At 42.4% G+C, this 72,089-nt stretch overlaps 1 protein-coding gene across 1 annotated transcript; it reads right to left on the minus strand.

Annotated features, from left to right (window-relative positions):
• Positions 1-2,837: 2,837 nt before the first annotated feature.
• On the minus strand, positions 2,838-35,473 carry nsmfb (NMDA receptor synaptonuclear signaling and neuronal migration factor b; the record flags this gene model as incomplete). The annotated part of the gene is made up of 15 exons (XM_084176308.1): positions 35,397-35,473; positions 24,520-24,581; positions 23,325-24,047; positions 22,564-22,636; positions 18,445-18,522; positions 9,628-9,680; positions 8,461-8,550; positions 7,671-7,798; positions 7,290-7,373; positions 6,763-6,796; positions 6,557-6,627; positions 6,314-6,393; positions 6,077-6,179; positions 3,513-3,588; positions 2,838-2,935 (listed from the first exon to the last, which is right to left on the minus strand). The coding sequence occupies exons 1-15, from the start codon at positions 35,465-35,467 to the stop codon at positions 2,838-2,840; spliced, it is 1,824 nt and encodes a 607-aa protein (XP_084032434.1). The 5' UTR covers positions 35,468-35,473.
• Positions 35,474-72,089: the final 36,616 nt, after the last annotated feature.

The following is a 72,089-nucleotide window of genomic DNA, read 5'->3' on the forward strand; positions in this document are numbered from 1 at the left end:
CTCTCTTTTGCAATGTCAAAGTTTTAATGTCTATTCATGCTTGTCATCTTAACTACCATCACAAATCAGTTCTACTGTGCCAACTGTCAACTATCCAAGAAAGATTGCTATAGCCCTCGTACAGTACTCTTCTTACGTAAATGGCTTCCTATTCCCTATATAGTGCACTACTTTCGCTCCGCCACTTCCTCCTCCGCTGGCACATTGGTTTGAAATCACCCTCAAATACCAGATAATAAATATTCCTCTATCCATGGTATTTAAAGGATGGTTATCTCCAGCGTCATAATCCTGTTTTAAAGCAGAACCATACATCAATGATTCATTTAAAAAAAAATGTAATTCTCTCTCTCTCTCTCTCTCAAAGTCAGTAATGTTGGAGATTGCGGTGCATTGGGGACAAGTAAAGTAAACAGTCTCCAGTTGGAACCAAAACAAGGCAAAACATATTTTCTAATAACAGTGTAGGAAATGTTACAAAGTCTATTGCTACATGATAGAGGGTTTGTATCCTTGGTTAACACTTTTGTAAAGGTACACATTAAACAGAGGAGTGGGGAGAGATACACTACCCATGTGGCACATAAACTGAATGTTGATTGCACATCAATACAATGCATGTACAGTAATACTCGTATGTTATTGAGAAAGAGTTAAATGTGAAAAACTATGAGTGAGTAAAATACATGGTGTGCCTCCCTCATTCTAGGAAGGTCAACAAAGAATTGTTAGAAGTGTACACTCTGTACCACCATTACTGAATAATAGCAAATCTTAAGGAATAGAAAGAAAATGGCCTCTCTCTTTTGTCTCTCTGTATTGAGTCTGTCCACATGGATGCATAAAGATGTGTATTATCATCCCCCCCCCTCCTCCACCAGCTAAGAGAAAACACTGATAATGACCACTCCTCACAGTTCAGTACCCCTGCAGAGCCACATCACAAACCACACACACACACTGAGGCGCTACACACACATTAACTTATTTGCTCAGGTGGAACAGTTTAAGGAGGACATTTGGAAATAAATCCTTAAATTATGTTATTTTGCCACTTGAGCACAAGCAAAAGTTAGAAAGCAATCTCAATATCATTACATGCTCCTTCACAGAACTGCTCTGCGTGTGTATGAGATGTACTGTACCACGACTGAGTGTTGTACAATATCACATAGGCTAGACAGAAAGCCCATTTGTTAAGAGTCAATAGCACAATACACAGAAAGTAAATGCCATAAGAATTGACATGACAAGAATACTGAGATCTTGGTTTGATATCTGAATCTGATATCCCTATGGGCCCTGGTCAAAAGTAGTGCACTAAATAGGGAATATGGTGCCATTTGGGACGCATCTAAAATGTTCAAGCAGGAAGGAGAAGGAGCACATGGAGAGGATGGGGAAAACGCCATCCTCTCCATCCATCACTATCCAATTTTGTGCCAATCAGAAGTTAGATATGATTCCTGTCATTTTGGTTCGTGATCTTGTGCCTCGGAAAATACATCATACAAGAATGAAGAAAAACACAGGCAGTGCAGAGAGTAACTTAAGCAGCAATATTAGTTAAATATAAGTAAATATACTGTAGATATATAGAGAGGAATCATTACCATAATCAGTGTGAAAAAAGTCATCTAGGCTAGGCCTTGTCCACTTTCTATAAACCTCATGGCAGTATGAGGTGATGCACAGTTAGCAATGCAATGCAGACACACAGGGTAAGACAGAGAGCTCACAGCATAAGGGTTTCATTCCCTGGGAGTGAACTGAACACTACAAGAAAGAAAAGTTTGTGTCCGTAGTTCAGCAGGGTAAAACATAAACATGGAAGGGTTCTGGTACAGTGTCACTATTACATTCGTAATGAGTAATAAGCTACAATTGACCTAGTCTATGAAGAATCTAAAAAAACGACCTCCCTTGTTCAAACACGCACATGTGCGGGTGGAGAGGATCGGAACTAGTCGACAGACATCTCCGTCCTATTCCGTTATGACGGTACGTGAGGTGACGACTGACGCCAAGTATCATACGAGGGATAGCAGTAACCCTGAGTTATTCAAGTCAAACAGTCCATAAGAAATACTAATACAATAAGTAAAAAATAAAAGCTGTGTTATACGATATATAGATACTTTGAATTATTAGTAAGACTACTTGAGTATCATCCTTTCTATTTGTGGTACATGTATAGGTAATGGAAATCTATTCTCTAATGCTCTGAAAACAACCTAAGCACTTTATAAATACATTTAGGTCCTTAGGGAGATCTACGTACTTCCTGAAAAAAATTGCTTTCATCTCTGAGTTCACACAGCTGACAGGTAGACAAAGGTGAGAATCTGTCGCCATCTCTTCTCCCTTTTCACAAAGAGTCTTTATTTTCCCTGCAGGTGCTGCATCTCTCTCTCTCTCTCTCTCTCTCTCTCTCTCTTTCCAAGAAGACTTTCTTGGCTCCCGGGCTAAAAATCTAACTCTATGTTTCTCTTGAGACTAAAGGATGATCTATCCACTTCTCTCTTTAACCTTCTCTCTCCCGCTCTGGTTCTCTCTCAGTAGAGGCATTAGTTGTGACAGTGAAAATGGATGAGGGGAAATATACAGTTCACCTCTTGACAGTAGCTGCTACTGGATTTCACTTAATGCCTTCAATTTGTCTGAGAGCTGAGGATTGAAGCCTCCTCCGTGAGTAAAACCACCTGAACCCAGTCTTCCTGTTGCACCTCTTCTACAGAGCGTTCCCTTCCAGGACCTCTCAAGGAAAGCCGTCACTATAGGCTATCGGTGATGAGATACACAGCCAGTAGGCTGACAAAGGTGAAAGGTGAGCAATGTCACAAAAGGTTGTCATAGTCGAGCAGCTTGGAGTGCTGGCGGGTTTTCCACAGGCGGAAGAGACGGAAGTCAAAGTACATCTCGATCATCTCCTTGCCTAGAGAGAGAGAGAGCGAGAGAGGGTGGGTTGGGTCGAGGGGCACCAGTTAAGTACAGTTGATTTCTCTTCACCCCTCTCCACTAGCTAATCTGTTCTCAGAAAGGAAAATAATTAACGTGTTGTTGTTTTTTATCCCAACAACTACTCTCAAACGTTGATTGTAATATACAGTTGATTGAAGTGTTTATGTACTGTAAAGCTTGATCAAGCTATAAACTGGTAGAAATAATGGAGGAGAGAGAGAGAGAGAGAGAGAGAGAGAGAGAGAGAGAGAGAGAGAGAGAGAGAGAGAGAGAGAGAGAGAGAGAGAGAGAGGAGAGGAAAACACTCAGTGGAGGTAATGAGATATTAATTGAGAAATAATTAGCATGACATCAATAAGTGTCAGGGGGAAATGATTGATGAGGGGTGAGTTCAGATCTCAGGAAGTTCAGACGTCTGTCAGCGTGTTCCCTAATGTCCTGATTAACTTGGTCTGCCTTGCTAGGATTCAGGGAACGTGTACTGCACAGCATGTAGCAGATATTGGAAAATCTATACATATGTGAAATTGTGTGTGTGGTCGTACACTCACCCTGCGCAGATAGCTCTAGTGGGGACTTGAATTCGATGACATGAGGTCTCATTAGCTGCTTCAGATTCTGGATTAGCTGTGAAGGAGAACATTTTACATTTCAAAACACCCATCTGGCAAAACAGACAAACCTCTTGAGAGGAGTGAAAATTGTTTTCTGTTCACAACAAAAACAATTGCAAACATATTGTCACTCATTATTTTTCCAAAGGAAATTAACACTCAGTTGTACCTCCAAAAGCAATACAACTAACTGCAAAGGTAAATATGTCATAACATCAACTGAAAAGAGCACTTCATAGTGGGAATGATGGGGTCAGAGTGAACGATGGGTGTGTCTTGTGCATACAGCAGAATGGGAAGTGACACTGAAGTGTTAACCTGTGTTTGTCTCACTGAGTATCTGTTGTTCGGGGGCTGTTGTGTACGAGGAGAGTGCTCATTGCTGGAGAGAGCCTGTCAGAGCACATTACCTTACATCACCCTTCTCCTGCCCACTTCTCCACTCACTCCCTGCACCTCCCCTCTCCTCTCTCTCTCTGCACCTCCCCTTTCCCTGCACCTCTTCTCCTCTCCTGCTCTCCTCCTCCACTCCCTGCGGTCTGGACCAGCCAGTGCCACTGCCCCATGGAGCCTCGCAACCAATTAACATGTTTTTCCAGAAGCCAGTTTCCTCTCTGCTGACGCCATTCACACAGCAGTAGCAGTAGCAGCATGCTCAGGAACTAAATCAATGCACGGAACCTCTGGAGAGTTTGTGTGTGTCTATGGGAGAGGTCAGGGTTCACGACCCCTAGCGGGACTCTGAACCTGCTAATATAGCGTGCTACAGTGTTACAGCGCTTAACCTCAACTCCCCTGACTGTGTTGACAGAGATTAACAACAATAGTCTGAACCCTTAAAGCCGGGTCACTGTTTTAATTCAAGAGGGGAATACTGTACAACAGAAGGATTTGGTGGTAGATTATATCGCCATAAATCAGCAGACCCAAGGATTAACAGAATTCAGAGGAGGAACTATTGATGTTTATGTCTTGTCCTTTTTAGGCTAGAGGTGACTGCTCCCCAAAAGAAGACTGTACAGGGAGTGAATAAAACTAAAGGAGTGGAAAGGAGCTGTATAACAAAGTTAAGGTTTGCGTCCCAAACGGCACTCCATTCCCTATAGGCTCTGGTGAAAGTAGTGCACTATATATGTTAAAGGCTGCCATTTGGGAGACACCCAAAATCAATCAAGGAGATGTTAGAGTTGAGTTGCAGTTAGGTAGGCTGAGTGTGTACCGGTACGTAGGTCTCTCTGAAACTAGCAGACTTTTATTAGACGGATGACTAAAGCTTTCTATCTGCATTCCAGCTGAGGTAGCAGGGGATTACAGATAGCAGAGGAGAACATTGATAAATGCACTGAAAAATACTTCCCTGTTTCATTTCTGCGACTTGTCCAGCCTCCAGACTGCCACACACACACACACAGACACTCCAGGGTAGGAAAATATCAGATAGACTGGAACAACACTGCTGTCTGTGTCAGAGTGTGGGCACACTGTACAGCGTGCTAAAGTACAAAATGCATGCATGTGTTGAACTATACGTTCAATTATTTAAATGAGTCAACACATATACTGTAGCATGTGTACGGAATTTCTGTGTGAGAGTGCATGCATATTCAAGACCATCTGAACTAAGTGCCTGTGTGTGTGCGTGCCTGAGTGAGTGTGTGTGTGTGTACATGAAACTGTTTGTGTGCATAGCTGCTTGTTCCCTGCAGTGTCTGCCAGTACGTCTCTGTGGGTGAGGAGGGCCAGGGCAGGGGTGTGTGTGTGTGCGTGCGTGAGCGCACGTGGGGGGGGGGATTTTTACAATTTGCAATTTGTTCCAGTCATTGGCAGCAGAGAACTGGAAGGAATGGCGGCCAAAGGAGGTGTTGGCTTTGGGGATGACCAGTGAGATATACCTGCTGGAGCGCATACTACGGGTGGGTGTTGCTATGGTGACCAATGAGCTAAGATAAGACGGGGATTTGCCTAGCAGTGAACCTGCCTCCTGCACTCTGTCTGTCTATATGACAGCATGACAGTTTAGCAGTGTCAGTTTAGGAGCTTAAGAGCCAGCTAGGTAGCCCAGGGCTAGCTACATCATACTGACACATTCAGTAGATTCACAGTGTGTAAATTATGTACCAGTGGTGTGTGGGTGGGTGGTGGGCGGCTCTATACTGACTACATGAATAAAAAGAGAGGGATAGACCTATATACTGTGCAGTAATCTATAAAGAAGCAGTACGGTTGTGGTAATAAATGTTTACAGTGACAGAATAGGAAACAGGTCTTTACATAAGTTAATGACAAGGAGTGTCAAGGAGTGGAATGATATCTAAACAGACTGGTACCCAGACTAGGGTTGTAACATTTCAGTCACTTTCACAAAATCCTAAAAGTTTTGGCAGAAATTCATGGAATCAGGAAATCCAGGAACCTCCAAATGGGATTTCTAGAAAACCAGGGAACTTTGGGAAAATTACCAGAATTATGCAACTATAATAGGGGAAACTATAAATCCATACCTTTTCTCCATTGACGCTCCCCAGAACATAGCAGCCCATTATGTGAATGACGTTGGGCTCAGGGTTTAGCTTGCTCATAAACCGACACAACTTCTTCCAAAACCTGTCCATATAAATAAGAGGGGCAGAGATTAAATGAATCTGCATTTTTATAATAGTGTATGACTTTAGTCTATGTTTCTGCAATCCAGTGACAGTTATCATGGTGATATTGTTGTCAGAAGTGAGTGATCTTACTGGATCATGTCCTCTTCCTTCTCCACCTTGGCAAACGTGGCCACTTTGTTCTTGAGCAGGTACAGATGCCCCGGACCTCCCTGGAGAACAGGTTCATTTCAGTTATGTGCATGCAATAATAACTGCAGCAACAATAAGCTGACTTAAACACTGAGTTTTAGACAATAAGAACCCATTCTCCCACTCACACACGCACGCAAACACACGATATTGTCTCAACCATCTCCCCTTCCTCTCTCTCACCTGACAGAAGATGAGCATGTTCCAGATCTTACAGCCTTTCCTATAGGCCGTCAGCTTCTTCTCTATCTCCTCTGTGATTGGAGGGAAAGATGAGGGAGGAAAGTATAAATGCTACTTTTCTGCTGGCAGGGGAGAGAGGCCACATACTGTACTATGATCATTATTCAGGGCATACTATGAATGAAAAACAAACATAATCTACTCACCAATGATGTCATCGAATGTGGCATGTTCATGATCCTACAGAAAAATTTAAAATAGGACACAATAAGATAAGACAATAAGACAATTCCAACTACTGTGTGAACGGGGTGGTATGCACGTTATAACGTAGCATTTAAAAAGTATATATTTTCCATATGTACTTTAATCATTAGGAAAAAGAGACTCTCCTAAATCAATATGACAGTCATCAGAATATCCAGGTATTATCATATTATCATTGGGCTCCCGAGTGGCGCAGTGGTCTAAGGCACTGCATCTCAGTGCTTGAGGCGTCACTACAGACCCTGGTTTGATTCCAGGCTGTATCACAATCCGGCCGTGATTGGGAGTCCCATAGGGCGCTGCACAATTGGCCCAGCGTCGTCCGGGTTTGGCCGGGGTAGGCCGGGGTAGGCCGTCATTGTAAATAAGAATTTGTTCTTAACTGACTTGCCTAGTTAAATAAAGGTTAAATAAATAAATAACAGGTAGGAGTAGTACAATGGACCAGTGGATGAGAGGGACTCACATAAAGGATGGGGATGATCGAGGGGTCGTCCCTACGGATGATGTTAGGGACATATTCAGCCTTCGGGACCTTAGAGGATATTAGCTGGAAGAAGACAGACTCAACATCTATACAAATATCAACGAAAAACTGTCTACAATGGGTACATTATATACTGTAAGTAATATCATAATAACAATGAAAACAGACAAATAAATTAGTCAGAAATGACTCTACATTATCTCCACTGAGTGGTATGATATCTGTTTAAGGTCATATAGAATAGAGCTACAGAGGTTTTCAACTACAGTTTACACTTAGCTATTAACAACACACTCCCATATTCTCTTTGCACTGCTATGAGATGGCTAACTGGTCTCTTAGGTGAGCTGAGAATCTCACTATGATTTTGGGTGGGATTAAGTCCTCTCCCTCGCAGGCTGCTCTCTCCAGCTCTCTCTCCTCCTCCCAGTCGGCATCCTCCTGTGACCCTTCATCTAGAGCCCTTGACGAGGACGGCAGGTCCCCACCTGACACAAGCAAACACACACACGGTTGGGGAGAGATGAAAGGATCACAAACAGAGCTGATTAGAGGAGAGTATGCAAACAGAAGAAGCACACCTGGCTGTTTGCAAAGAGAAAGAAGACAGGAATCATAGAGACACACGTCGAGGAAATGGAAGACATTATCCCTTCCCTAAACATAGAACAAGAAATCATAGGCACGTAAAGCCATCAGATACATAGACAATAGGTTGCAGAGAGACACGGACACAAACATTTAGATGAAAGACAAAGCTTGCAACATACAAGCACAGGCTCAGACAGACCCTGGACACATAGGGAGGACGGCAGAGACGCACAGTACAGGCGTAAAGGACAGACGTACAGACGCAAGGTACAGTAGACCGTCACCGTCAAGAGTCAGACGTGAATAGGACGAGGACAAATAGAATCAGGGTCAAACAGTCTGTACAGAGGAGCTTCTTTCAAATGAGTGTGTGTGTGTTTGTGTTAGTGTGTGCATGTACATAGTGTAGGTATAGTGCACGTTTGTGCCTCAGTAAAGTTATTTTTAATTGTACATGCTTGTGCCGAGTATGCTTGAGTGAAAAAGTGTGTTTGCGTATGTCTCCTGGGCACATCAGCTTGCATGAGTGAGTGTGTGTATAGTATGTGTGTGGACTCACTGTCTCTGGAGCCATGGAGAGAGTTAGGCTTCATGGGGGTGGGGTCACTCCAGGAGCGGTTGAAACTCTTGGCTCGGCGTTCGGCATATGCTGATGAAGGAGTGGAGGAGAATGAGTGGAGGATGAGGAGGAGGAGGAGGAGGAGGAGGAGGAGGAGGAGGAGGCCGGGGGAGAGAGTGCCACACACACTTTCCCTAATCAACCCCAAAACCCACTGGGTGTGTCCCAATAATATCAATTTTCTTCTGAAGTGTACACTTGTTCACTACTTCCCACAAATCTAAAAGTATTGGATTGGTGGAGGCTAGAGGGAGTTTCCACCATATTTCTTATAACAGTAATTTCCTTTCAAATCAGTGAAGGGAAGTGAACAAGCGCACACTTTGGGAAAAAAGGAGAGATAATTGGGATGAAGCCACTCAACACAGACGCTAGAAACTCATCAGAAACTTCCTTCACCATGAAGTGGAATTTAGTCCTCTACACAGATGCCAACACACACACACACTTCCCATATGTACAACACATCCCGGCTCATACAAAACAGCCTGGCTGAAAACATTTGTTGTATTGCTCTGACTGAGTCATCATCACGACATGGTGATACTGAGTGGGTGAGCATCTGGTACTCCAGCACACAGCTGGGACTGTTGTATCCAAACCACCCAGTCACTTAACAGCTGCTAATAAAGTCAATACCTCTACCAGCTTCTTCTAACCAGGCATCCTACTATAAAACCCCAACTTGAAAGCTTTTCTGCCATAATGTTGATTATATTGACTCTTGGACCACTTTCTCCTGGGTGTTCGATGTCTATTTTTCAGACAGGTTGAAATGTAGAGAGGGACACAGAATTTAGAGGGGAGAACAGGTGGAAAGTGGTGGGTGAAGTGGGATTCGATGTGCTTGGGAGACTATACTACTACAGCTGCACCACTTTCAAAGTGTTGGTTCCATTTACTATAGCTTCAACTAGTTCATATTGAGCCATGCCACACTTATTTATGAATGCATAAATGTACCATGCAGTACATTTTATCCAGCACACACTGACACGTACTGTATAGGCTGCATGCATATAGCACAACCACACTGACGAAAGTAGAACACATTGTAAAAAGCTACGACGGCACAGGCACCACGGCCACACTCACTGGGGAACTCACTCTGAGCCTTCATTCTGTGGCTGCCCACCATTCTCAGGTGCTTCCGGAAGTTCCTGTCGTAGAAAAGAACAGAGGAGTAGCAGGGAGAAGAAAGAGGGAGGAGAGAGAGGGAGAAGAGAGGGAGAGAGAGCATAGAGGGCAAAGCCACAGACAAGGAAGGAAAAGGGACGAAGAAGAGTAAGAGTTTAGTAACTTACCTGGACAGGAAAGTGAAACAGCTTGTCAATCAATGCCTGTTCATGGACGGGGGCGGGGGGGGATTGAGTGTTTGAAGTTATTCAGTCATATCTGATTCCGTTCAAACTCCTGATTCAACCACAACCTGATTCAACCGGATCAAAAGAGAGGAACTCCTTTCCAAGTTTGGTCAGTCTGACTCATCCAAAAACCTTCTCAGAAAAAAAGATCAAAAACATTCTGGATCTGTGAAAAAATAATGTCCAAGCTTGTGAAATAAGTTTATGTGATTCAGCTGTCATCCACTGACAGTGTATAAGCTAAAACAAAACGTATACATGTAATCTTAGTTACACAGAATGTAAATACTGACTAGATTCAGTAATGCGTAGCGATAACCTTGTTACCGGAGCCTGGTACATTGCCTCCTCATAACCATTTGAGTAAAACAGAGGCAATTACTAAAGCCCTTTCTTAAGGAAACAGATGCAATGGTATGGCTCAGTGGCGAACCGTGATTCAGGACAGGTGTGGCAGAGCCCCACCTGTTTTGAGCCCCAGCTGTTTAGCTAAAAATGTATGCAGTGTCTTCGGATAGTATTCAGATCCCTTGACTTTTTCCACATTATGTTACGTTACAGCCTTATTCTAAAATTGATTACATATTTTTTCTCTTCAGCAATCTACACACAATACTCCATAATGACAAAGCGAAAACAGGTTTTTATAAATTTTTGTCAATGTATTTAAAATAAAAACAGAAATACCTTATTTACATAAGTATTCAGACCCTTTGCTATGAGACTCGAAATTGAGCACAGGTGCATCCTGTTTCCATTGATCATCCTTGAGATGTTTCTACAACTTGATTGGTTTTGAAAAGGCACACACCTGTCTATATAAGGTCCCACAGTTGAAAGTGCATGCCAGAGCAAAAACCAAGCCATGAGGATGAAGGAATTGTCTGTTGAGCTCCAAGACAGGATTGTGTCGAGGCACAGATCTGGGGAAGGGTCCCAAAAAATGTCTGCAGCATTGAAGGCCCCCAAGAAGACAGTGGCCTCCATCATTCTTAAATGGAAGTTTGGAACCACCAAGACTTTCTAGAGCCAGGTGAGAAGGGCCTTGGTCAGGGAGGTGACCAAGAACCCGATGGTCACTCTGACAGAGCTCTATAGTTCCTCTGTGGAGATGGGAGAACCTTCCAGAAGGACAACCATCTCTGCAGCACTCCACCAATCAGGCCTTTAAGGTAGAGTGGCCAGACGGAAGCCACTCCTCAGTAAAAGGCACATGACAGCCAGCTTGGAGTTTGCCAAAAGGCACCTAAACACTCTCAGACCATGAGAAACAAGATTCTCTGGTCTGATGAAACCAAGATTGAACTCTTTGGCCTGAATGCCAAGCATCACATCTGGAGGAAACCTGGCACCATCCCTACGGTGAAGCATGGTGGTGGCAGCATCATGCTGTGGGGATGTTTTCAGCGGCAGGGACTGGGAGACTAGTCAGAATTGAGTGAAAGATTAACCTTGATGAAAACCTGCTCCAGAGCGCTCAGGACCTCAGACTGGGGCAAAGGTTCACCTGCCAACAGGACAACGACCCTAAGAACACAGCCAAGACAATGCAGCAGTGGCTTCGGGACAAGTCTCTGAATGTCCTTGAGTGGCCCAGCCAGAGCCCAGACATGAACCCGATCGAACATCTCTGGAGAGACCTGAAAATAGCTGTGCAGCAACGCTCCCCATCCAACCTGACAGAGCTTGAGAGGATCGGCAGAGAAGAATGGGAGAAACTCCCCAAATACAGGTGGGCCAAGCTTGTAACGTCATACCCAAGAATACTTGATGCTGTAATCGCTGCCAAAGGTGCTTCAACAAAGTACTGAGTAAAGGGTCTGAATACTTATGTAAATGTGATATGTCCGTTTTTTTTCTTAATTTTTTATAAATTAGCACGAATTTCTAAAAACCTGTTTTTGCTTTGTCATTATGAGGTATTGTGTGTTGACTGATGAGGGAAAAAAACTAATTAATCAATTTTAGAATAAAGCTGTAATGTAGCAAAATTTGAAAAAATACTTTCCGAAGGCACTGTATATATTGTTTATATTTTTTTGCATGTTTTGAATGTTATTTTGGCATTAAAACTTGTCACATATCAATTTGCAAACAATGGAGAAAAAAAAGAATGTTCTATAGTTACGCCGTGATTGGCTCAGTGTTCGTCACTCATGGGGACACTACGTCACTGCAAAATCTACGGGGATAGCCCGAAAATTCAAGCCCCTTGGGTGCTGCCATAGAGTTACATTAGAAGTGTCCATCCAACAAGGCTTAAGCTCATTGGCCACAGATAAAATGACGTCAAATCACGTTTTAGCTACCGTAGCTTTGATTGGACTGATTATGTCAACATCATACTTTCAAAATCTTAGCTAGCAAACTTGATACGCAGTCATCATCATGAATCAAGTCAATCTACTGGTAAATCCCTTTCTATCTGTCATATGAAGAGAAATTATAGATAAAACGTATCGGTGCTCATCAGCCATTGGACATAAACATTACACGACAAGTTGGAAATTGCAAATTCAACAATGAGTGGTTTGGAAGGAATCAGTGGCTAACTGCAAGCGTTGCAAAGCAATCACTAGCCTGCTATTCAGTGGAGTGGGTGTGTGGTCCAACTCTGGGTTTGAGCATCTCTTTTCCAAGCTTAAAAGGATAAAAGCATTCACATGCAACACCATTGGCCAGAAAATGTTGAATACACCTCAAGTGAATGAGTTGTTTAGATCTTTGTTAATTTACCGTAAAACTGGTTTTATTCTGTGTGGATGGGCTCCCTGTTTGAAAGGGAATCTCTTTTGATGCACCACTGGTGAATACCGCAGTTATTACATCAGCTTGAGGACAGGGAATAAGACAGCTGGCCATTTCAACACCGGGTAAAACACATGACAGAGGTCAGCACTGTGGCGGGGGTTGATTTGGATCAAATTAGTTTGGTAAAAGAGGTGAGTTTGGGTTTTGCATTGTAGCGAGTTTTCTATCGTGTCAAATGTTTATCAATATAGGCTAAGATAATGTTGGCGCAAACACTAAAAGAGCTATAATGGTTTGTTTAGGCTATTATTAGCCTAAAAGGTTGAATACATTGGCCATGCTGTCAATCCAGCGTGACTTCTTCCGCGTTCAAAACAACTGGAAACTCAGAACTGGGAAATCTCAGACTTCAGTGAGTTCAAGACAACTGGGAACTCTGAAAAAAACGAGTTCCGACTGGGAAAATACGTTTTGAACGGTCATCCAACTCGGAATTCCAAGTCAGGAACTCAAGCCTCTTTCTAGAGCGCCGACCTGAAGATCACTGATGTCATGATTCAACCTTGTTTTTTTTCCTGAGTTCCCAGTTGTCTTGAAAGCACCATCAATCTAGAGAATGCCAGACTTTGATGACAAAATGTATATTGAATATTGTAAGAGCTTTCATTGTGTACAGGGAGAATACTGTAAGAATGGCCCATGTTCTGAATCCTGTCGCTGTACATTTCAAAAGTGCTGAACAAATAGTTATATTGACTATGTCCGTCCTAGCTCACTCATTGTCTTAATCAAAATTATGGATTGCCTCTTATCCACTCATCGTCCCCTTATGCCATAGTTTGTCGATCTCAATTGTCAGTAGAAACCACATTTGTTTAAGCAAGTCAGCCATATCAGCTATTTATTTTTTTATGCAGTAAATGATGCTGAATGAACTGTTTCGCTGCCAGACAAGGCTCCGCTGATAGTCAGGTGTAGCAGTGGTAAGGATTCACTCCATGGTGCTGAAAAGAAAGCTCTGCTGTTGGGACAGCTTTATGTGCCTAACAGTTTGTGGGCACCGTTTGTCACCGTTATAGTGCAATTAATGTATTGGGGGGGGGGGTGCAAATAGTCTGGGTAGCCATGATTAGCTGTTCAGGAGTCTTATGGCTTGGGGTAGAAGCTGTTAAGTAGCCTTTTGGACCTAGAGCGTTCCGGTACCGCTTGCCGTGCGGTAGCAGAGAGAACAGTCTATAACTAGGGTGGCTGGAGTCTTTGATAATTTTTAGGGCCTTTCTCTGACACCGCCTAGAATAGAGATCCTGGGTGGCAGGAAGCTTGGCCCCAGTGATGTACTGGGCCGTAGGCACTACCCTCTGTAGTGCCTTGCGGTCGGAGGCTGAGCAGTTGCCATACCAGGCGGTGATGCAACCAGTCAGGATGCTCTCGATGGTGCAGCTGTATAACTTTTTGAGGATCTGAGGACCCATGCCAAATCCTTTCAGTCTCCTGAGGGGGAATGTGCTTTGTTGTGCCCTCTTCACGACTGTCTTGGTGTGTTTGGACCATGATAGTTTGTTGGTGATGTGGACACCAAGAAACTTGAAGTTCTCAACCTGTTCCACTACAGCCCCGTCGATGAGAATGGGGGCGTGCTCAGTCCTCTTTTTTTTCCTGTAGTCCACAATCATCTCCTTTGTCTTGATCATGTTGAGGGAGAGGTTATTGTTATCCTGGCACCACACGGCCAGGTCTCTGACCTCCTCCCTATAGGCTGTCTCTTCGTTGTCGGTGATCAGGCCTACCACTGTTGTGTCATCGGCAAACTTAATGACGGTGTTGGAGTCGTGCCTGGCCATGCAGTCATGGGTGAACAGGGAGTACAGGAGGGGACTGAGCACACACCCCTGAGGGGCTCCCATGTTGAGGATCAGCGTGGCAGATGTGTTGTTACCTACCCTTACCACCTGGGGGCGGCCCGTCAGGAAGTAAAGGATCCAGTTGCAGAGGGAGGTGTTTAATCCCAGGATCCTTAGCTTAGTGATGAGCTTTGAGGGCACTATGGTGTTGAAGTGTTTAGTGTTGTGTTGTGTGGTGGCTTTGCTGGCATGCATATATATTTTTTTTTTCTCCAGAGTTTGCCCTACCAAGATTGACATGCTAAGATCGTCACTGGTATGGCTTAAGGTGCAATTTATGTGTGCTTAACCTCCTTTTTCTCTCTAACTTAGAAATTGAAATTAGACTTTGGATTTGAATTTGAATACTGCCCTCCCTGTCATCCTGCACTACTTCTCCTCCTCTCTTCAACCTACTTCATCCCTTGTTCCCTTGTCTCTCGCTCTACACAGCTAGGTGTCTGGTATCCACGTATCCATGGTTATGATTCATGTTGTGGATCAAACACAGGCATTATGCATGTGTATGTGTGTGTGGGCGGTGTGTGTGTGAGTTGTTGTCGTCAGGTTACCCACAAACCCTGCCTGCCTTAAAGGAGGAGGTAGAGAGGGAAAATGATAAGGGGAAACAGAGGAAAGAAACAGCACTAAATTTAAGTGGAACAGAGTGGGAGAAGTGAAACAAGCCTAAAACAGTGTTTTTTATCATTCATGAAGGCTTGTTTGACACGTGGTGCTATTGTGCATGCATGTCTCTGTTAGACGCTTTTAGCGCTGTCGTCGCTTAGGTATTTGTTCCCACGTGTTGTCCAGCATGCAATACTGAATCTCTATCTATACTGTTGTAGTGTTAATACCATAGTTAGCTAAACTTGTTGGAAGAAACAGTCATAAATTATACCTCATGTTGTGCATTCTGATGTTTCCAATTTATAACGGTAATACATTTCAAACTTTTTTTTTGAGACTGCCTAAGGCTGGGGTTCCACGAAGCAACTATCATGCAATTTTTGTTGCAGTTGCAGGTTGCAAGTGACATCATTTCAGGTAACTTTGCTGTTACATGAAGTAACTCAAATGCGATAAAAATTGCATGCAACAGCCAATCAAATTGAAGATGCTTCTGTCATATTGTTTGAGAATTCTAAACTCACCCCATGTCATCTGCTGCATTACATCGTGATTTCACAAATTATTATTGGTTTATCCAAGCGTTTCGTTATTGTATAAGGATCGATTAAGACAAAATGCTGGCAGTACAAGTTAGATAGCTAGACCAAATGAATAACCAAGCTAGCAACAAACTTGCTTTGGGTTCACTTTGAAATTGCATTTATTAACTGCTAAACCATGTACAATCATTTGTATTTATACAACGGTGGGTCTAATCCTGAATGCTGATTGGTTAAAACTGCATTCCAGCCGGTGTCTATTCCACAAGTTACCACCGGCTAAATCTATGATGTTAAAATGCCTATTTACTCTGTTCCATCCGACTTCGCAATCCACTGTCTCATCAGCTCAGCCAGGCAATTTATAAACTTGACCTCCACTATAAAAAGCATCTAGACAATATCTGACATTTCTTTTAGACTAATATTTAATTTTCAACAGCGGAGATTTGTATAAACCTTGCTGTCTGTCTCTCCGACATTTGCAACATTGTTTCAATATTCAAATTCGATCTCCAGCTGTCCCATAGTAATGAATGTATCGGGACTCTAGACGAGACAGACAGGCAGGCAGCGTTTCTCATCCAGTCGAAACCATGAATCAGCTGGCATCATTTTTATGGATATATATAAAGAAATGTCAATTGAAAAAAGGTAAAACGAAACGAAGTGCAGCTAGTATGCAGTCTTTCCAGCTTCAGTTTGAAGTGATTGTGTCCAAATAAATGTTACTAGAAAACAGCTTAAACAAATGCAAATGCAGCTACTTTGCTGTTATTCTGGCTGCACTTTTTGACGTGACTAAGTTATCCGTAGTTGGCTAGCTAGCAAGCAAGGGATAAGAACGTTGCCAGCCAGTATGGCAATGGAACATTTAGGTCGCGTCCATAGATACAGAACAAAAAGACTGAACGACTGGGTTGCGTCTCTAGCAACCGAACCGATCGAACGAACGACCAGCCGGCTTGGGTAGCAACCCTAGATTTGTATCTTGTGGAAAGATGAAATAGTATGAATAAATACAAAATGTCAGTCATTTTTTGAATATGTTGGTAACTTTGTATAAAAGTGATAATGCCCTCGAAGCCGGTGTTTGGAGAATATATTGGCACGGTTTGCTAACAACACCCATGCCAATATATCCTGCAAACACCGGCTTCTTAGGCATGATCACTTAAACATCTCCTGCTGTGCTAGTCTTTGTTCTGTCAACCCTGATCGCAGGTTGTGCTGCGCAGCACTGACAGCTGTGTGTTGACATGAAAACTGGGTCAGAATTCCGAACCTTCGAATGGATCATGTGACAAAAGTGTTTGTTTTAATTGGCTGTTGCTTGCAACTAGTTGCACAAAGTTGTAAACTGTTGTTTTAACTGGATGCAACCAATTTACAAATTAGTTGCTTATTAGTTGCAGAGGGGTGCTTCACGAAGCAATCAAGGGACCAACTCAGTTGCAAGCAACTAAAATTGTGTGCAAGTTGCATCGTGTAATGGCAGCCTAATGGTTTGTGTGTTAGATAGCAAGCTAAAGCTAACGTGTGTTTTCTAGACAGCTGGTTTTCAAATGAAATATTGTGAAGGTTTCTTACACAAATCAACTGGATGCCTGTGACAGCACGATGTGCTGCCTGAAATGACTGTGATGAAAGAGAGCGAGAGAGAGAGAGAGCGAGCGAGAGCACCTTCTCCAGACCTAAATTAATTAGGAAAGTTTTGGTGTGTGTGTGTGTGCACGTGCGTGTGTGTATTAGCGTGCGTGCATTACTCTTCATATCCAAACTTCTTAGTCCAATCGCCACCCATCCATATGTGTTCCTTTAATCTGAATATAATAAATCTAACCAAATCGATACAATGAAACACTGTCCATACTCATCTTATACACATGAGAACTCTGGTGCACTGGATACACTGACAATTTATTGTAACCTTTATCCTGTAAGAGCTACACTGTGACACATGATTCATACAGTCACAGCCACACAACACTGTCCGGCAGAGAAGTGAGTTACAGTCCAGTCTCCATGAACACAGTCACACAGTGTGCACTGCAGCAGCTCTCTGTTTAACACTGATTAAAACTGTCATGCCAACACCATGCTGTAAATGTTCACACATTGATTCATTGCCACGGTTACACAGCACTGCCCATTGTTGCACAGCCGTCAGGCCTGCGAACTAAAATGTTGACAAGCTATTGTAGCAGTGTCAGTCTCACCAACTCAAACCCAGCTCCTGGTCCCATCTACAGTGGTACAGCTAGGCTGAGTCCCAAATGGAACCCTATTCCCTATATAGTGTGAAACTTTTGAGCTGGGTTTGAGTTGGTGAGACACACTGCTACAATAGCTTTCCTCCTTTACCGCCAGCCCATCCATGCACAGACAGCAACCCAGACACTCACGCACACCAATGACAATTGACTTCTGCAGTTAACTGTCTGGCCCTTAAACAAAGTGTTGTATGATCACGCTACTTGGAACAGTGAGAGGCTACTGAGACATGGTTGATCATTAGAGTTGGTCTGACGGGCAGGGTGTGAGTGTGAGTGTGAGGGGGGGGGGGCGGGGGACACAACAACAATGTTAAAAGGTACGGTGTGTGTGTGCGTGTACGAGTGCCTGTGCGTCTGCGTGTGTCTGCGTCTGTGTGTTTCTGTGTGTGCGCACGTGTGTCTGTGCAGGGGTTGTTGGGGCAGGGGCCACACCACACTACAGCACCACGTACAGGACAGCCAGGTCAGACATGGAAGGTACCTCTCAGTCTCCGTTATAGTAGCAGTTGCCTCCTGTTCTCCTTTTCTCCTCTTTCTCTCAGCAATGCATCGGAATGCCCTGCTGGGACGTCACAGTGTTAACAGCGTCAGGGCTCAGAGGTCAGAAGTGAGGGGCTGAGGGTTGTGAGTGCAGGGTTAGAGGGCGTTAGTGAGAGGGGATCCACGCCACAGAGGATTAGCACTGGTTAGTGGCTAGTGGGTTAGAGCCAGCAGCACAGGTGCTTGTTGTACACCACACACACACACACACACACACACACACTGCAAACACACACATAAGGATACCACCAAGCCACCAATCAGAGACCAAGAGGAGGAGAGCTCAGACAGACACGGAGCCACAGAGGTAAAGTACACAGGAAACAAGCCATTGTGTTTGTGTGTGTACATCCTAAATGGATATATGTTGTGACAGGGTGCCAAAAGGAGTAACCATCATGTTTGACAGATGCTATCCATGTTCTACGCACTGGGGTCAATCACTGCCTGTCAGACAGATGATGAGAGCTGTCTGTGTGTGTGTGTGTGTGTGTGTGTGTGTGTGTGTGTGTGTGGTGCCTACTGTGCATAAACTAGACTGCTGTATGCTGTGGTATAAACTAATAACTACTAATGATCATTACAAAACAAATGACTTCACAACCTGTTCTATGTTAAGAAATAAGGCACAAGAGACCGTGCTATGTGCTGAATACAGTCACAGGTAAATGGCGTTGTTCGGCCCGAAGCGAATGGCCTGTCAACCCATTTACCTGTGACTGAATTCAGCACATAGCACGGTCTCGAGTGCCTTATTGCTTTTATAAAACGGTTACCAACATTAAAATAACAATACATTTAACTTCTTTAGTATAGTCTGTTTGTAACTCCACTTACTACTTGTAGAAGTATAGTCTGTTTGTTCGTGTTGGTCTTGGCTAGCTTAATGTTCCGGTCGGTAGCTAGCTAGCACTCACTTACAGTGCAGCACCGTCATGAATCTTAACAACGCACGGTTTCTGGCACCATTGATGCGCATGCTTTGTTTTCGTGACGTTGTCAGCCAACATGTCATTATATCATCATGTTGTGTTGCTGTCTGAATCATTTCAACTCGCACATTATCTCCACATGCTTTTAGCTTAGCATTTGGTTTGGTACAGTGGGGGTTTATATATGCCTAGTTTCCTGCATATCCAACCTCGGAAACAATCTTTCACTTTTGAAATGCGAACTCCCCTGTGAGAGAGAATGGGTGTCCAGACGAGACTCAGCTTTTTCTGAGCCAGACGAAATCACGCATCAATGTCATTGTTATGTATATGTACTGTATATAGTAAATGCAAATAGAAAAAAAGCTGTCATTCCAGGTGCAATGCTTGACGTGACTGAGTTAGCTGAAGTTGTCTAGCTAGCTAGCAAGTGACAAGAATGTTAAGACGTCTGTATACATAGGTTCGGTTTGCTCTTAGCAGAACTCGGCTAGGCGAAGCAAACGTCTGTGCATACTCCCTAAAGACCTTTGCTTGAAAAACGAGAAAAATGCGGCAATATTCCTGTTGTCCCTCTTGAGCCACCGTAGCAACATCATAGCCAGAAACACTTCCTCAAAATAGTCCATTTATCTAAGATAAATAAAAAAATCTGTCATTTTGACGTTTTTGCCAAAGAGGTCTTAGTTGTGCAATTTTACTATCTAACTAACTAAAATGTTTGATGCAGTATTTCTCAAGTGAATTATTTTTAGTTTGCACGAACAGCCGGGAAAAAAAACTGCTGAACACCAAAACGAACAAAAACGTCACAAAATGTCATCATAATATATAACTGTTTAGACTGGGAACCATGCGACAGGCTTTAGTCAGCCTGCATAACATCAGCACCAGAGAATGGAGACAATGTACCAGACGACATGGGACACTTTTATAGTGGATCCACAATAAATGACAATGTACAGATTAATGTGAACAAAACATCTTAAAAGTTAGCAGACATACAGTAACTACATAAACTGTATGCTAGCTAGCTAGTTTAGCTAGCATAGCAACAATTGTTTTTTAGAAGTATAGACAGAACAACCAGTTTCAGCATTGAAAGAACAACCCTAACAACATTGTCAATAGAATTGATGACCAGGTTCTGTCCGGACTCTTTCCTCTGAAGTCAGAATTAAATAGTATGAATTGAATTATCAAAATAAAGTTAATGAAAATGTGTCATTTATTACAATTTTAATATGTTGGTAACCGTTTTATAGAAGCAATAAGGCACTCGAGACTGTGCTATGTGCGGAATACAGTCAAAGTGAAATGGGTTGACTGGCTGAACAACGGCATTTACCTGTGACTGTATTCAGCACATAACACAGTCTCTTGTGCCTTATTGCTTAATTATTACATATAATCTATTCACTCTCAAAGCGTCCCAAATGGGAACCTATTTCCTTTATAGTACTCTACTTTTGACCAAGGTAGTGCACTATATAAGGAATAGGGTGTCATTTGGGATGCGGCCTCTACTTCTATCTAGACAGGGACCACTAAAACAATGAGTGGCATAATGACCTTTTCTTGAAACCACCTACAATGCGTACTTTTCATTACACTTATGCACTTACAATATTGCGTAACTACAGTAAGCCTATATTGCTCTAGGCAATTCTATGTTCCTTCCGAATGCGTCCTTTTGAAGAGTCAGTCGTCCTTTTGTTGCACCGAATGAACTGACGAAGCCAAACTTAAAACAATATCAGTGTGGAGAGGGGTGTGTGTGTGTGTGTGTGTGTGTGTGTGTGTGTGTGTGTGTGTGTGTGAGTTATGACCCTGGCTACAGAGGAACAGAACACTACACTACCATTTCTAGTGTGACTCATTGTGCTACAGTCCTCTGTCTGTTATGTTCTGCATTGTTGATCCATAGATTAATACAATATAATACTAGCTGTACTGTTATAGTGAGAATGCAATCTGTACTTATTTACAACTTAGACCTATTGTGTAGAATATGTATTGTTTATTCAATGGAGCTTTGAATAGTCAGTAATGTTTTTCCATAACTTCAAACACTCAGTCCAGCAGGGAGGTTAATACGGACACAGGAGACAGTGGCTAATAGCACACAGGGAGTGATGGCCAAGAGTTGAATAGTGAGTTGTCGGAGGGGCACAGAGAAGGAGTGAGAGAAAGAGAGAGTTACTCACGATATTCTGTATGCGCAGGAGTTGGTGCAGGCCGTGTGGAGGAAGGTAAGGAAAGAGAGAAACCAGTTAGACACTTTAGTAATAAATAAAGAACTTGACAGAGAGATATACAGTTGGGAGAGCTAGCTGTCAATCATATGATATTCCAGTCAAGGACAAATTGAGCCCTATGGGCCCTGGTCAAAAGTAGTGCACTATATAGGTAATATAGCGCAGGGCCTCTGCCACGTGGTGTGGATCCATGAGGAGTATGAGGGGAGGACAGATGACGCAGAGGGATGGAGGGACAGAGACAGATGGAGAAGAAAAATAAACAAAGACATTGACAGATGTGCACAGAGAGGGAGCGAGGGAGAGAGAGAGCGTGGGATCTAGGGGGACGGCCAGATAGGAGAGGAGTGGAGAGATGAGTGGAGCGAGAGAGGGAGCAGGGAGAATGACAGTGGCCCGCTGGGAGGGCAGGGTGTGTGTGGGCCGTAATTACTAGTTCAACCAGACAGGTGATAATTAATCAGTCAGCAGAGTGTGTGTTTGTGTGTGTGTGTGTGTGTGTTAGTGTGTGCCTTGTGTGCGTATGTGTGGAGAATAATGAACCTGCTCAAGGAACACAGAGTCCCCAAGGTCCGAAGGCCCTGCACAGTCATTAGTCCTTCTGTACAGTATGACAGAGTCTCTCTCAAACTACTGGCCTCCAACTGTGTCCAGGGCAGAGCCATGTAAAGGAGTCTAAGGCTACGTCCCAAATGGCACTCTTTTCCCTTTATAGAGCACTATATACTGTAGGGAATAAGGTGCATATTTGGGAGGCACTCTAAACTCTCATCGATCTTTAGATCCGTGTTGAGAACAAAGAACTTGAGGAAGCCATGTCATGTTCAGTAGGAGTGTGTTATATCTGGGCTGGACGTATCCTATACTCACGCCTGCATTGTTGTGGTTGCCGTCTGGAAGCTGAACATATTCTCTTTGGGGAACCAGCTATTAGGGTTGTCCTCTACATACCAAGGAAACAAAGCGGCAGTTTAGCCCACAACATAAGAATTCAACTGTGTGCAAAGCTGTCATCAAGGCAAAGGGTGGCTATTTGAAGAATCTCAAATATAAAATATATTTTGTTTAACACTTTTTTGGTTATTACATGATTCCATAGTTTTGATGTCTTCACCATTATTCTACAATGTAGAAAATAGTAAAAATAAAGAAAAACCCTGGAATGAGTAGGTGTCCAAACTTTTGACTGGTACTGTATATATATAAATAAGAGAAAATAAAAGAAAAGAAAAGAAAAGAGAGAGAGAGAGAGAGAGCGAGAGAGAGATCTAGCCGCGGACCCCCTGCAGTACCTCAGCAGGCCCCATTTTAAGAAATTCTGTATTAAATGACTGAGAGGTGCTCCATCATCAAGGTGCAAGATAAGTAGTACATACTCTGCTGTTCTATCGCGCGTGCAATAATGTCAGATAAATAAATACAAACAACAGTGTTCATTGTTTGAAGTAACATCTTTGTTGTTGTAATATTGCAAACGGACATGGCAGTTTCACCGATACGGATTCCAACTTTAAGTGCTTTGCGTTTGAGAAAAACATTCTGTTGCAAATTAATCGTATCATAGTGGAGAAGGGATGGAGATAAAGAGACACCTCTCCACCCCACTCCATCCTCCCCCTCCTCCTCCTCACCTCTCTCCTCAGCAGAGCCTTGTCTGTCTCTGTCTCGGTCCTCGCTGTACATCCTCTCCAGCTTCTTCCTCGGTTTGCCTCCGTCTCGCGGGGACGTCTCCAGATCCAGGGAGCGCTGGCTCTGACACGGGGCCCTGATGCAGGTCACACACTCTGGGGTGCAGTCCTCCCGCGAGCCCCCTCTCCGCACCCCCCAGTCCCGGATGTTATGGGCGCTCCCCGAGCTCTGCAGGGGCTGGGACCTGTGGTTCTGTGGGCCATGGTTATGGTTGCCACGGTGATGGTTGCCATCGCCACGGTGGTGTTTGCTGCCTGGTGGTTGTTGATTGGTGAACGAGGGCTGGTTGGCGGAGGGAGGAGGGGACAGGGGCTGCTTCAGCACCTCCAGCTCCAGGCTCTCCTCACTGCCTCGGCCCCCTAGCATGCCTCCCTCCCTGGTGATGGTGTAGACCCGCTGGGCAGCTGGCTTCAGGCCGGTCAGGCTTCCCTCAGCAGACCTGGGAGGCGGCTGCTGCTCCTCAGAGGAGAAACTGTGCTCCACTAAGAGCCCTGCTGAGAGCCTGCTCTTGGAGGGGCCTGTGGGCTGCAGAGTGCCTGGCTGCAGGGTGCTGGGCTGGGGCTGGAGACTGTGTGCCTGGTTCTGAGGGTGCAGGTTGTTGTGGAGACGACTGATGTCAGGGGAGTCTGTGTCTTGGCCGATAAAGGTATCAGACAGCAGGTGATCTGGAGAGAGAGAGAGAGGGGGGGGGGGTACAAAGAGATGAGCTGTTCGTCTTGTGCTCTCAAGGCCTTGGCAACATTTGAGCAAACATCAGGGAGCCAACAAAGCTTTTGGGAGATGAGAGGGGGAAAGAGATGTGAAGGGATGGATGACGGAGAAGGGGAATGAGTGAGGGTAGGAGAATTAGGAGGGATTTTGAGAGGATGAGTTGGAGGATAAAAGGGGTTTGGCATTCTTACTTGGTCCTGGGCCTCGGGAAGATACACCCTCTCACAGTAAAATATGCCAGATATCAAGTTTTCAGAGCATTCTCTGCTTCTAACTGCTATACAGTGGGATGAGAGGAAGGCCGTGTGATGTGGAAAGTTATAGGAAATGTGAAGCCATGTGATAAGGAAAGCTATGTAATGTACTAGATGAGGTTGGGATGTAGGCTACCAGATGAGGCTGGGCACAGGTGAAGAGGTTACCTACCTGAGCCGGCACGGTTCTCAGGGTGTGTGTGAGACAGGTAATCTCCAAAAGCTCTGGCTGCTCTGCAAAAAGAAGCACAACAACACTGATTAGCACTGGACCACTGGCTGCCTGCCTTCCTGCTGACTCCAACTGAGAGTGACTCACCACTCACCATTTCAAGGCTTCTCCTAATCAGTAGCTACCTACGTCCCAAATAGCATCCGATTCCCTATAGTGTCCTACTTTTGACCAGGGCCGATAGGGTTCTGGTTAAAAGTAGTGCACTATATAGGAAATAGGGTTCCATTTGGGACGCAAGCAATGTTTTATGATTGTCTCGCAGAATCATTGATTAACCTGAACATTTGTCTCATTGACTTGGCTTTACTCTGATTTCTCTAAGAAACTATCTTCTTAAGCCTAAACTACTCGAGAAGGTCACTTCACGTTGCTAGTCAATCTATACATCGCAAACATTTTCAAGTGTCCTACACATTGACCATCGTTCTCTCCTACAGAAGGTGAAATCCAATATGCAGCGTGTTCCAGACAGGTTTGATATGATTCCTCACGCAAATTCAATCTCCCCTATGGTTTACTCGCGGAGGTCTGAGGATGGATTTGCAAAATGAAACAAAAGACGTGTGCAATTCTCTTCTCCAGGTTGAATCCTACATGTGCTGTACTACACACAGTAGCAGGGTAATTTCAATAGCTTTTAGACTTTTGTGAGAAATGTGTCTCCCAAATGGCACCCTACAGTATTTCCTAATAGTGCACTAACTTTGACCAGGGCCCATGGGGCTTTTGTCAGAAGTAGTGCACTATATAGGGCATAGGGTGCCATTTGGGACACAATCAGGGGCTTACATTTCCCTTACAACTGGCCAACTTGGAATGTGTACAGTGCTTCAGACATGGTCATGTGAAGGCTGTAAGCTGTGCAGACTTTTTGTTCGAACTCAGTGCTGAAATACCAGATTGAACTAACAATCAAGACCCTTGTTGAAATAGGTTTTAAGTGCTGGGCAGGAACAAAAGCCTGCACAATCTGCGGCTCCCATGACCAATCCTCTGACAAAGGATTTCATACAGAACATCTTTATGAATACTTAAAACCTAATAGGGTGGGTTATGAAATATTATCATCAATTACATTTTAATTATTCAACATCAAAAAGGATAATATTTTATAAGGCAAAAATGGATCCTTTTCCCAATTTTATTTAGTAGCTAGAGCTATTGTACTTGCTCTCTTAAATGGCAACAGAAAATATCATGGTCAGCAGTACTAAGTGGTGTAATACTGGTAATTAGATAAACTCTCCAATACAAACACATTTCTACAAACACATTTCTAAGCACACCCATATAGCTATGCAGACTGCACATAATATAGGCTAGAGACACAGAGGATGTAGGCTAACACAAGCAGAGCACGTACGCACATATTTACACACATATGATACGCATGCGCGCGCGCACACACACCTACATAGAAACACAGGGCTATAATCCTCCCCCCAGTCAGTGGTGCTGGCTGGCGTTGTACAGTCTGTACACATCTCTGGGGGATGCTGCTATGAAATGGGATTGCTGTGTTGTTGCAGCCATGACCCTCTCCCTGCTACGACACACACACTCAAACTCATTAAATATGAGACAACACGTGCAGCAGCTCTCTCCCTGAAAACGCAGGTTGGCATTTATTGGGATGACTCCTGTACTGGAGGCAGCTCTGTAGTCACTAGCTGGCACAGCCACAAAGTCATACAATCCGATTTTAAACCAAACCATAACCTTAACCACACTGCTAACCGTATGCCTAACCCTAACCTTAAATTAAGACCAAAAAGCTAATTTGTGTTTTCATAAACCATTGTTTAGCTAATTTTGACTCTGCAGCTGGCCAATCTAGTGGAAATCGCTTCATCCCAATAAACGACAACCTGCCCTGAAAAGTCCCAGTAACTGATAGAGAGAGGGAGAGGAGAGGAGAGAATGTTATCATCCCTCATCTCTCTGGCTCTCCACTCCTTCCTATACACATTCTAAAGGGATGTGTGTAAAAGGCCATGGGGATGACAAAACACATTCACAACAACCACTTCCAGAGGACAAACTAGCTACTGGCATGGAGCCAATCTCTTTGTGGAACTACAACGGTCCGATACAACACCAACTGATATCTCCCTGTTCCTAGCTCTGCCTGGATTGCAATCATGCCCAGCAGCAGTAAACCCATTTCAACATGTACCTCCCCCAACTCATAGAATTACATATAGAATCCTCAATTATAGGATCTCTATGTCTCCACTCACGTCGGTGGCTTCCTACTTTCATTTGCCTTGCTTGCTCTGACTGCCCTCATGCTGCTTGCTCTACTGTCTGGCAGGTTGTATTGTGCTTTTTGGCCGCAAAGCATCCTGCATGTTTTCAGCCATGTGATGGGGAGGAAGAGGAGGGAGAGAAGAGGTGGGGGCTGATATGAAGCGAGGGAAAGGGGGGGGGGGGGGGGGTATGGAGAGAAAGAGTGGAAGAAGAGTGGGCCGGGGAAACGGAAAGACAATGACAGGGGGGAGATGTGTTTAAACAACAAAAATAGAAAGAAGAGAGGATGAGGGAGGCGTATTAAAGAAAGAAAGATGAGAAAAGGATTGAAGAAAGGAGATGTAAACCAGAACTGCATGTTCTGTGAAAGCAGAGCAAATGCCTTCGCTTTTGTCTGTGGTGCTGTAATGTATAGGGAAGTAAACACACTCATGTATACAGTGGTGTCGTCAGGCATGAATAATGTAGTCAAGCCTATACATTAAGCTGCTGTGTCTGGGGACATATGCATACAGTGTGGTGCAATGTAAAGGCATTATACTGATGTGTGTGCGGCTGTGACGACAAAATGCATTAGGGGCCTTAATAGAGGACATGAGTAGGGTAACCTGACCAGGAAAAACTAGAGTTGTTCCTCATCAGGTAATCAGGAAGGAATCCTGGCCGTTAAACATGAAGAAAGAAAGGTAGTAGAGTTCAGCTCAATGAGGTAGTGCCTGAAGTGACTGTCTGAAGCCTCTTTCTCCTACCTGTGTCAAAAAGACAGTATTCTGTGTTCTGGCCCTGGGTGTGTTAGTGAAAAGCATGAGTGTAGCCCAGTTACTGGGTGTCTCATTGACACCAAACCGGGCTCTTTTATAATGTGTCAGAATAATTTGGGAAAGAAGGGCACAGAGTGTTCCTCCTCAGCCACTGAATCTCATCACTCAGATCTCCTAACTGAGAGGATGACCTCTTTCTGAGACACCCCATATATCTCCCTCTCCCCATCTTTTTCACCTTCCCTCTCTCCTCTCTGTCTTCCTCTCTCCCTCTCTGTCTCAAACAGTCCCTCTCTCTCTCTCGCCTTCTCCTCTCGACTCTGTTCTCTCTCCAATACAAATATTTCAAATTGAGTGAAATGACAAGATGACACAGCAAACATCAAAGTGGCCACTTAGCGTCTTAGTTTATTGTCCTCAATTGCTCTCTCTCTCTGGAGGTCAAATGGAAATCTCTAATTTAGCAGGCCTCCCAAGTCCCTGCTGGCTGCTTTCTCAGTTTCACTCTCTACACTGTGGTACTTAGGTGATTAAATTGATGTTTATCAGAGTCCGTAAGAATTATTGCTTTGTAATTGGATTAAACAACAACAACAACACCAGATGTAGTATGAAAAAAGTATGCACTCACTAACTGTAAGTCGCTCTGGATAAGAGCGTCTGCTAAATGACTAAAATGTAAAAAATGTAGGATATCACTGGGTAGTTAACGCCAAGTAAGCTTAATCAGTATTTTGACCACATGCAGACAGTCTCAGCCTATGGCACCCTATTCCCTACATAGTGCACTACTTTTGACCAGGGCCTCTATTGGGAACAGGGTGCCATTTGGGACGCAACCTTAGACCTACTTTGCATAACATGATGAGTTATGCTAAGTGTGACCACCGTAGCCACCCAGCCGTTGAGTGTGCAGCGTTAGTTTCTGACCCACTGTATCCTGCTTTCCATTCGGCTGTTCCGTCTGCCGTTGGTCCAACAGTGACACAGGCGTAATTACTCAGATCAATGAGGGCCAGGCAGCCGCCCCTGTTTCACTGCCTCCCTGTATCATTCCAGTCCAGGCTCGCTCTACAGGCTGTAATCAGTAATTACAGCAGCTAGATACCACAGATAGGCTACCTTCCCTCTGCACTGTAATCCTTGCCATACAGAGGGAGGGGGTGGGGGGGTGGGGTGGGGGGGGGGGGGGGGGGGGGGGGGGGGGTTGGAGTGAGAGAGCACCCACTCTATTATAATCTGGAAGCCCTAATCTGAAGTATTTGTCCTCCCTGGATATGTCTCTGTGTCACTCTGACTGCCTGAGAGCACAGCGAGAAAATTGAACACCGGTTGGGTGAAAAGGCTGGTGGCTTAATTAAGATACATTAGTACTGAGATGGCCTGAGATTCAGACAATAAATACTAGGTGTCAGGCAGACAATTACCTCTGTCAGAAGTGGCTGTAGGTTCAGCACTAGGGCAGTGTGTGATACCAAGGTTGCGTCCCAAATGGCACCCTACTCCCTATATAGTGCACTACTTTTGACCAGAGGGCTCTGGTCAAAAGTAGTGCACTATATAGGGAATAGGGTGCCAGTTTGGACGCACCCACCCCAACGCCAATGTACAATATCCTAATGGAATACACCAAGAGGCTGTTGAACCAGCTATTCCTCATATCAATGTCATGGTACCAGATGTGTTTCAGGCCTGTAATGTGGATGTAGAATAATTAGGAGAGAAGCCAAGATGTGCAGTAATAACCAGAAAGGGCGAATCGTGACTGTAATGGTGCTAACCTCCACTGTGCTCTCTCTGCTGTGTTCAGCAATACAGTCACTGGTCAGCACTGTTCTGCAAGTGGCCACACTACATTATGCCTGGTATGATAGCCATGAAATGACATTGTACAACAGATTAAACAGTTTCGTCAACACTTCAGGAGTTCTATTGAGTTGTATAGCCAACTGTTCTAGACTTAGGATTCCAACATTAGAAGGCTACATTGAATGTCATGATGTATTCTAGTTTCCTTACAAATCAAACATCTTTAAACATTTATGGCATGACAATTCATGTTGCATTTGGAATGTAAACATGAAAAAGTACTTGATAAATATATGTATACAAATCAAACCAGAATGATTTATATTTAATTATGCTGCAGTTGTCAACAGGCAGCAGATCAGTGGGCCCATCAGACGGTGCTTTCTCCCCCATGCACCCTAAACTCACACTGCACTGGGAGATATTAAACAGACAAATTCGGTCTCATGAGAAATACAGTGAGAGGATTCAGAATACAAAAAAACTATAAACTAAAATATATATATTTTGGGGGAGAAAGCTAACTTCAATCCACCTGCAATAATATTCCTCCTAATTCTACTAAAGACCCAGTGTAGCCAAGTATACACTTATTCCAATGTTACCAGGCCAAATGCATCAATATTTTGTTCCAGTGCATTTTCAGATACACAGATAAGTCCATTTACTTTGAGGGCATGGATAGACCTCTTGGCTGAAACCAGCCTCAGTCCGGTGTCTGCTTGGATGTACAACACTCCTAGATACCCCATTCTACTGATGAAACCTGATATTACAGCGACCGTCCAGTCTAGCCAAGCAAGATAAATAATAGAAAATACCAGAATATGTCTCAAAATCTGTCATAGAAAAAGTGGAAAACACAGCTCTTGGGCTTCAGTCCAATAATATGTGTCTTTGATAATGTGATCAGTTTGATTGATGGTGTGTGTTAGAGAGACAGAAAGACTAAAATGAGAAACAGAGGAGAGGAGAATGAGAGTGTGTAATACAGAAAGAGATTGTGTGTGTGTGTGTGTGTATGTGTGAGTGAGTGAGTGAGTGAGTGAGTGAGTGAGTGAGTGAGTGAGTGAGTGAGTGAGTGAGAAAGAGGTAGAAAGAGGGGGGATAGAGAGAGTGAGTCTGTGTATGACAGAGTGTAACAGAAAGAGATAAAAAGAGTGTGTGTGTGTATGTGGTTGAGTCTGTGTAAGTGGATGTAAAGGTCAGCATGTTTCACTCCTCTGTGATGTGTGAGAGGAGAGAGAGAGAAAGAGAGGAAAGAGCGAGATAGAAAGAGAGGAGAGAGAGAGAGAAAGCGAGAGTGTAATACATTTTCTGACACACCGTAGATGCCAGAGCCTGTTGGTTGGAAAGCTTAAAATGATGGAAACTTTTTAGAAATGTGTTGTTGCCTACGTGCTACATGCCATTTACAATCAAGGGTTTAGGATTCAATTTTGTGTGCAGTCGATTGGTGGCATTTCATATGCCTTTTCATTTCAGATCACACATTCACACATATAGGGTTCTTCGGTTTGTTCCCATAGGGGAACCCTTTTTGGTGCTAGGTAGAACCCTTTGCAGAGGGTTCTCCCTAGAGCCCTTTATGTAGGGTCCTTCATAGAACCCCCTGTATATGGTTCTATGGTTTATTGGTAGAACCCTCTATGAAGGGTTCTACCAATAACCATTTATCATCTAAAGGTTCTTCCTAGAACCCTCTATGAACGGTTCCACCAGCCTTATTAGCCTCTAAAATACAATTATTTATGACAATACATATTACATATATCCTAATGCCTTTCTTTGAGGGCCTAGTTATAACCATAACACAGTGGTATTAGGAAACTCCTGGTTTAGAGGCCACATCAGGCCTGCAAGTCACATTATGCTGGCTTGCAAAGTGATGTTTAATTCCTATTGGAATCTAGCTGGAGTTAGGATATCCAGCAAGTGTTATTTTTAATCACCCACAACCTGCAGTCAGAATGACTGCCAGGGTAGAGAAGACTGAATACTGAGACTACCACAATCATCTAAACTACTACTAACACATTTGATTTGTTTAGAAAGAAGATATTTAACTTTGTGTAGCATAAAATTAATCATGCAAAAACACAGATTTTAAAAACAATTCTGAAAATCACCCTGCAATAGAGCATGCTGGGAAATATGATACAGTGGGGAGAACAAGTATTTGATACACTGCCGATTTTGCAGGTTTTCCTACTTACAAAGCATGTAGAGGTCTGTAATTTTTATAATAGGTACACTTCAACTGTGAGAGACAGAATCTAAAACAAAAATCCAGAAAATCACATTGTATGATTTTTAAGTAATTAATTTGCATTTTATTGCATGACATAAGTATTTGATCACCTACCAACCAGTAAGAATTCCGGCTCTCACAGACCTTTAGTTATTCTTTAAGAAGCCCTCCTGTTCTCCACTCATTACCTGTATTAACTGCACCTGTTTGAACTCGTTACCTGTATAAAACACACCTGTCCACACACTCAATCAAACAGACTCCAACCTCTCCACAATGGCCAAGACCAGAGAGCTGTGTAAGGACATCAGGGATAAAATTGTAGACCTGCACAAGGCTGGGATGGGCTACAGGACAATAGACAAGCAGCTTGGTGAGAAGGCAACAACTGTTGGCGCAATTATTAGAAAATTGAAGAAGTTCAAGATGACGGTCAATCACCCTCGGTCTGGGGCGCCATGCAAGATCTCACCTCGTGGGGCATCAATGATCATGAGGAAGGTGAGGGATCAGCCCAGAACTACACGGCAGGACCTGGTCAATGACCTGAAGAGAGCTGGGACCACAGTCTCAAAGAAAACCATTAGTAACACACTACGCCGTCATGGATTAAAAGCCTGCAGCGCACGCAAGGTCCCCCTGCTCAAGCCAGCGCATGTCCAGGCCCGTCTGAAGTTTACCAATGACCATCTGGATGATCCAGAGGAGGAATGGGAGAAGGTCATGTGGTCTGATGAGACAAAAATAGAGCTTTTTGGTCTAAACTCCACTCGCCGTGTTTGGAGGAAGAAGAAGGATGAGCACAACCCCAAGAACACCATCCCAACCGTGAAGCATGGAGGTGGAAACATCATTCTTTGGGGATGCTTTTCTGCAAAGGGGACAGGACGACTGCACCGTATTGAGGGGAGGATGGATGGGGCCATGTATCGCGAGATCTTGGCCAACAACCTCCTTCCCTCAGTAAGTGCATTGAAGATGGGTCGTGGCTGGGTCTTCCAGCATGACAACGACCCGAAACACACAGCCAGGGCAACTAAGGAGTGGCTCTGTAAGAAGCATCTCAAGGTCCTGGAGTGGCCTAGCCAGTCTCCAGACCTGAACCCAATAGAAAATCTTTGGAGGGAGCTGAAAGTCCGTATTGCCCAGCAACAGCCCCGAAACCTGAAGGATCTGGAGAAGGTCTGTATGGAGGAGTGGGCCAAAATCCCTGCTGCAGTGTGTGCAAACCTGGTCAAGACCTACAGGAAACGTATGATCTCTGTAATTGCAAACAAAGGTTTCTGTACCAAATATTAAGTTCTGCTTTTCTGATGTATCAAATACTTATGTCATGCAATAAAATGCAAATTAATTACTTAAAAATCATACAATGTGATTTTCTGGATTTTTGTTTTAGATTCCGTCTCTCGCAGTTGAAGTGTACCTATGATAAAAATTACAGACCTCTACATGCTTTGTAAGTAGGAAAACCTGTAAAATCGGCAGTGTATCAAATACTTGTTCTCCCCACTGTATATGGTTCTATGTAGAACCCTTCTTGCCTTCCAAAGAATCATCAAAGAACCCTTTCTTCCAAAAACGGTTCTTAGGACGTTAAAGGTTCTAGGTAGAACCCTTTCCCTTACAAAGAACCCTTGTCTTCCAAAAGGGGTTCTTCAGATCAAAACGGTTATTGGTAGAAGCCTATCCCTGCGCAAATAGCCCTTTTGGAACCCTTTTTTCTAAGAGTGTAGATAATTGATCATTTGATCAAATATGTTAAAAACCATTACCCCCTCTTGGCTACTGGGCATTAAGAAGCTTGATAGTACAAAGGGTACTGCTTGAGGAACAATACAATAGCCTACAGTACATAAATGGGTGATTTTGCAACTATGGGCACTTTTGGTATTTTTTTTTTTTTTGTACATGTTTTTAGAAAAATAAATGTATTAACAGAAATACTTTTCTCATTTTGTCAGGAACCATAAACTGGTAATGCCTGTGACCATTTTATTTGACAATACATGGATTATACTACATTTCCCCAAAACACCTTCTGAACAACTCATTACCTTTGAATCATAAAACATTCGATTTTAGTTTAAAACTGATTGAAAAACACAATGGGTTTTTTGATTATTTGGTTTATCTGTCTATAGGATTTGGTACAACCACATTTATAAATAATTATTTTAATTCCTTAATCCATAAATATGGGCCATTGCTGGCTGTGCGTGTATACCTGCACGGAGGCTACCATCAACAATGTAATTAATATATTTATATATTTATAATTTTTACATTAGTTATATTGGGAACAAGTAAGTGCTTTACACTTGAAGTAGACAGACGTGTGATATTTAACGGTTACATTTATTTTTTCTTAAGAAATATGTGTACATTGTGGTGCATTAGTTGTTTAAAATAAGTGAGTGGAAATATATATTTACAATATCATTGATTGCTACAAAGACAGGAAAATATCATTTGATAAGAAGTGTTGAGCAGGGGTATACCCATTTTATACAAAATGTATACAAATAGTTGCTACTTTGTAATGGTAATAATCTGGAAATCGTCATTACCAACACATTTTGTGCTGTAATGACCGTGTTGGTAATGACAATATGCAAAATGTATGGATTTACCTGCCAGGCCATAAAGTTTACTTGGTTAATATGACCAGCTATCATTTGATACATTCCAACCATAACATAATGAAATGTTTTCTTTCAAATAGAGGACAATCTAAATGAGTTAGAGCCTTTGCTGTAATGACTCAGAATGTTCTCTGATCTTGACATATTCAAAGTGACTTTTCTTGAAGAGATATAATATAATACACTCTCCATGGCATATCCTTGTTCTCCACGGTCAGTTCCCAGTTCTTGTGTGACTTATGATAAAAACACTATAATTTATCATTTTGTTCAGTGTAATGGTAATGATGTAAAACTGTGGGACTTATGACACATTCAAAATCTATATAGCTTTCATTTATTTGACACCTTTTCTAACCAAGTCCTTTAAATATTCTAAAATGATCATTTTCATGTTGAAATACATAGCAGAAGATAAAAAGTCTGGGTGTGGGACAATTGCCTTCTCAATGCAAAACAGTGAAATCCAGAAATAAAATACTTTTGAAAATGATTAAAAAAACATATTTGAAAAATGAACAAAACGTTTAAGCTTATTTTAGTGTCAACTTATATGTGTAAAAGAAAAAACTTTTTTTCTTAACATAATTGCAAAATCGCCCAAATAAGGAGTATAGCATACAAATAAATATCTGAGTGGTTTTACTAACTCTTATTGCTCAAAGCATGATGCCAAAATCCATAACAGCTGTTCTGTTTCCAAAATAGCTGTTATAAATTCCCATGGCTGTCCAATGAATTGAAAAGATGCATTATCATTCTAGCTAGCCCAATAAAAATAAAATACATTCGAGGAATATAAATTATGGGCTGATATGATAGCAGATTTATCCATAAAATGAAATAAATAATTGCAAATACTTTTGCAAAGCAGATATTTGATCAAACAACCCCACAGGCTATCATTGATATATCATTGTAATATAGATTTAAGGTTTTAGTTAGTTTGGAATTACTGCTTGAACAATAAAGCCGAGTCGCTATTCACCCTTAAACGCGTTTCCAACAGTTATCAGCGCCGCAACATGCACCTGGTTACACCCTGCATCTGATCACTATACCTGCCAGCTACGGAGGAGCCCCCGGCCGGGCACTCACCTAACTTTTGCGGCCACAGAAGATATTGCATCGTTCCTTAAAGTCTTCCTTTTGGACACAGCAGTTCCCATGCTGAAGTGGAAACGACACAAGAAAAAAGCCAGATCATTACACTGATGGGCGATCAGATATGAAGGAAATAAAAGCTCGCCAAAAACACGGAGGTAAAGCGGAACCACGGCAACTGGGAAAACTCCCCCTTTTTCTTGAGTTGTAGAAAAAATAGAACCAGTTTTGTAATTTTATAGCCTACTCAATTACGTTCAATCTAAAAAGCTCTTGGTAACTATGGAAAGCTTGTAGTGTGTGACTGCGAGCGCAGCAACAGCACTGGTGACTCTGAGAGCAGAAAACATGCCAGGCTCGTATCGCTAGGTTTCCTGCATGCCCCTTGCGCTGAACTCCTATACCATGCACCCACTAGTGGTCAAAAGGCTTCCTCTAGTTAATACAACGACAAAGTCAAAATTGGCTATATCGTAAAAATTCCACAAAAATTGTTTTGCTTTTTTATCTTAATTTAGATTTGGGTTAGACATAAGGTTAGCAGTGTGGTTAAAATTAGGGTTAAGGTTAGGGTTAGGTTTAAAATCTGATTTTAAGAAGATAAATTGTAGAAATAGGCGGGGTTTATGACTTTGTGGCTGTGGTAACTAGTGACGACCCCGCTTCTTTTGAATCAATTAGTTTCTTAACATACAGTATTTTGAGGCCTGCCTTGTAAGAAGCAATATTTGTTGCTGTACCAATTTAACTCCTATGGTGTTATAGTGCCCCATCAATTAAAAATGTATAGGGGAGAGATTGGAGTGATAGCAAGTCTTGAACATTAAATGGTTGAGCATTTTGCCATGTCCTTTTGGTCTGTTTTGCCCTGTAGTCGCTGCTAGTTTGGAAGCCTTTGTTAAGGTCATTAGAAGTGCAAGCGATATAAAACAACTCATTTTCATTAATATGCTATAATGTGTAAACATTTACATAGAAGCCAACCTGCTTGCACCAATCCATTGTAATTACAGTATAATACTCTGAAATGCAAACCCAACCCTGCAATGAATTTCATTCATCCATTCATTCATTCCGGTTACGGTAGTATTTACTTTTTTACAGTAAAATACAGTCAATTTTACGGTATTGTACTGTGTGTCATTACACAGTACGTGCTTTGATACCATATTTACATTACAGTAGGTGTACTGTAATGTGAAGTACTGAATTTTACTTGCCACTGAGCTGCCTGTATGCTACTGTCAAATTCATGGTAACCCCTTTACAGTGTACCAGTAAACTGTGGGTAGGCTACTAGCAAAACATTTATTTGTAAAGATGAAGTAAGTCAGCCCTTGTCTCAAAGCAAAGCCTGAATCACCCATCTTGGTCAGCTTGTCATCATCATCAACACATTATATACCGAGGTGACATCATTGACCAAGCATACCATCCATCTGATCAAATTCTATTGACAGATGTGGTTTAGTGCTGTGGACAACATCCCAAGCGCCAACAGCTATTTCAGTACCATGGACAACTCCTACTCCTCTCGCCACAAAAACAGCTCTTTCAGCACCACGGACAGCGTCTATGACAGAAACGCAGACCGTGTCAACTGCAGTGCAATCCATTTACAATCTTTTCACCCCAAACAATACGAAGTTGAGATTCTCAATAAGAATCCAGAACTTTTGTCATGGTCTGTGTCCCAAATGGCACCTTAGGGGCCCTGGTCAAAAGTAGTCCACTATAAAGGGGCCCTGGTCAGTGTAGGGAATATAGGGAATAGGGTGCCATTTGGCACGCAGCCCAGAACCTTTGTTAGGATGGATGTCCAGAGTCTTCGACACATTAGCAGCAGGGGTACAGCTGACTGACTCAGACAGGACCTGAATGGCTGCTATAGGGTAAAGTTCACACCAGATAACATTCTTGCCTGACTGTGTCTCTTTTGACACATTGTGTCCCAAATGGCACCCTATTCCCAATATAGTGCACTACTTTTGACTAGGGCTCATAGGGATCTGGTCAATAGTAGTGCACTATATAGGGAATAGGGTGCCATTTGGGGCACACATTAGGAAGACATCGTAGGTAGGCCAAAGAGGTGTTGGGTAAAAAGAGTTGAACTGAAAGAGATAGGAGGACCTGGATAAAGGGTTATAATTGGTTTGATATGGACAAATATGAAGACATTTTGGAGAAAAAGATAAGTGTTCTTCAGTGTGCCTTCAGTGTATCCTTTGAGACAATGGGATTGGTACATAGCGTTATTGCTTCAGTTCAGAGCTTCAGTTCACTTGCCACACATGACTCCAATAGAGTCCCCTGGCAAAAAGCTGCAGCATCTATACATACAGTATACAGCATTGTAAGCATGGAGCAGACTATTCTCCACCACCATCTGAGCAACGTAAAAAAAGATGGCTGAATCCCAAATGGCACCCTATTCCCTATATAGTGTACTACTTCTGACCAGGGCCCATAGGGTAAGTAATGCACTAGGGGATAGGGTGCCATTTGGGATGCAGCCTTTATCTTTGGATCCACAGGACTGAATGACTTCCCACCTGCTTCATTATCTCGGACAGAGACCAAGGGATGTGGAGATGGGTAGAGAAGCAGGGGAAGTATGGTTCAGTTACACACTCTGAAGGAGGTTGACGCTGAAACGTCTGTGTGATTTGTTTCCCATTAAGTTTTGTCAATGTTTTTTCACAGTTCCATGTGGAGATGCTAGAGAACAAAAAAAATGCTTAGAGCACTAGCGAGTTCTCTTCAGATTTGCAGCCAAAATATGAGTAGTTAAGACAGTGGCCTGTGGGTGTGTCTGTGAGTGCAATGGGCAGATAGTGGGAGAGTTTCAGACCCCAAAATTAGCCAGGGACAGAATTGGCTTTGTTGGAGAGGTTTAGGTATTTTTGAGAGTTATTAGACCTTTATAAATTATCAAAATGGTTGCTAGATCATCAGAGAGAAGAGACCCCTCTATTGCTTTAGTAAAAGGTGCCTTGGTAAGCATGGTGGGTACATGTCTGTCTGCCCAGACCTACAGGCAGTGGCGTCACCAGACCCGGGCTTTCAGGGCTTTAGCCACAAATGATTTTAGCTCAGCCTCAAGTCTTTTGTGCTGCTGGGATGGTGTAAAACAAACTAGGCTACACTGCATTACACACTGCAATGAATACTCCAATCATGAGCCCCGACCTGCCTTTTTAGTGCTGCCTAAAACCAGTATTTCTGTGTACAGTGGCACTTTAGGAGGCAGAGTCAAAGTGGTTTTCCAAAGTCATTTTTGATTCCTCCAGAGAAATTCTATTTTGGCGTGCGCAGGCGACTGTTCTTTCTCAGAGGGAGAGCGCGCAAAGATGAGAAGGAGAACCGGAGGTATTCTTTGTTAGCTTGCTACTAGTATAGCTAATTTTGATTTTAAAAACGATATGTTTTGTTAGCCCATGATAAGCCAGATTTGAGTAACTTACATGTTGACTCAAAAGCTGCACTGACATATAACGTTAAGCTAGCTAGCTAGCTAACTAGGGACTACCCAGCAAATTTTATGAGCACGGTTTTGACAGTAATTAATTAGCTATCTGGACACTGAATCCAACTGCTCTCCAAATATGAGAGTTGAATGTTCATCAGGCTTAAGATTGAGTGAACTGCTATTATTTTAAGGAACAGAAATGATCCCAGATTTGACCTTTACTTCAGGTAAACATATTATTTGCCTGTTGTTCATATTGCTTCTGTGTGTGTGTGTGTGTGTGTGTGTGTGTGTGTGTGTGTGTGTGTGTGTGTGTGTGTGTGTGTGTGTGTGTGTGTGTGTGTGTGTGTGTGTGTGTGTGTGTGTGTGTGTTAGAATACTCCATATTGCTACGGCACTGATATTATTCTGTCTCTGTAATAATATAGGGGATCCAGGAAAGCAGAACTTCAGACAGCAAGGAAGAGAGGGGAGTGAGAGAGTGGAGCAGACAGGACAGAGAGAGGAGAACACAGGAAAACATAGGGAGAGAGATGGGAGGCACACACAAGACAGACAGAGTGTTCAGGAGAACAGAGGGAGAGAGAACACAGAACCGGTCAGACAGCAAGGACCAAAGCAGCAAGGGCCAGATGATTTGGGTATTAAGCAAACAGGTCCAAGTCAAGTTAAACTTGCCTACTATCCCCAGCAGCAATTTGGATAGCAGAAAAGAGCTTTCAAATCAAGCTGGTTGCACATTTTTCATTGGCTGGAATATTCTGTTAGCACAAATGCTGCGTTTTGCTTTGCATGTCGCCAATTTCGGGAAGGAAAGAGAGATTGTTTGATAACCACCAGATGCCAAAATTGGAAGAGAGCTCTGGACACTTCCCGTGAACACAAGGGCAAATCCTTGAACGGCTGGCAGTCTGTGTTAGGTATGTGACTCCAGAGGGTGTTCAAGCGTTTTTTTAGCATTAACTCTTAACATCAAATGATATTCCAAACCTAAAATGTTTATGAAAACATTGCAACAAAATAATGATAAAAAAATAACTTTTCCAACAATTTCTCTGCATGTAAAATTATAATCTAGGTATGCACTTGTAATTTGTACTTGCTAATATAGTTTTATAAATATTATTGCAACAGTAGCTACGCAATTACCTAACACAATATTCCATGGGCTTACTGACCACAATTCATTGAATAAATGTTAAGTAGTGTTGATTATTTGTTGTCAGGAGACCACAGTGCATGGAAGAAAACAGTGAGATATGCAACATAGCGTTATGTTTCTGCTACATTTTCACTGCTAGCGTGCTAGGCCAAGAGTGCGGGGCTCTTCATTTCGATCATGCAGGTATCTGTAATTCCATCCCACAGAATACAGTACCATACTGTATTTATGGAGTGCCAAAAACCATTTTTGACCACTAGTGAATGCATGGTATTGTTGTTTCTTGTTCATTAACATATTGTTGCCTGTTCAAATGCACTTAAATCTTTTGTCTTACCCATTCACCGTCTGAATGGCACACATACATAATCCATGTCTCAATTGTCTCAAGGCTTAAAAAAACTTTGTTAACCTGTCTCCTTCCCTTCATCTACACTGATTGAAGTGGATTGAACAAGTGACATCAATAAGGGATCATAGCTTTCACCTTGATTCACCTGGTCAGTCTATGTCATGGAAGGATCAGGTGTTCTTAATGTTTTGTATACTCAGTGTATAGTGAAAACAATAGTGGTCCTAAAACAGAACCTTGAGGAACACCGAAACGTACCATTTATTTTTCAGAGGACAAACCATCCACAGAGACGAACTGATATCTTTCCCACAGAAAATATGTAAACCAGGCAAAAACCTGTCCGCGTAGACCAATTACGGTTTCCATTCTTTCCAAAAGAATGTGGTGATCGATGGTGTTGAAAGCGGCACTATGGTCTAGGAGCACGAGGACAGAAGCAGAGCCTTGGTCTAACATCATTCAAAGATACAGGGGGGGGAAATAGTGTCTCCATTGATCCGAGGTCCTGGCAGTTCTGTGCAGACTCAGGACAACTGAGTTTTGTTGAAATACGCATATTCAACAAGTCCGTAATTTGCTTTCTAATGATCATGATCTTTTCGTCGAAGAAGTACATGAATTCATCACTGCTGAAGTGAAGGCCATCCTCACTTGAGGAATGCTGCTTTTTAGTTAGCTTTCAAAAATATATTGTTTTTATTCTCCTCAATCAGGTTGGAAAAGTAGGCTGATCAAGCAGCTGTGAGGGCTTTTCGATATTGCACAGTACTGTCTTTCCAGCAGTGCGACTGCATCTAGGGTATTACGCAAGGTTACATTTAGATCCTCGGTTAAGTGGTTAACTGATGTTTGTACTCCGGCGTCCTTGGGTAGGTGGAGGGCGTCTGGAAGGGCATCTAGGAATCTTTGGTTTGGGGTCTGAGCAAATTATTTGTTGCGATTGAAAACATAATAAGAATAGTCCAGGATTATGAGGAAAAAGATTTAGATCCACAATATCTACTCCACAGGACAAAACTAGATCTAGGGTATGATTGTGGCAATGCGTAGGTCCCGAGACATGTTGGACAAAACCCACTGAGTCGATGATGGCTCTGAAAGCCTTTTGGAGTGGGTCTGTGGACTTCTCCATGTGAATATTGAAGTCACCAAAACATTTTATATTATCTGCCATGACTATAATGTCTGACCTAGATCGAGGCACAGACACGGTCTCAATGGGGAAAGCTGAGCTGACTACACTTACTGTGCTAGTGGCAGACTCCACAAAGCTGGCAGGCTGGCTAACAGCCTGCTGCCTGGTCTGCACCCTATCTCATTGTAGAGCTAGAGGAGTTAGAGCCCTGTCGATGTTGATAGATAAGATGAGCGCACCCCTCCAGCTTGGATGGAGTTCGTCACTCCTCAGCAGGCCAGGCTTGGTCCTGTTTGTGGGTAAATCCCAGAAAGAGGGCCAGTTATCTACAAATGTTATCTTTTGGGAGGGGCAGAAAACAGCGATTGAGTTGTTGCGAGTCTGCTGTAGAACTCATTACTCCCCCTAACTGGGAGGGGGCCAGAGACAATTACTCGATGCCAACGCATCTTTCTAGCTAAGTTACACGCGGAAGTTATGTTGCGCATGGTGACCTCTAACTGTTTCATTCTAATATTATTGGTGCCGGTTTTCAGGGGAAATAAAAGTCTATGACATGACTTCCGCTTTTGGACGTTAACAAGGTGACACTCCGTCTTAACTCCTCCTCCACATTTACTGGATTGGTTCAACAGTGCAGAAGAGAACCTCCCCCAACAGTTATTTTTTCTCATCAGAACAAGAAAGAAGAAACACCACTCAGGCGTTTCTTTTATGCCTGCTACGTTAGGTTACTCCAGCAGAAACACTACACTATGCTAGCACAGAGATAGGGTTGGCAAATTATGGTAATTTCCCCACATTTTCCTAGTTTTCCAGAAATTCCAGTTGTAATATTCCCAGAATGAGAAGGGAATAATTAGGAACTCTGGAATCCTCCAACCAGGATTTTTGGAAAACCTGGGAATTTTGCGAGTTACTGGAATTTTGCAACCCTACACAAAGAAGAAGGCTGAGTTGAGAAGTGAATAAGTGAAGACAGAGGGATGTGTCATAAAGTTAGGAGCAGCTCTCAGCACAAGTGCTCTGTCCCTCCCAGGCAGGCCCGGCTCCAGGATGACATGCCTGAGGGGGTATTTTAAATCCATGGTGGGGCACAACTATTATTGCGTTAGAGCCCTAATAGAACAAGGTAGATTGGTCCTACTACTATTCAAATGTACAAACATTTATCTGAAATGTAGCGTACACATCAACAACCGTAGTTTTATAGAATAACACAAGAAAGCTCCCCACTAACAACATACAACATCTGAAATGCAGCTGTAGCTGCAGTAACCCTACACATAATTTGCGCCTAACAACACAAACAGATCAGCTTGACAGAATGAGCACCACTAGGCTATCAAATATTCTTACAGGCTTGATAGCTTCAACTTCAATAATTACAACTATAGGCTACATTGCTATTAATGATGACAGAGTGAATGTTTACTTCTTTTAGTAAGCTACATACGGGATTGGTCCTACTACTGCGACACACAGTACAATGCAGCCATATACACAACAACTGTCATTTTGCACACAAGAAAGCATGTGATGTTGAAGAGAAGGCCCACGAAGACTGATAGCCCAAGATGCGCTCATTAAAACAACACACACCACACACCGTAACCATCGAATCAGGACTATGGACAGAAGGCTACCGCCAGTCATCGCGATGAAAGGATAACGTTAGATGCCTGCCAATTTCAGCACCACCGGAGTAGACAGCCAGGACAACAGGAGCACTGTGCCAGGGCTCACCTCAGAGCACAACCAATTAGGCTTCATTGGTCATTGTCCCTATACGGTGGCACCTTAATTGGGGAGGACGGGCTCGTGGTAATGGCTGGATTGGAATCAGTGCAATGGTATCGAATACATCAAACACATGGTTTCCGTGTGTGATGCCATTCCATTCGCTCCGTTCCAGCCATTATTATGAGCCGTCCTCCCCTCAGCAGTCTCCACTGCCCTATGCCCATCAAATAACACAAAGTTGTATATCTATCAATAGCAATTAGACACGCAAAAGCAAGTAGCCTAATGACATGAAGAATCGTAGATAAATCTAAAAGATGCATTGAAGTAAAAAGCAAAGGCCTAAACTATACAAAACATTAGGAACACCTGCTCTTTCCATGACATAGACTGACCAGGTGAAAGCTATTATCCCTTATTGATGTCACCTGTTAAATCCACTGCAATCAGTGTAGATGAAGGGGAGGAGACAGGTTAAAGAAGGTTTTTCAATCCTTGAGACATGGACTGTGTATGTGTGCTATTCAGAGGGTGAATGGCCAAGACCTTTTCAGTGGCGATTTTAGCATGTAAATGTTGGTGGGGCAAAACAATATATATATTATTATATATATATATATATAATGCATGCCAGCAAAGCCACCACACAACACAACACTAAATAATACATTAATTGGACTATAACGGTGACAAACGGTGTCCACAAACTATTAGGGCTTACAGTACATAACGCTGTCCCAACAGCAGAGTCCCAACAGCAGTCTCAACACCTTACCACTGTTACACCTGGCTTTCAGAGAAGCCTTATCTGGCAGCGGAAAAGTTAATTCAGCCTCATTTACTGCCTTTTAAAAAAACATGTCTGATATGGCTGACTTGCTTAAACACATGTGGTTTCTACTGACAATTGAGATGTACAAACTATGGCATAAGGGGACGACGAGCGGATAAGAGGCAATCCGTCATTTCGATTAAGACATTAATGAGCAAGCTAGGACGGACGTAGTCAATATAACGATTTGTTCAGCACTTTTGAAATGTACAGCGACAGAATTCAGAACATGGGCCGTTCTTACAGTATTCTCTCTGTACACCAAGTCAGAACCGTAGGGTAAATAAAGGGGGCATATAAGCAGTGAATGAAAGCTTTTACAATATTTGATTATGACATTTCTCTAAAACAGGCTATAAGCTACATGTGCACCACCAAGTCAGAACAGTAGGCTAAATTATGAGGGGAAAAAGGGAACAAATTATTAGGGTGAGGCACATGGGCTACTAATAGCTTGCTATACAACATACACTTAGTATACATTTCTTAGCCACAGTATACATATCTCCCTGGCATATTACATCATTTATGCAGCAGAATACAATACATTTTTGGACTCACCTCGTTGTGCTGTACTCACTTGAACAGGTGGCGCGGCGGTCCTTCGTGGGCAAATTTTGTCATCAAACTTTGTCATCAAAGTCTGGCATTCTCTGGATTTATTGTGCTTTCAAGACAACTGGGAACTCTGAAAAAAACATGGTCGAATGATGACGTTAGTGATCTTCAGGTCACTCTAGAAAGAGGACAGAGTTCCCAACTTGGAATTCCGAGTTGGATGATCGTTCAAAACTTATTTTCCAAGCCGGAACTCATTTTTGCCTGAGTTCCCAGTTGTCTTGAACTCACTGAAGTCTGAGATTTCCCAGTTCCAAGTTTCCAGTTGTTTTGAAAGCAGCAGAAGTCATGCTGGATTGACAGCATGGCCAATGTTGAATATTTATCATTTTAAGCTTGGAAAAGAGACCCTTAAACCCAGACTTGGACCACACTTCCACTCCACTGAATAGCAGGCTAGTGATTGCTTTGCAATGCTTGCAGTTAGCCACTCATTCCTTCCAAACCGCTCATTGTTGAATTTGCGATTTCCAACTTGTTGTGTAATGTTTATGTCCAATGGCCGATACATTTTATCTATAATTTCTCTTCATATGACAAGGATTGAAAAGGATTTGCCAGTAGATTGTCGACTTGATTCATGATGATGACTGCTAGCTTGCTAGCTAAGATTTTGAAAGTATGATGTTGACATGATCAGTCCAATCAAAGCTACTGGACATATAACATGATTTGACATCATTTAATCTGTGGCCAATTCTTGGATGTGCACTTCTAATGTAACTCTATGGTAGCACCCAAGGGGCTTGAATTTTCGAGCTCTCCCCGTAGATTCTGCGGTGACATAGTATCCCCATGAGTGACAGAACACTAAGCCAATCACGGCACAACTAGAGAATATTACCAACTCCTACGCTCCGTATTTTCGGCTGGCTGCCCCACCACCACAGAAAGCACTGAGCTAGGCTGAAACACCTGCATTTTGGAGCTGCCTTACCCAAGAAAGCAAAAAAGAGACCATGCTTGTATGCGGCTTTATTAACTCAAATATTTATTTTTTACTTGTTTGCAAACTGATATGTGACACGTATTAATGCCAAAATAACATGCAAAACAGGCAAAAATATGGTTTTATTTCTTCGTTTTTTTAGCTAAACAGGTGGGGCTGCCGGTTCGCCACTGGACATTTTAGCATACACTCTTATCCAGAGCATTTAAGGTTAAGTGCTTTGCTCAAGGGCTCATCAACATATTTTTCACCTAGTCATCTCAGGGATTCGAACCAGCAACCTTTCAGTTACTGGCCCAATGCTCATAGCTGCTAGGCTACCTGCCTCTCAGACAAGAGATTTGTGCCTTTGAACAGGATATGGTAGTATGTGCCAGGCGCACTGATTTAAGTGTGTCAAGAACTGCAACGCTGCTGGGTTTTTCATACTCAACAGTTTCCCGTGTGTATCAAGAATGGTCCACGACCCAAAGGACATCCAGCCAACTTGACACAACTGTGGGACGCATTGGAGTCAACATAGGCCAGCATCCCTGTGGAACGCTTTCGATACCTTGTAGTCCATGCCCCGACGAATTGAGGCTGATTTGAGGGGAAAAGGGGGTGAAACTCAATATTAGGAAGGTGTTCCTAATGTTTTGTACACTAAGTATACATTACATAAAAAAATTAGCCAAACAACCGGTAGGCTTACATGAGAAAAAAACAATGAATAAATCATTCTGGCACGGCATCCATGGCCATAAAAGCTTGTAGCTTACCATTTAAACGAGTTGCAGGCTTCTCGATGCTGTTTTGAACCTCATGAGAAGTATCTGATTCCATTCTCCTTCCTGGTGAAATATACTTGTCAGGTCTATCTCAAATGCCAGCTGGACAAGCTGGACTTTTTGTTGATGTAATATGCTCTGTGTTCAGAGTCAGTGTTCACTGAATATGTTATTCAGGGTAGAGAACGAATTTTCGCACATTGCTGTAGATGCCCCCAAAATGTTAATCATGTTTCAGTGCCAACAGCACAGTCGGCATTGCTTACAAAGGCCCGCTGTAGTGAAGAGCACTGAGTGGGATCCATTTGTTCTTGCTGGCTGTGGTGGCAATTTCACTTTGCAAGAATGTGTGAGCCACATAAAACTTCATATCAACTAAAATGTTCTCCAATCAGTAGTATAGATACAATTGAAGTCGGAAGTTTACATACACTTAGGTTGGAGTCATTAAAACTTGTTTTTCAACCACTCCACAAATTTCTTGTTAACAAACTAAAGTTTTGGCAAGTCGGTTAGGACATCTACTTTGTGCATGACACAAGTAATTTTTCCAACAATTGTTTACAGACAGATTATTTAACTTACAATTCACTGTATCACAATTTCAGTGGGTCAGAAGTTTACATACAGTTGACTGTGCCTTTAAACAGCTTGGAAAATTCCAGAAAATTATGGCATGGCTTTAGAAGCTTCTGGTAGGCTAATTGACATAATTTGAGTCAATTGGAGTTGTACCTGTGGATGTATTTCAAGACCTTCAAACTCAATGCCTCTTTGCTTGACATCATGGGAAAATCAAAAGAAATCAGGCAAGACCTCAGAAAAACATTGTAGACCTCCACAAGTCTGGTTCATCCTTGGGAGCAATTTCCAAACGCCTGAAGATACCACGTTCATCTGTACAAACAATAGTACGCAAGTATAAACACCACGGGATCATGCAGCCGTCATACCACTCAGGAAGGAAACGCGTTCTGTCTCCTAGAGATGAACGTACTTTGGTGTGAAAAGTGCAAATAAATCCCAGAACAACAGCAAAGGACCTTGTGAAGATGCTGGAGGAAACAGGTACCAAAGTATCTATATCCACAGCAAAACGAGTCCTATATCGACATAACCTGAAAGGCCGCTCAGCAAGGAAGAAGCCACTGCTCCAAAACCGCCATAAAAAAGCCAGACTACGGTTTGCAACTGCACATGGGGACAAAGATCGTACTTTTTGGAGAAATGTCCTCTGGTCTGATGAAACAAAATTAGAACTGTTTGGCCATAATGACCATCGTTATGTTTGAAGGAAAAAGGGGGACGCTTGCAAGCCGAAGAACACCATCCCAACCGTGAAGCACGGGGGTGGCAGCATCATGCTGTGGGGGTGCTTTGCTGCAGGAGGGACTGGTGCACTTCACAAAATAGATGGCATCATGAGGAAGGAAAATTATGTGGATATATTGAAGCAACATCTCAAGACATCAGTCAGGAAGTTAAAGCTTGGTCGCAAATGGGTCTTCCAAATGGACAATGACTCCAAGCATACTTCCAAAGTTGTGGCAAAATTACTTAAGCACAACAAAGTCAAGGTATTGGAGTGGCCATCACAAAGCCCTGACCACAATCCTATAGAACATTTGTGGGAAGAACTGAAGCTTGTTAACAAGAAATTTGTGGAGTGGTTGAAAAACGAGTTTTAATGACTCCAACCTAAGTGTATGTAAACTTCCGACTTCAACTGTATGTACAGTGAGGGAAAAAATTATTTGATCCCCTGCTGATTTTGTATGTTTGCCCACTGACAAAGAAATGATCAGTCTATAATTTGGTAGGTTTATTTGAACAGTGAGAGACAGAATAACAACAAAAAAATCCAGAAAAACGCATGTCAAAAATGTTATAAATTGATTTGCATTTTAATGAGGGAAATAAGTATTTGACCCCCTCTCAATCAGAAAGATTTCTTGCTCCCAGGTGTCTTTTACACAGGTAACGAGCTGAGATTAGGAGCACACTCTTAAAGGGAGTGCTCCTAATCTCAGCTCGTTACCTGTATAAAAGACAACTGTCCACAGAAACAATCAATCAATCAGATTCCAAACTCTCCACCATGGCCAAGACCAAAGAGCTCTCCAAGGATGTCAGGGACAAGATTGTAGACCTACAAAAGACTGGAATGGGCTACAAGACCATCGCCAAGCAGCTTGGTGAGAAGGTGACAACAGTTGGTGCGATTATTCGCAAATGGAAGAAACACAAAAGAACTGTCAATCTCCCTCGGCCTGGGGCTCCATGCAAGATCTCACCTCGTGGAGTTGCAATGATCATGAGAACGGTGAGGAATCAGCCCAGAACTACACGGGAGGATCTTGTCAATTGGTAACACACTACGCCGTGAAGGACTGAAATCCTGCAGCGCCCACAAGGTCCCCCTGCTCAAGAAAGCACATATACAGGGCCATCTGAAGTTTGCCAATGAACATCTGAATGATTCAGAGGAGAACTGGGTGAAAGTGTTGTGGTCAGATGAGACCAAAATGGAGCTCTTTGGCATCAACTCAACTCGCCGTGTTTGGAGGAGGAGGAATGCTGCCTATGACCCCAAGAACACCATCCCCACTGTCAAACATGGAGGTGGAAACATTATGATTTGGGGGTGTTTTTCTGCTAAGGGGACAGGACAACTTCACCGCATCAAAGGGACGATGGACGGGGCCATGTACCATCAAATCTTGGGTGAGAACCTCCTTCCCTCAGCCAGGGCATTGAAAATGGGTCGTGGATGGGTATTCCAGCATGACAATGACCCAAAACACACGGCCAAGGCAACAAAGGAGTGGCTCAAGAAGAAGCACATTAAGGTCCTGGAGTGGCCTAGCCAGTCTCCAGACCTTAATCCTATAGAAAATATGTGGAGGGAGCTGAAGGTTCGAGTTGCCAAACGTCAGCCTCGAAACCATAATGACTTGGAGAAGATCTGCAAAGAGGAGTGGAACAAAATCCCTCCTGAGATGTGTGCAAACCTGGTGGCCAACTACAAGAAACGTCTGACCTCTGTGATTGCCAACAAGGGTTTTGCCACCAAGTACTAAGTCATGTTTTGCAGAGGGGTCAAATACTTATTTCCCTCATTAAAATGCAAATCAATTAATAACATTTTTGACATGCGTTTTTCTGGATTTCTTTGTTGTTATTCTGTCTCTCACGGTTTAAATAAACCTACCATTAAAATTATAGACTGATCATGTCTTTGTCAGTGGGCAAATGTACAAAATCAGCAGGGGATCAAATACTTTTTTCCCTCACTGTAACTGTCCCATCTAATTAGGCTACAGGTAGTAAAATAAACATCTACTGTTTTTGGACAATCATACATTCAATTTATATCCATATTATTAATATAAAATCTATTGATTGACATTACTACCCCATTCTCAGTCGTTTAAGCTAGCAAACTATTAGGCCACACAAAAATTGACTAAATCGTCCAGTCTACATCACAAAACAAACACTGGCTGCAGTATCTGTCTAAGCAACACATACCCACAGTTGAATTACACTCAGAAACCCAGATTCTCCTATGCCATTGACCCAATGCTATTGAAATGACAAAGAAATCCCGCAAATAGCACAATTACAATGGTTTGTCGTCTTAACATCTGATCCATAATGAAATTCCTTCACTTCATCACCTAAGCTCCGCAATGAGAGACAGTCATATAATGCTTAACTTTATCAAATCTCCAGTAATCGATTACACGCACATAAAATTCACCATATCGTCATATATTCACATCAACCAATCAATTCGCGTGTTTAATGATTCTCCATTGCCACACATCAGCTTCTTCAAACATACTCCCAGCAGAACCAAAAAACAGACTTTAGTTTTCCGGACACTACCCTGCCTGTCATGGGATCCTCCCAGAAAATACCGACTTTCTACTACTTTGTAAAACACCATTCCGCTCTCAATACCACTCCTTGATCTTCTATGACCTAAGTCTGTTATATATCGAAACTTATTATCCAAACTTATATCAAATTATCATACACATTTCTATAACTTATTATGCACACTTCAAATTAAAATTACTTTCTGCTCTTTGTTCATAAGATAGCCTATGTTGTTCCATTCAATTACTTAACGTCGTTAGCTGACCTTTTCTCCTTATTCATTATATTTCCAGGCCATCCTGCCCTCATTAAATCGCATTTCGTGTTGCCTACGGCGATATAGTCAATGATATATTATCGCGCTATCTGTAACTTATCCCTTTTAAAAATACCTTCTTGAGGATACTCATTATCTGTCCATGCTGATACATCACTGAGATGTGGTTGCACATTGTTTTGTATTATTAGTTCATGCAATGTTAGTAAATAAATACTTTAATCAAATCCCCACCTTGATCTTTTTTTAAATTACGCTTTTCTATTTAGTCATGGTGCCATGTTTCAATATGTTAAATTTCATCTGCTTGATTCTTTATACCATGTGAGTTATTGTTTTCTCTCTCTCCTGACCATTTTGAGTAATTCACAAAGGACTAATTCTGTACTTCTTTTTGTGATGATTTACCACATCAAAGGCCCGTAACCTATTCCTTTTATGATGATACTACTCATCAAAGGCCCGTAACCTATCTCTTAATAATGTCTCTATACACTAAGGGATGCCTGCGCCCAATCTTTTTATAATGTACTTTAAACATTAATGGAATAAACCCCACTTACTCTTTATAATGCCTTACACATTAAGGGAATTCCTGCACCCACTCGTTTATCCTCTGTTGTTTTTATTCATTACTCTGAACACACCCTGTTTTGAATCATAGCACCATGTCATTGTCTAATTTGATATTTGTCCTTACATCTCATTAAATAACTCAATATAACTCAGTGGGAAATTTGGGACAGAGGTGAATAATTGAATAAGACACGTTTTTGAATAAGACACTATTTATTTCTCAATTCTATAGTTTGGGTAGCACCAGGGATTTAAGAGGGGCTCTGGGATTGTTTACTTTAGAAGGTGCCTAATTCAGACACCGTATTATCTGATGTGTCTGAAGTATAAATGTGTCTGAGGTATAATTCTCTACACGCATGGGTCTATTAAGACTCCCTGCCCAAGAGGCAGTAAACTCGATCATGTTTATTTTCTTTCTTCCAGGACTGATGAATGTCCGCTACCAAGTTTGTTTTTACATGTTTATCAATGATTCTGTATCTCTCCCTTTGAAAGGCTTCCTGAGGCAGGTGCCTTAGGAGAGCAGTCAAAAGTACCCGGATCCAGCTGTTAAGGGACCTCCCAAATTAAGCAAGGCCATTTTGTTTGTGTTTACCCTACGATTTTTACCACACACACGCCAGCACCCACACACAACCCACCTGTTAATGAATATTTGTTAGTGGTTAATACTCTGTTTGATGTAGAGATGTCTTTTTTGGTAGGGTTTTCGCGGGTTAGAAAGGATGCTGTACACAAATGAAATGTTTTGACGTTTCTATTGTCAGAGTTTTGGATGCACACATGTAAATTATCCTGATAAGAAATGTACTGAAAAACCCAATGTAAACCTGGTACACAAAATGTTTGAAATGTTTGAAATGTCTTTAAATAATGTCTGAGGTACAGGGGAAGAAAAGGGAAAGAGACACTCACTTAATGGGGTTGAATGACCTCTGACCTCTGTTCTGACTTTCTGGTGAGGCCTGATCTCCTTCACTAGAGAGCCTAGAGACATTGGGTGAGATTTAAATGGGTTATGTAAACACTAATAATTAGAATACGTTTATAATTTATCAATAGTCCTATGTGTGAATCGGACCACGAGAAGGACAGAGAGAGAGCGCTGGCCCTGGAGGGACACCTGTCTCTAGTATATTTTACCATTACCTTATGGGATACAATCATTTCCTTATGGAGTTATCAAGAGTTGTAATTCTAATTTGATGTGTTATTCACATTTGTTTATTTTTGATTTAACAGACAGTGTTGTTGTTTTTTTGTGTGTCCAAAGGGGGAATTACCAGTCCTCTGGGGCCCTTTGCCCTTTGGTAAATAAGCAAATAGATTTTGTTCACATGCCAGCCTATAAAAGAAGATATGTTGGTAATGGTTGATAGTTACTACAAATGGATTGAAGTTTTCCCCACCTCTAGTTTTATATGAATTAGTATTGCTGTTGTTGTGTTGTTTGTTTGTTTGTTTTTGTCTTGCTTCAATAACAAATCTCACCAGATTGGGTCTGCTGGATGGTCGGGATTTCTCCCTAAGGATTAGCCCTCTATCTCCCTGACCTGTAACTCTGCAGTGAGATCGCCAAGATGATAGGGGAGTATAAGCCAATTTGGAAGAAAAAAATGGTTTCAACTGTGTGTTGTTATTCTCTTTGACATTTGTTTTAGAAATCTGGATTTCCTGAATCAGAAATGCCCTAAACTAAACTGTTTTTCTGGTCTGTCCTCTCTCGAGATTATGGCGAAGGTGACCACAGATGGTATCTAGATGCATGGAAGATCATTCGGCCCAGAACAGTGTGAACCTCACCCCCTCTAACCGGCTGAAGAATGGCAAAAATGGCATTCAGTATGGCTCGAACCTGAGTCCGAGCCAGCAAACTGTACACAGCATCCAGTCGAAGCTATCAACTGCCTTTTCTCTCATGCCTTTTTCTCTCAGGAGTGCGACAGGAGTGCACTTGGAGGGAGCATGGAGAGAGATCCCATCCAAGCTTCTCTCATGCTGCTGGTGTACTGGTAGGAAAATGGACAAAGACATAATGGACTGTAAAGGACAGTGGCGGCTCAGGTGAGATACATTATCAAAGGCCATCCACTTTGAACATGTGCCATTAAAAAGACGAACTGAAACACTATCTGAAGAAGAACATGAAGAAACGCCAGAAGGATCAGTGCCGGGACGGAGGGTGGTCAACCGTGCCCATCATTGATTTAGGCTTATCCAAAATTGTTTTTTTGGGGTAGCAGGTTGATTGTGGAGGTCTGCACACTGTGAAATATATAGTAATTTAGACTAAGAATGCGTTGAGATACCAATCTGTCATTTCCACAAGTGATGAGAAAAGTTAATGCTATAAATTATGAGATGAATATACTGTATGACAATGTAAATGTACATTCTGCCAGTATCGGTGTGTGCTAAGTTGAGGGTCTTAAATTAAAGTGATAGAACCAACGTGAAGCACTAAGGACTGTCATTCTAAATTTGGGTTGGATAATTTATCAATAGTTATAATTATGATTTGGAAAGGCGAGGCTTCTATGCCCTAAATTGTGTGGAGAGCCACTAGATTGTAACTTCGGCTAACCTTGCCCCAATCTCATTCTTATCAAGGTTGGTGTGAAACTGTTATAACATGTGTTCTCTCTCTCTTCCCTGTGAAATGTTATTAACATGCTGTAAGGCGATCTGTGCCTCTCTGGCTGATAAGATTTCAGCAGCTATCATGTTTTCTGCTCCTCCAGAGGATGGTGAAACTAATGAGCTGCTAACTCTGGATGAGCTCCCATTTCCCCCTGTAGACGATGACTAATGATTGAAGGTTGTTTTCGTATAACAAGTTGAGGGTAATGTCATCTGAACCTTTAACCTGTTTACATTATGTGGAACACTGAGCTGGTGAGCCAGCACCAACCTTTTGAAGGTCTTAGTAGAATTGTTAAACAACAGGGTTTTATATTTTGACTAAGTTGATGTCACAGGGAAAGTTAGTGAAAAACATACATCAATCTAACCCGATTGTGGTAAGAGATATGGAAACAATGGTTAACATTGAGAGATTTATTCACCTCTGAATCTACCGATCCCTTGAGTATGTGTGTGTATTTTTGATACTTACTCCCATTAATATAAGTATAACCTTTATTATGATTATTGTATTACCATACTAATTGGATTGTACAACCCAGAATGAAGGGCTTGTAATTATGAAGTGTCTGGTTTTTTTCTGTGTTGATTTCCCTTACTTTAATAGGAGTATAGAATATTTTGATATAGAAGCTAAAATCTAAATGCTTACATTAAAATGTAATGATTTATCACACAAGTGATAAGAGGATGGAATGTGATGGAAATGTTAATGTTGGTGCTTTTCTATTCTATAAATTTCTATGTTCTATTAATGTGCTGTTCTAATAACCAATTTCTGTCTTCATGCAAGTGACTGATCGGATGAATCCTCACTTATCAGTATTTGCAATCTCAGTTTCAAGGTCTCAGCTTAGAGAGAAGAAGCCTCATGAGGTATTGGTCTGTCACATGTTATGAACCAGTATTGGTCGGTCACATTAATGAAACAAAACAGTAATGATGAATTTATTATGCTAAATCATGCAAATATAACTTGTCTGTGTATAGCCGTATATAAGACAACTGCTGCGACGGCCGCAGCAGAGCTCCTGGTCGACATGTGTACATATGGTGCATTGAGTTGGGTGGAACCTCTCCAGCATGCTGACAATAAACAATTATTCATTTAAGATTGACTTTGAGTGTCCCTAGTGGTAATTTCCACGACATCGTGTAGAATTTCCACGACACTCCTTTCCAATAAATATTGAGGGTCTTATTCTGGTGACATGATGATCAATGCTTGGCTGCTGTTTGACAAATACAAATAATATCGCTCTTATCCATAATAATCTCATAGTCTAGGTAGCCTACCCACACTGTATCCGCGAGCTGTTGGCTAGAGCACATGTGCTGAGACCAGAGTGTGCACATTTGCTATATAACGCAACAGTGTTTGTGACAAAAAAATCTGTAGAGTTGAAAATGCGATGGAAACCCATTTAACTTGTATTTACCATTTGGTACATTTTACGGTAAAAGTTATTTTTATGTGCACTATGTCATCACGCACAGCCTTTTATCCACAAAAAGTATGTTTGATGGAAAATGTGCATATTGTTTTATGCAGATTTTAGTAAATTCGCATGAAAATCGGTCACAAATTGGATGGAAACCTAGCTACAGTGAGAGAAAAAAAAGCGCCCTGGTATCCAATGAGCTTCCTAAACATGATAATGAAGGCGGTACCTTATGACATTGCATGGCTAGGTGGCCAATCAGAATGCATTTTTGGATTTGAACTACTAAATATTACATTATTATATCCCCCCTCACCCCTCCTCAGCACACCCCGCACATATCCTCTTTGCTATTGGCAGGCCCGGGCAGGGTAATTCATATACCATTTGTTATGTTTATGGGGATACAAAACTAGGAGGGCATAAATTCTGCCCTAATACAGTTTAATACAGTTCTATCTAGCTTCTGAGGGCCTAGCCAATTGCTGACTTAGCTTAGCTAGCTAGATTTATCTCCCCAGAGACCACCAAAGAAAATACCTGATTGAATCATTGAAAATAATAATATAATTATAATACCATTTAAATATTATTGAAAAGATTAAATAGAAATTAAAGCGAAATGTATATTTTAAAACTACAACAATTTTTTTTATAAATCCTTAGGCCTTCTCTGAAGGCATAGAAGACCCTCACGGTTCCCCACTGCAGACCTAAGTATAAATCAAAAATGGATTAATAATACCCTCTTCTTCAAAAATGTAACTGAATGTAGATTTGAGTATGGCTTCTTGTGAACAATTTAAAGAAATGTACTGTATAATTATGAAATTATTAGGGTTTTTTTCTGGTTCAAAAAGGGGCTTAGCTGGTGGGCGTGGCAATGGGCGTGGTCAGTCATCATCTTGGCAGTGGAGAAAACATTTAGCAGTTTTAAAGGGTAACTCTCAACCCTAATTTCAGCCTTTGCCCAACCACTTCAAATTAAAAAATAATAATAATTCAGGTGAGAAGTTGTGGGTTGGGGGAGTTGCTCATAAATAAAACATTTGGGGGTGGGTAAACGTAGTTGTACCTGATCCCAACACTTTCTCAATAAAGCATACTTACCAGAAGTAGTGATGGGCATTCCGAGTCTTTTTGGTGAACCGGCTCTCATTTGGCTCTGTTCATGTAAAAGAGCTGGCTAATTTGTTTCGCAAACAGCTCTTTGTTCAAAATGCTTAAGAATCGACCTAGAACCATCATTTTTCTTTGCAAATCTCCAATGTAAAGCCCAAAAGGTAGGCTACCATTATGTCTGATCGTGAAATGTGCGTTCAAATATATTTTTACCTGGTCAAATTTGCCTTTTTTTTCCGCACTGAAAGAATTAGTTTGGACCAGAATGATACACTCTCCCCACTATGTATTGTTTCTGCAGTAAGGATTCACCCTCTTTAAATAATTATTTTGTAAAAAAGTTTGTTTTAAGCCTAAAAAGCAGAAGAAGCAGTATGCAAATCAGGGTCCCATCACTTACCAGAAGTCTACTAGCACGCTCTGATAATAAAATGATGTGCAGTACGATTAAATACTGTTTTAGACAGTTAGCTCACAGTGGTAAGGTGCCTAGTTCTGACATCTATTGCCACTTGTGTTGTAAATTTAAAAAATAATTATTTTGAAATGTGGACTCACATTTATTGCGGTATCACTGAGTTTCTAAAACCAGAGGCGCAACATCGTGAGACTTACATTTACATTTTAGTCATTTAGCAGACGCTCTTATCCAGAGCGACTTACAGTTAGTGAGTGCATACATTTTTCATACTGGCCCCCGTGGGAATTGAACCCACAACCCTGGTGTTGCAAGTGCCAAGCTCTACCAACTGAGCTACAGGAGGACTTCCGGCAACAAACCAAACAGACCAGGCTGGGGTTTGAGGTTTGACAAGTCAACGAGAGAAGTGAAAAAATCTTCCTCAGTTGTTAATTTTCTCGAAATCTAAAGGCACAACATAGATTCGTAACCTACCCTTGGTCAAGGATCATATCACCTCCACCTTACCTGTCACCCTAGACCCACTTCAATTTGCATACCGCCCCAATAGGTCCACAGACGATGCAATCGCAATCACACTGCACACTGCCCTATCCCATCTGGACAAGAGGAACACCTATGTATGAATGCTGTTCATTGACTATAGCTCAGCATTCAACACCATAGTACCCTCCAAGCTCATCATCAAGCTTGAGGTCCTGGGTCTCAACCCCGCCCTGTGCAATTGGGTCCTGGACTTCCTGACAGGCCACCCCTAGGTGGTGAAGGTAGGAAACATCTCCACTTCGCTGATCCTCAACACTGGGGCCCCACAAGGGTTTGTGCTCAGCCCCCTCCTGTTCACCCATGACTGTGTAGCCATGCACACCTCCAACTCAATCATCAAGTTTGCAGATGACACAGTAGTAGGCTTGATTACCAACAATTATGAGACAGCCTACAGGGAGGAGGTGAGGGCTTTGGGAGTGTGGTGTCAGGAAAATAACCTCTCACTCAACGTAAAACAAAACAAAGGAGATGATCATGGACTTCAGGAAACAGCAGAGGGAACACCCCCCTATCCACATCGATGGGACAGCAGTGGAGAAGGTGGAAAGTTTTAAGTTCCTCAGCGTACATATCACTGACAAACTTAAATGGTCCACCCACACAGACAGTGTGGTGAAGAAGGCGCAACAGCGTCTCTTCAACCTCAGGAGGCTGAAGAAATTTGGCCTGTCACCTAAAACCCTCAAAAACTTTTACAGATGGACAATTGATAGCATCCTGTCGGGCTGTATCACCGCCTGGTACGGCAACTGCACCGCCCACAACCGCAGGGCTCTCCAGAGGGTGGTGCGGTCTGCACAACGCATCACTGGGGGCAAACTACCTGCCCTCCAGGACAACTACAGCACCCGATGTCACAGGAAGGCCAAAAAGATAATCAAGGACAACTACCACCCGAGCCACTGCCTGTTCACCCTGCTATCATCCAGAAGGGGAGGTCAGTACAGGTGCATCAAAGCTGGGACCGAGAGACTGAAAAACAGCTTCTATCTCAAGGCCATCAGACTGTTAAACAGCCATCACTAGCACAGAGAGGCTGCTGCCTACATACAGACTTGAAAATCACTGGCCACTTTAATAAATGGAACACTAGTCAATTTAATATTGCCACTTGAATAATGTTTACATATCTTGCATTACCCATCTCATATGTATATACTGTATTCTATATTATCTATTGCATCTTAGCCTATGCCACTCTGATAATGACATTGCTCATCCATATATTTATATATTCTTATTCCATTCCTTTACTTAGATTTGTGTGCATTAGGTTTTTGTTGTGAAACTGTTAGATATTACTTGCTAGATCTTGTTGCACTGTTGGAACTAGAAGCACAAGCATTTCGCTCCACTCGCAATAACATCTGCTAACCATGTGTATGTGACCAATACATTTGATTTGATTTGATTTGGTGTGAGAGCATTTCAAGTTATTCTTTACGTAAATCCGGGACATTCCATTTAGTATGATATGTTACGTTTCTTATGGTATGTATTAATTTGTGGATGCCCATCATCCATGTCGTATGATATGTTACGAATTACAAATCGTACATGTATCGAATTTGCAAAACATACAATATGTTGCGAATTAGCAAAACGTATATGTTACGAATTCCAATTTGTTGTGGCTAACGTTAGCTAGGTAGCTAGGTGAAGATTAGATGCTCAATTCAATCCAACCCGCATTGCAGTATTTACGCATTAGCTCTTTCTTCAATGGTCAAATTAACTCACAGATTGGTCTTGGGTACTGTATAAAAACCTACAACTAATACCAGGGCGACCCCTCTCACAGGTATGCATTCACTTTTCAGAATTAGAAGTGTGTGGGCACGGGATGAACATAGCCGCGGGAAGATGTTTGGGTGTGGGGGTGCTGAGATTTCTCAGGGGGTGCTGCAGCACCCTCAGCACCCCTACTTCATGCGGCTGTGGATGAATATTGTAAATAAAGGATTTGAAAAAAAGGGATATCTGCCCCATGTAGGATTAGCACTCTTAACCATTGATCTATAAACCAACTGTTTTAGTGTACTGCACCACTAACTAGTCATAGCACTTGGGGAAAAAATACAACTAGTTGACATGACCACCATTGTCATCTATTTCCTGTTACGATGGATGTAGCTACGAATATAAACGTATAATCCTCATAGCCTACATGTTTTTTTTCTTCGTAAAAGCACATACAGTGGGGAGAACAAGTATTTGATACACTGCCGATTTTGCAGGTTTTCCTACTTACAAAGCATGTAGAGGTCTGTCATTTTTATCATAGGTACACTTCAACTGTGAGAGACGGAATCTAAAACAAAAATCCAGAAAATCACATTGTATGATTTTTAAGTAATTAATTTGCATTTTATTGCATGACATAAGTCAAATCAAATCAAATCAAATCAAATTTTATTGGTCACATGCGCCGAATACAACAGGTGCAGACATTACAGTGAAATGCTTACTTACAGCCCTTAACCAACAGTGCATTTATTTTAAACAAAAAAAGTAAGAATAAAACAACAACAAAAAAAGTGTTGAGAAAAAAAGAGCAGAAGTAAAATAAGTATTTGATACATCAGAAAAGCAGAACTTAATATTTGGTACAGAAACCTTTGTTTGCAATTACAGAGATCATACGTTTCCTGTAGGCCTTGACCAGGTTTGCACACACTGCAGCAGGGATTTTGGCCCACTCCTCCATACAGACCTTCTCCAGATCCTTCAGGTTTCGGGGCTGTCGCTGAGCAATACGGACTTTCAGCTCCCTCCAAAGATTTTCTATTGGGTTCAGGTCTGGAGACTGGCTAGGCCACTCCAGGACCTTGAGATGCTTCTTACGGAGCCACTCCTTAGTTGCCCTGGCTGTGTGTTTTGGGTCGTTGTCATGCTGCAAGACCCAGCCACGACCCATCTTCATTGCTCTTACTGAGAGAAGGAGGTTGTTGGCCAAGATCTCGCGATACATGGCCCCATCCATCCTCCCCTCAATACGGTGCAGTCGTCCTGTCCCCTTTGCAGAAAAGCATCCCCAAAGAATGATGTTTCCACCTCCATGCTTCACGGTTGGGATGGTGTTCTTGGGGTTGTACTCATCCTTCTTCTTCCTCCAAACACGGCGAGTGGAGTTTAGACCAAAAAGCTCTATTTTTGTCTCATCAGACCACATGACCTTCTCCCATTCCTCCTCTGGATCATCCAGATGGTCATTGGCAAACTTCAGACGGGCCTGGACATGCGCTGGCTTGAGCAGGGGGACCTTGCGTGTGCTGCAGGATTTTAATCCATGACAGCGTAGTGTGTTACTAATGGTTTTCTTTGAGACTGTGGTCCCAGCTCTCTTCAGGTCATTGACCAGGTCCTGCCGTGTAGTTCTGGGCTGATCCCTCACCTTCCTCATGATCATTGATGCCCCACGAGGTGAGATCTTGCATGGAGCCCCAGACCGAGGGTGATTGACCGTCATCTTGAACTTCTTCCATTTTCTAATAATTGCGCCAACAGTTGTTGCCTTCTCACCAAGCTGCTTGCCTATTGTCCTGTAGCCCATCCCAGCCTTGTGCAGGTCTACAATTTTATCCCTGATGTCCTTACACAGCTCTCTGGTCTTGGCCATTGTGGAGAGGTTGGAGTCTGTTTGATTGAGTGTGTGGACAGGTGTCTTTTATACAGGTAATGAGTTCAAACAGGTGCAGTTAATACAGGTAATGAGTGGAGAACAGGAGGGCTTCTTAAAGAAAAACTAACAGGTCTGTGAGAGCCGGAATTCTTACTGATTGGTAGGTGATCAAATACTTATGTCATGCAATAAAATGCAAATTAATTACTTAAAAATCATACAATGTGATTTTCTGGATTTTTGTTTTAGATTCCGTCTCTCACAGTTGAATGTGAAACACTTTTTTGAAAGAAGTTCATTATCCAAGTGTTATAAATACATAATACATGCATTATAAATATTATAATTGTAATATATTATAAATACAAGTTCAATCTGTACTTCAATGCACATCTGGTGTGCATTATAAAAACAGAGGAAGAAAGAGGTGGTGGGGAGAGAGGTGTGAGAAAGAGTATAAAAGACAGAAAGGGAAAGAGGTAAGAACAGAGGAGCAGGGAAGACAGCATATGATTAATGAATTACAGTGCTACTAAACTTAATATTCTCTCAGTTCATCACAATTACATAATAGTGTCTCTAGCGGTGTCTCCTAACCAGCCTTGGGCCCCCAGTTGGCCCGAAGGTTATCTTAAGAGCAGGTGAGGTGGCGATGATGGGACTGGGGGTTGGCATCCTCTCTCACATCAAAACATACCTGCAAACGAGAGACGGATGGCGAGAGAGATAGCAAGATTAAGCCTTGTGTTTTTGTATTCTAACACTGTCAGTCATCATAATCATCAGGAGGTGAAATGCAAAACTGACCTTGGATCATTAACTCTGGGACTACTACATCTCTATCTGTATTTGAATGTCAAGCATCTCTTTAATAATACTTCCTGTTGACCCGACCAAGTGACCTCTCACCTCTGATCATGCTGTGCCCTCTATGTAGCCAGTTCATATAAGAAAGGGGTTCACCGACACAGCTGATATAACCTAGAGGATTTAGGGAGAAGGGGGGAGAGGGATGAAGTGAAGGAGAGAGACTGTTATTGAGAAAATAAGGTAGTTGAAGAGACAGTGTTCAACAGGAATCTGTGTGTGTGGCCTCACCTGGTGTCCACACTAAGTGGCTGCAGAGTACTTTATACTGAAAAACATGCACAGACACACGAGGACAAACAATATAGCGTAGTTATATAAATAGAAATAATGAAGTGTCTTACTATTCTCCATGGTTGGTCCTCTTGTCTATTCTTTGAAGGTGGAAGGAGCCACAGTTATACACCTGAGACTGCTTACTGCACAACACAATCCATTAATCAGATTGACACACGAGTGTGTAGGTGTGGGTTATAGGGTGTCTATATATATATATATATATATATATATATATATATATATATATATATATATTTTAGTTTTCTTAAGTTTGGTTTAGTTTTTAACCTTATGGTCCACTTAGGAGCCTGCAACAAGTCACAGTAAAACATTAACATTTTAAACGTTTTTTTGTATACAAACTACATTAACAATCTAAATGGACCAAAAAGAGACAATGGCAATGTGAGAAAATTATGGTAACTAGTCTGGCCCTAATTCAGGTAAAAAAAATAAAAATTCAGACCCCCCTCCACACACACACAGGCTGTGCTGGCTCACAGAAAGAGTGGGTCATCGTCATTTTGGTCAAGGCTCTCTATGGCAGGTTCAGCAACTGAGGGAGCTGACTTAAATGAGTATGCAGCTGTTGTGCCAAAAAGCTGTAAAACATTTTTAGGCAGCTGATGCTCATAGCAAGCCTCACTAGACAGCTTCAGTCCATATCGAATGTACAGGATGGAGTTAAGGGTCTGCAAGGACATCCGATTTCTAAGTTTGCTTTTTACCACACTCTTCTGGCTGAAAACTCTCTCGACTTCAGCATTCGAGTGTGACAAGGACAACACAGACACAGCAGCCATGGCAAGTTCTTGAAACGGGTTGATATCAGCTGCATCCCTGAACTTCCAAATCTCACTCCATAAGCCCAGTGTATTTTTTGTCTCATTCCATTTACTAAGATGGATGGCACACCATTGCTGTACAATCTTGTCTATCTCTGCAGGGGAGTAGCCAAGGAGCTTGGCAATTTTTTCTATTTCTCCAGGGCTCTTATTGTGCTTTAGAGTTTCCTCCACATTGAAAATGGACATGTACTGCAATGCTTCGATGTTGTCCGGCAGTCTCACCCTCAACTCATTAGTGAGGGAGATGGTGAAGGCTACACACCACTTTCGGACATTGTTTTCATCCTCAGGCACAAGCTGCCTTTGACTCAAAAAGGTAACCAAGGTATGGTTTGGGACTGTTGTATCCATCTATTGGCCCTTTGAGTACATCAACATTTGCCAGTGGATTCAGCACCCTGCTGCTCATAGACTTGATCAGGCTAACCAAGCTGTCAAGTAGCTTAAGAGGATCTACTTGCTCTCCCTCAAAAGCCTTGATGGCCAACTGTACCTCACCCAGCACTGACTTCAAAAAAGTCAGATACAATATGTTTTGAGGATCACTGTACATGGAGTATAAAACCTCAGCCGTGTAGCAGTGTTCACTGGACTTGGTGACTGCGAAATGCAGCCTAAGCTCCTCCCACTGGTCCAAAATGTGTGAAACCGTGGGTTCAATGGAGAGCCAACATGTGGCACACACCTTGGTTATCTGTAAAGGTTTCTCCCCACAGTTGATGGTCTCATATATGGCCTTGTAGGCCTCCCTGCGCTTTGGAGACACTGAAAACCAGTTATAAGTCTCTCGTACCGAGTACTCCACACTACGGGGGATGGTGTCATTGGAAGCATGACTTACAGCAAGCTGCAGAGAGTGGCACACACAGCGAATAAGAACCAGCTCTTTGAGGCCATACTCCTCCTTCAGCACTTTATGGACCCCATTGTTAATCACCGTCATAATAGAGGCATTGTCAGTCCATGTCCCCAGGAGTTTCTCTTTTTTAAGACAACACTTCTCGAGGAAAGCCACAATAGCACGGGCTATAGATTTGGCATCTCCTCCCTCCAACTCAACAAGCCCCAGAAATATTGATACAATTGTCTGCTTGGTGTCACTAAAGTACCTTATCACAACCCCCAGGTACTTAGAAACACTTACATCCATGGACTCATCGAGGAGGAGGCTGAAACGCTGGTCACCCACATCTGCGACCAACTTTTTCAGAAAGTATGGTGCTAGAACACCATTCATTTCTGTGCACTTTGTCCTGTGCATTTTGAAGTGGGTAGCAGCAGTGGAGTCTGAGAAAGCAGCTCTACATGCTTCTCCAATGTGATCACATGCCAGCATGGAACAGTGTTCAGCGATAGCTAATGCCATGGTGGCCTCAGCCTTTTTTGCAGAGTCAATTTTTTTTACCATAAATGGCAGCTTGTTTTGGGTGGAACTGTTATAAGGCTTTGCCTTTTGAGTATGTTTTTGAGTGTGTTTTTTTACATCACTAAGTTTGGCGTAGAAATCAGCTTTACAATACAGGAAGTATCCCTGTGTATCATCTCCAATAAACGGCTTCAACCAGCCTTTGAATTCAGGGTTTGATTCCCACTCCTTTCTGTATTTTTGAGTGTAAAGTTTAGACTGAGAGATGATGAGCTATCCAGCTAGATGTTTAGCTTATGTCACAGAGAGGCACACACACAGTGGACGAGGTGAGTAAGTGACTGAGGCTGTGTGAGTCAAATGCAGTGATTTATTTTTGTGCAGTGATTTATTTTAGACAAAGAACATTTTACATTTACACCCTGCCCTGAATGTAAGCCAGGGCGGAATCAGCCAGCGGCGGCTTCCCGCATGCGCGATTCATTTGCAGTCTGGACGCGGAGGGGTGAACATCTCCTGCTCTGACTGCAGCTGGGAGGGACTGCTGCGCGAGGACTGGGCCGCCAGTGAGTGCTTTGGGACGGGGGTGGGGCCCACGGCAGCACCCGCTGCTTGTTGAGAAGAGTAAGAACGATACGTGCTTTCACGTCAGAATCTCCAAAAGTCTCCAATAACACCAGAAAAAGTCGCTAGATTTGTCGCTAGTTGATTTTTTGAAAATGTGTCGCTAGAGGGGTCTGAATACTTGCTAAATATAGCGACAAAGTCGCTAAGTTGGCAACACTGTGTTTTAGTTGAGCAGTAACAAATATATATATATATATATATATATATATATATATATATATATATATATATTTGCACCAATCTCAGTGCAGAGGCCTAAACTAAAAGCCAATTTATGCTTGATTCGAAAATGTGGTTGGAGGCTCCATATGGAGGGTGACGCAATTGCGCAGCCTCCAGAGGCATGCAGAGGCCAAATCAAGCTCTGTACCACATCGACATGCTCCTCCTAGATTTTGTAACAATACGGAGGGCTCTGTATAGCTCCGCATTGACATGATTGGTTGACAGGAAGTGGGGGCGGTACATCCTGTATAAACAAAATCTCACTTCCTTGACAACAGCTCTGCACTGCTCCTCAAGGCGCAAGAAGTATGAATGCCCTGACTTCCGCTAAGGCCATATCACCGTAAATGCTGCATGGCCAATGCAGATGTCGGGTTGACTATGCGCCCAAATGCACAATGCACTTCTCTCTCCAGAATGCGCTCTCTCCTGCCAATTTGTGCACAGTCATTGTTCCATAACTTCATTGTGTGAATTGTTTGCGTTTGATTATTAGTGTATATCAATTCCCCATTACATACAGTATATCACCAGTAGTACATTTACCGTTAATTCCTATAATTTCTAATCTACAATGTCTGTTACTCTGGTTTTGGTCATTTCTTTTAATGCATTCAATATTATTCCAGTTTTCCTGTTCTCATTGTCGGAGTGGACACATTGTTTGCAGAGTGCACAACCTATGCTACACTTGTGAGAAACAAGTTTTGGTTTATTTAATTCCACTTACAAGTTCTGTCAATTTAGTCATTGTCTTTTGTTTGGAGCGTTCCTGTCAATGTTGAGTAAGGACACGCACGCATAGAAGTAGGCCTAAAGGCTACCTGGCCTGTGCGCAAATGTAGGCATATAAATGTGCCCATTTGGGGATGTGATTATATTTCTGATTGGCTTAACGCACCACCACGCACCTGTTGAGCTTCTCAAAGTAAAGTTTTCTTCACCTTAAACAGCAAGCAAACAAAGTCTGTTTTTACATCCATTGAGAATTACAATAGTTTCTCAAGGTATTTGAAAAATCTTTCCAGCTCTCTCCCTTTCGATAACCACTCAGCATGAAAGGGAAAAATGTCACGCTCTGATCCAGTGGAAACGTCATAAAATAGGCTTCTTATCAGTGCTTGACTTCGACTGAAATAGGCTCCGGTACTCATTTTAGTTGCTGGTACTGTTTATATTTAGGTGCAGGAGCTCCACAATACTTTTTAGCTAATATTCTATAAGAAGAACAGGAGTTCAAGCAGTAGAACATTTGAGGTGCCGGTACTCAGCTCCGGTGAGCTCCTGCCCAAGTCAAGCACTGCTTCTTATCCCTTGCGCAAATAGCCTACAGCTGTGTCTGTCCCGAGCTCACTGGCACAGGAAACTTAGGGCCCAGAATATTGTATACAGTGTTGCAAATTTGCTAGCAAGCTTTGGGCCAGATGCAAGTTAATAGTTGATACAATGTTTCAAGTTCGTTGCAGACAGGCCATGTGTAGCCAGTGTGATATATACGATATTTATTTTTAATAGGATATTTTCTACCTGCAGGCTGCAATGTTTATATTTGTTGGCTTTATGTAGGCTATTTCTACATAGTTGGCAATAGAAGTTACTTTTTAGGTTTGTATCATTTTCATTTAGATTTGGATAGAATTTTGATTAACCATATGACAATGATTTTGAGATATGAATACATTTTTATAAATTAAATGAAACTATTTGACAAAAATGTGCATATGAAAACCATAACTGGCACGCAGATCGGTAGAAATGGTAAGATAAATTGGCAGTCAACATGAGAAAGGTTGCCGACTCCTCATATAGCCTATTACCGGCAACTTCAGGAGAGTAATGGCAGAATCTGCGAAAGCCAGCAGGAGCGGGAGGAGAATAGTTGGGTCAGGTTAAGTTTTTTTTCTTCTGGTTCTCTAGATCTCTGGCGCCCTCTTGAGGCATCAAACCATAAGCTTAAAGCATCAGACAAGCTCAATGCACACAGTTGATTTTATAAAAACACATAGGGTGTGTCTAAATAAGGAAAATACACGTTTAAACATTTCAAGCAATCGATTGGTCGAATGAACAGATGACTTTCGGTCGACCCATATTTTCTTTCCGTCTGAGACAGCCCTAGTTTATACTGAAAGCGTTTTTCTATCCCCAAAAAGTTTTCTCCACCACAAAAACGTTTAATCCCGAGACCCACCAGGACCCCTGCCACGACCCACAAGTGGGTCCCAGCCCACAGTTTGGGAACCACTGCTCTAGGGCATTGTTGAGGCAAGCGACCTCTAGCTTTCTCTCTTAAACAACATCATTTGAAGATGCTCCAGCGACTCCATTTGAAGAGAGGAAAACTTTTCTATGACTCATTGAATTAATTATACTTTTGTTGGATATCAATCTAATTCTACAGATGGATATTAGCTAATGAACCCGGGACTGATGTGTTTGTCAAACATGGGCCAGAATGGGAACAAGATGGAACCTGTTGACATTTACTGAAAGTGCTTGTTTGTTAATGCATGGCTCTGGTGAAAAGAACAAGCAGTTAGATCAGTGGTCACCTTTTCTGAGTCAAGATCACTTTCTGAGTCAAAATGCAAGCCACATTTTTTTTTTTACTGGACTGATTGATGGCCTGCATCTGATGTTCTGTTTGAGGGGAGGGAGAGAGCAGCGGCGAGGCTTGATTTGCTGTCTGGGCCTCCCACGTAGGCGGAGTTCTACCTTCAGAAACATGAAATGGTTTAAAATAGGAACATTTGACTTCCCGGCAGGGCTTCTGAATAAAGTGCACCTAACGTCAACAGCAAGAAACAAATAAATAAATAGGAAGCATTGGCGATCCCAATTGACGGGTTGGTGAACACTGAATTTGATCATGTTCTCTAGATGCTATTATTAGAACCAGCCATTGCTTCATAATCAGATATCAAATGTATTTTTTGGCAAGGTGGGAACTTTCCAAAAATTCCGAGGTTTTCCCAGAAATCCTGGTGGGAGGATTCCCAGATTTCATGCTTATTCCCTTCCTATTCCGGGAATCTTTCAACAAGGATTTATAGAAAACCTGGGAATTTTCGGGAAACAACCAATCACTCAGAGGAATCAGGAGAACATAGCCCAGGGTTTATACAGAGAGAGGTAGTGAGGTCGATTTTGGAGTAAAATGCAGGGACGCAACTTTCACTGGGGACGGGGGGGACATGACCCCCCGTCACATTATAAAATTGTATTTTTGTCCCCCCCAGTTGTATCATTGTACTGTGATACAAAATGCGCCACCGGTGTGCTTTAGGACCACATGAACACCACAGACACAACAGGCTGTGTGAAGGGAAAGCTTCTGAAAGGCTTGCGTATAGGACCAACACGGGAGAGACTAACAGAGGCAACTGCTGTCTGTGTGTGTTGCACTTTTTCTCAGAGTTGTAAAAGCAAGTAGAGCAGAAACTGGCTACTCTTTAGTTGACTGATCTAGCTGGAAAGGTAACTGCTATTTGACAGAAAAAAGGTTGTATTCCTAGTGCTGAGCTAGTAGTGTAATTAACATGTTATGTTAGCTAATGTTTCATCCCCTCTCGACTGAAGTGAATGAACTACTAGCAGCTAGTTAGCTAGCTAGTAATAGCCACACCCAGTTCAGCTCTAGCTATCTATCTGTCAGGTAGCAGTATCTAACAGCTGTTATGTGTATGGAAAGGTTTTGTAGCCTTTGTTTTGTCCTGTTTGAACAGAAGTACATTTGATGATGTACCATTGTACCATTAGCTAGAGCTAGCCAAAAGTTGGCTAACATTAGCTAGCTAACTAGCTCACTAACTTTAGCTATTATTTTTGTCTCAATCACACTAGACCTGAATCAAACGATGAAACCAGTGGCCAAACGATTGAAGACCAATATTCAGAAGTTTTTTTGGCGCAATGTGAGTTTTTATTAGTCAGTATAGCAATGTAACGTTATTGATCTGTCAGTTTCCCTAGCTAATTCCCTACTTTTCACACTGACATGATATAAACAGCTCTACAGGCTTCACTGTCATGGTGCACAGTCAGTACACAACACTATGCTCATCATGTCTTAGCAGGATCAGATGGTGACAGGTGTCCCTGCAGTGTCAGACAGCCAGGGAAGACCAGTCTATGGAGCTCAGGTGAATTTTGCAGTATATTACAATAATCAGTGAATGGATACAAAGTTCCATCTTGAGTTGATGGGTAGGCTACAGTCTGGTATCTGAGAATAATGGTCATTTCAATTATTGAACCATTGATTCTATTATTGGATAATATAATGTATAAATGTACACCAAGGTAATTATTTGTCATGCCTCATCTGAGCAGGATCGGATGGTGACAGGGGTCTCATCAGGGTCAGGCAGCCAGGGAAGACCAGTCTGTTAATGGCGCAAAGGTGAACTTTTGCAGATATTGTGTGCAAAAAAAAGAGCTCTACAGTACTATTAGGCCTATGATATTAATTATATGGAGGATAATTGAGACATAAAAAAACGTGGGAAGGAAATTGTGTTGGGGAGAGAGTTGAGTTATTGACTAGACTGGTGGGGGTCAGGCGTCCAGGCGGCTCGGGCTGGCTGAAATTTGAGTCTTAATTAAAGTCTTAAAAAAGACAATCAAAAGTTAAGTCTTTGTACTTTATTTGTAAGAGTTGTTCATTTGTTAAGCTATTGGTTAAAGGTGCAAAACAATATTGATTATTGAATTACCTTTTCAATCACTTAAACATATTTAGTAATGGTCTCTTACCTAGCTTGATGACTGTGGGCATTTTTGCTTACTTTTTCTTGTTCTAAATAGAGACGGCTAGAAGGGCCATGAGTCATATTAGATTGTGTAGAAATGCAGGAAATGAGCTTCAGATAAACCAAAAATATTATGGGGGAGGACCCCCAGACCCCCCGCAAGGTAATGTCCCCCCGACTTCTAATACCAAAGTTGCACCCCTGGTAAAATATATGGCTCAGTGACTCTTCAGCATCACAGAAGGCCGATCTAATTAGCCATTCCAGTAATCCAATTAACTGCCTACACATGATCTGCAGCCTAATCACTGTCTAAACCCCCAGCGCAACACAGCCAATGCTGCCAAACATCACCTGATGATACGGATACTATTCCCTCTCCTCTCTCTTCCTCCTCTCATCCCTCCCTCTCTACCTCCTCCCCTGCATCTCTGAATCTCTCCTCTCTTTCCTCTCCATCTGTCTACTTCCTGTCCTTCATTGCTTCAACACGCATGTCTTCTTATCTCTCCTCCTTCGCTCTCTTCCAGCCCTCCTCCTCCTCCTCCTCCTCCATCCCTTCATCTCTTCCTCCACCTCCATCCCTCTTCTCCGCCAGCCCTTCTCTCCTGTTCCATCCCTCCTCCACTTCCTTTCCTCCACCAGCTCACCATCCAACATATCCCCATGATCATTAAACAGCAAATAACTATCTCACCAGGAATGTCATCTCATTGGAGGCCGACCCATCAGCTGAATGTTTTTAATTGTCAGTTTGCCCTCTGATGCCATATTTAAATGGATTCTCATAACATACCCACTGGTGAATCATGGGTATCTTGCTATGCATTTTGAGCAAGGTCGGAATAGTAATGAGCAATAATGTAAACCTGCTTATCGTAATACGATATGGTAATTACCATAGTGGGCAGTAAATGGATTCAAGGTCAGATTATACATGACTTGTATTCTCCTATTCTCCTATATACAACGGACAATGGTTAAAGTGTGTGTGCATGTGTATGTGTGCGTGTACTTGTATGTGTGCAATTCTTCTCTGTGTGTGTGTGTGTGTGTGTGAGAGAGAGAGACACACATGCTACTTCAATAAGACCAACAGTTGTTACAGCCTCAGGGACCTGCAGCATCCCTCCGCCTCACCTCATTGAGTTCTATGATACAGCTGTACTAATAACCCACACACTACTATCATTATGCTCTTATTACAAGTTGTCCTCCGCAATGCAATCCTGATTACCTAGTCAAAGATCATTTATGAAGCAAATAGCTTAGCATTAACCAGTTGTCCTCCACAATCATGATTGCCTAGTCAAAGAGAATTTATGAAGCAAAGATATATAAAGCAAAGAGCTTTGCATGAAAGCTTTTCATGGACTGTGTCTGTAATATATACAGCCTACAGTATACGTGGATTCGCCCTTACTTTTCATCACTGTCCTCTCTCCAATACTATTTTCATTTTGGGGAAGTCTGTTTTTATGGTTTGCATGACATAGTGTGCTATATGTCCTGCTGTAAAGTGGAGTACGGGCCTGGTTTATTGGATCTCCAGTGTGCGTTTGGCAGGCATGGACAGTGAGTCACAGAGCCGAGTCATTGCTGCTACTGTACCCTACCCTCCAACACACACACAAATAAAGTGTCAGTCCCCCAGAGTGCAGTGATGGCTGCTCTGCTCATGTTGGACAGTACTGTTAGGGTGATGGATGTGTGTGTGTGTGTGTGTGTGTGTGTGTGTGTGTGTGTGTGTGTGTGTGTGTGTGTGTGTGTGTGTGTGTGTGTCTTGGCTCATGTTGGACAGTGCTATTAGCAATGGACAAACTGACTGCATGCTAAACAACACAGAGCCTGTGCCAGCCATAATGGAGGAGCTTATCTAGTGTGCACACAGAGTACTGCCTGCCTGGGACTACTGTATAACAGACCTGGGTTCAAACACTATTGGAAACCATTTCAAATACTTTACCTGGGCTTGACTGGCGCAATGGAACCAATACAATAGTAGCAAAACTGCAAACTCTGCCCATCTGGCAGTCTAAAGCAAATGCTAAAAGTATTTGAAAGATTTCAAATAGTGTTTGAACCCAGGTTTGGTATGTAAAGAGAAAGCAGGGAGCACATCATGTTCCTTCCTACCTCTATTCTAAT

This window comes from Coregonus lavaretus (assembly GCF_964263955.1).
Source record: "Coregonus lavaretus genome assembly, chromosome: 14".
NCBI lineage: Eukaryota > Metazoa > Chordata > Actinopteri > Salmoniformes > Salmonidae > Coregonus > Coregonus lavaretus.